This window comes from Pyrus communis, chromosome 8 (assembly GCF_041283825.1).
Source record: "Pyrus communis isolate YQ-2024b chromosome 8, ASM4128382v1, whole genome shotgun sequence".
Lineage (NCBI taxonomy): Eukaryota > Viridiplantae > Streptophyta > Magnoliopsida > Rosales > Rosaceae > Pyrus > Pyrus communis.
In genome coordinates this window covers 13,546,078-13,618,166 of record NC_142572.1, presented here as the reverse complement: position 1 = coordinate 13,618,166, position 72,089 = coordinate 13,546,078, and the positions used below count along the sequence as shown (strand labels likewise).

Here is a 72,089-nt window from a genome sequence, read left to right as displayed (position 1 = left end):
GACCAAATTAAAGTGTTATGTCAATGTCACGATAAGCGTTAATTTAAAAGATTTTAGGTGGAATTTTGGATATATTTAAAAGATTTTATAAAAAAATGACATTTTTGAAATTAAGCGTTAATTTTTGGCTTATTTGATAAATACTCTTGGCCATCATTGACGGAAAAGACTAAAACCACCCTGACACCTTTGGGACGCACTGAGATGATAGCGATGCTACAAAAGTAACATTAATGATTGAAGTGACCTTCAGTGTTGTATATGTATCAAGCAGATAAAGCAGCAGAGTGTTTGGTAAACTTTTTTTGTAAAAGTGGTTTTGAAAAAGAAAAAAAAAAAAAAATAGTATGATAGTGTTTGGTAAACTTTTATGTAAAACAATTGTGACTGTGTGAAATGACCAAAAATGGTATAATACTAGATGTGCCATTAATTTAATTTTCTTAACAAATAAAGGTGAATTACTAAGTATACTTTATTTTTAAAAGAAAAATATTTATAAACTTTATCTTAAATATTAATTAGTATGACAAACTACTTCAATTTAAATATTTTTGACTGAATAGCTAGGATTCATTAGTATAAAATTGTTAATGTATTTGAAAGTAGTCTAATTAGATGCATTCATCAAACTTGCTGCTATTTTATTTCTTAACGCTTCTATCTCATGTGATCCTTTAACTTGATAATTTTGGTATTCATCATCATCATCATCACTACTATCGCTCTCTTCACAAAAGTCTCTGGGGTCATCAAAATGACGATCACGTTCAGAATACCTTCGTATATAGTTATGAAGAGCCATTGTAGTTTTGACAATCTTCACTTGCTTATTGAACGGGCAATTAGGCATATCCCTTAAAATTGCCCATCTTTTCTTCCATACCCCAAACGTTCGTTCAATGATGCTCCTAAGAGAAGAATGCATGTGGTTGAATACCTCTTTATGACCCGTTGGTTCTGCACCCCTACGAAAATCGGGGAGATGATATCTTTCACCTTTATATTGTCCCAAATAACCTCTCATTTATGGGTACCCCGCATTTACCAAGTAATATTTTCCTGACAATTGAAAATTTTGTTTTGCATTGTAATAATTATACAAAGCAAGTATGTAACATGTTATAATAAGTATGAAGATTACCATTTGGAGGCTTAGAAAAGTTTAAATTTGGATTCTGTAGCACGGATAGAAAAACCCTTGTATCATGTGCAGTGCATTCCCATCCAACACAAGCAAATGTGAATTGCATGTCAAAATTACATGCAGCCATAACATTTTGAGTTAGCATTCCTTTCCTACCAATGTATGGAACTTGATCCAACGTTTAACAAGAAATCATAATCCAACATTCAGTAAACACAAAATACAAGCAACATTTAACACATAATCTTAATGTAAAGTACAAACCACACATCGTCCTAATTCATAGTTTTAGCTCCTTATTGTTGTTTGTTGAACATAAATTTCAACCAAGTCAGCTAGACTTCAGGACCTTTTATCGTAGCAAACATCTCTCGCTTCTCTGCACTACAAAATAAACATGTAGCAAACAAGCATAACTCGCTAGGTGGCTCACAATTAGGCAATTGTGCAACAACCACTATCACTTCCGGAATACTACTACCTATATGCAGCTGCGTAATCAATGAGTTTGCAGAACTCCTACTTTCATAAGCTTCAACAAGACAGTCAATTTGACCACAAAGTTTTGCAGCACCTCCAATTTTGTTCCCTTTCTTATCAACCTTCTTCTTTTGCAATTCTCCTTGATTAGTTGCTCTTTTTTATTTCCCTTCCCAATAGCTTGCCTTAGATCCTGAATAGTCTCAGTTTCTTCCTCATCATCCGAATCAATTTGTCTTATAGATTCCTCTCTTGTCTCTGGTGCTAGTACTCCAGATGAAGTTGCCCAGGCATGTTCACTAGTAGCAACTGTGTTCGAGAACATCGTATCTAACTTGTCCTCCATCTCAGGACTAATGCCCTTTTTTCGCAATCTTTCATATTCTTTGTTTAACTACAAGTAAGAAAGAATATGGTTAATACATATTGCGTGATATCATAAACATATTAAAAGATAAATACACAAGCCTGAATTTTATTATTCCACCACTCCTCAGAGGCACCAACGGTACCCTTGCTCGAATTCCACCCTAGGCCAATTTCTTTACCAACTAGCTCTTTCCGCAATTTCCACTCATTTTTAAGTGCATCCCACTTATTTTTCAGTTGCACTCTTTCATAATCAGGCCCTGTCCTCTGCCTTGAAGTTAGCTCTAATATTTGCATATCCTTCTTTGTTAAAGTGAGTGTCCGGACGATGTCCGGCCTCAACCTTCTTGATGCATGCATCACAAAATATAGATATATTGTGGGCATTCCATGTAGCTGAAGGATTTAACGAAGATGCCCTTCTTTGCCTCGATACCAACTAATGATCTGTATGTATAAAACAAAAATAAATGATATTGTAATATAACCAAGAGATAACTAATCAAACTTTCCAATTTCTTTATTATTACCACTGTAAAAATTTGATGGAAATGAAATTTGAAATCAAACTATTTTGCTAAGGAAAGACGTACATCACTTGGAGAAATATCAGCAAACTCCACAGTCGCTTAAATTGCAATCTTACGACTACAAAATACTTAATTTGTTGGTGTGGTCATGGCAGGGAAAAAAATAAGATCACAGCCTAAAGTTAGCCCGACAACACCAGAAGTTGTCATTTCCTTTTGAGAAAGTTAATTTTTATTATATTAGGCAACAATACGCCTAGCATCACAAACAACGTGGCATTGCTTGACTCTTAGATCCAACACTTGAGGACCTCTCAAAGGCATCTCCTTGACTCTTGGATCCAACACTTGAGGACCCTCTCGAACAAGAGACTTGTATTGGGGAATAATTTGCTAGCCAACAGTGGCATTGCTTTGGCCATCTCAATTTTGCAATAAGTATTTAAGTGAATCAGAGATAACCTTCAAATAGTTATGGGCTTACCCTTGTGGTTCCTAATACATGTATTTGTAGAATTGAAGGATGGGTAGGCTTATGGACTGTTTGCTTTTTTTTTTTTTCGTTTTCACATACCTTATGAGCATTTGGTATTTATGATTAATGTTTAAATTGCAGATGTAAACGTGAAGGTTAATGTGATTCGTGGGCTACATTCTCAGATTGCTAATAAGGAGACTTTGACTGGGCTCATATTAATTACCTAAAACCAAGTACAAACCAAGCTCTAAAAGCTCTGGAGCTTTATCCGTTCAAAACTGAAATATTCCAAGTAACATTTGATGCAATACATATGGAGCAATTCAGAAGCTGAGTTCACAACATTTACTAATATTAATTGTTAAATAAATATTTCATCAATACATACATATTACTAAACAACATTACCTTGTTGGTTAATTATTTCATTTTTAGTTTAGTTTTCACTTGACGATGAGAAAAGTATGTTGGAGAAAAGATGATTGAAAATGGGTCACGTGATGAAAGAAAATAAACAAAAAAAAACAATGAAGGAAAACAAATTTTGAAGTGAAGACAACTTAATAATTGTATATATTTTTTCTTTTTTGAACATACGATATTATCTACACTATTGGAGAGGGGGGGTGGACTTAGCTTACAATGGGCTAGCAATATTGTGGTTCAAATTTGTCTTTGGTAGGAATCGAACCTAAGACATCTCACTTACAAGTGAAGAGAAATACCATTAGACCGTAATACTAAAATACCAATAATTGTATTTTGTTTTAGGTATTTTGTGTATATTTCCAGACAGTTATTTTACATCTGTCTTACTAACTTTCCTCTACTCTTCTATATGTGTCATTCCTCTCATGTCTTTTGACTCTTTCCCCTTAATTTTCTTTATTTCTAACAGAAAAATAAAAATGAAATGGTTAATTCTACACCGTTGCTGTTTGTATAATAACATGTTAATTAATTCAACTAGGAGAGTTTTGAGTAATTCTTATACTGAGAGAATAAGTAAAGCCATGCATTCAAATACGCATTATTTTATATTACTAGATTCTTCCTTGTCTAATTGATTTTAAACACCACTAACTTCTACATGCATGGTATGAGCATTGCATATGGTAACATAATATAATTTGTTTTGTCTCGTGTTTTATCGACCGACAACATGCCCCGCATTGGTTTTCGATTGGGTGCTTTTTAAGTTCAACAAATTCAATAGAGTAAAATAAGAATTCTTACGAACAACATGTACAATTTTCATAGACCAATTTCGAATTTGTAGCATTAGCCTCGCAAAGAATCGATATATTGTCGAGTTAGAGTGAGCGGACAAAATCCAAAGTCTACAAATTTGATAGTGATATTACTATCCAGTGTTCTTGGATTTTATGTTCTTACTGTCAATCATATAGACATACGAAGACGTGTTCTTGGATTTTATGTTCTTACTGTCAATCATATAGACATACGAAGACGTGTTCTTGGATTTCATGTTCATACTGTCAATCATATATACATAAGAAGCCAACAAAAAGCAAGTTAATGGACTGCATTGGCATCTAGATATCAGAAAGGCTGTGATCCCTGCAGCGTATAACGTTTGGTTCGTCAGGACGATCATGAGCGCGTGAAGAATATTACTACTTGCGTGCGTTCCTCAAATCTTTATGGCCCCATTTCCACTGTTTGCCAAGCAATAAAATCATGAGACTGACTGCAATGAATGGAAAGAATATTCTCTCTCTCTCTCTCTCTCTCTCTCTCTCTCTAGCTTTAGGGTTTGGGAGTTGAAGGGCAACAATACCAGTTCAAGCCTTGAAAGTTGGATACATATATAAGTATGGTATGTGGTAGTCCACAAAACTGTATAGTGGGTCCATAATTCAAATATTGGATACAGCATGCCGGAATAGATCTCATTGCGCTTTCAATAATATCTATATTCATCATGGCTAATTCTTCATGCAATCATCCATTTTGCTCAACTGGGAACCTGGGATCTTGCTTTATAAGAGAGATCTACTGCATGTCTGCAACATGCATATGCATTGGAGGAGATTTGGTTGCTTTATTAAGTAAATTCTTGCCGATTCCCTTTTTGTGGAGAAACCTTTATGTGTATCTGAAACATATATAATTATGTCACATGTTATAACAAATGTGAACGATAATGTTAATATGTTCCATTTTTAAGATATATATTTTTTTCTGAATGAAAAATAATAATTCTACATGATGGTAACATCAGTAGCCGTGTTTATGATAAACTTTATTTTTATTTTTATTTTTATTTTTATGAAAACATAAAAAGATTAAAAAAAATACTTTGAAAAAGTAAATTCTCTCAAACATATCATCATGCACTCTGTGACTTAGATATGTTGAGGTTGGGTTAGGTAGGAATTCGAAGGGATGTGGGCTGAGGGGTGAGAATGGGGTGGTGGCTTGACTTAGATATGCTGCCGTTGGATGAGGCTTTGAGGTAGGAATTCGAAGGGATGTGGGCTGAGGGGTGAGAATGGAGTGGTGGCTTAGAATTAGTACATTTTCTCTAAATTAGGGTGGGCTACAACATATAGGGAGTGCTAATCAATAACATTTACGTTGAAAAAGCATCGCTCGTAGTTCCCTCCCCTGCTACAAATTTCAATGAAAGCACCGGCTTTTTATTTTTATTTTTATCATTTAGATGAAATGAGACGTTTGATAGGTTCCGACTACTGTCATCTTTTTGTTTTCGTTTTATTATATTTTAGTCTTTCTCATTTTAAAGTAGATGTTAAACTATGATTGGGTATACAGACATCCTGAATCATATATACCTAGATAGAGGAAGTCATCGTCCAAAGTGGCCCATTCAATTACAAAGACCTCGGTATATCAGCTTATTGGACGGTTAGATCTGAGATAAAGCCCCGAAAGAAACAAAGCGAAACCTTATTACGACTATACCTGGTTTTGTGTAAATTTTATACAACAAAATGATAGGGATATGCATGCAGCTAGGGCTAGCTAGCTTATGCATGTTTATATTTCAACACAATCTTGATTTGATATCGAAGTTTTCTGCGTGGACTAGTCGCAGCCTCTCCCTATCTTGCAAATTTGCAATGGAAGCCTATCGATCGTTGCCTACCCACTGTAGACAAGTTTAGGCCAGCCCAAGTTAACCCAACTGATCCCAAGACAATTTAAGGCCCAAAAGTTAGGGTTTTTTAATTAATAAAAAACATTACTTTACTTCTAACATGTAAAAGTCATTTCTTATAACAATGATGTGACGTCAACTGATCATACAAGTGTCATAAGAAAAAAGAACCGTTATACTCATTATAATCATTACAGGACCATTTGTAACAACCCATCCCGATTATTTAAACGGATTTTGGAACGGGATGGCACTTTGGTAATTTCATGATTTTGGGTGAGATATTTTTGGAATTTTTGGCTTTTGGCCTTAATAGGTGAGCCACGTGGGACCCACCCTTGCACCCTGATCCCCTGTCCTTCTATTTTCTTCTTCCTCTCCCTGTGAGTACTTTCTCCTTATCTCTCTCTCTTCTTTCCCGAGCCTCTCTCACAGCTCACTCTCGCTCTCCCTCACTCATCTCTTTTTCTCTCTCTCTCTCTCTCTCTCTCTCTCTCTCTCGCTCTCTCTCTCCCTCTTCAAGCTACCCATACCGTCTTCGAACCCAACACCCCAACGACGACACATGGCCACCACCACCATCGTGGACTCTCTCTCACTCTCCCTAGTCTCTGTGAAACTCGACGAGGTTGAGAACCCAGACTCCTGCGAGCTTAGTGAATTTCGAGCAAAGATCCGGCCACCTCCGGCCATTTCTCAGCGAAACAAAGGTAACCGACTTCTCCCTCTCACCTCTACCTTCAATTTTGTAGGTAGATTGTAGGTTAAGGTGACTAAACGACGATGATTGGAGCTCGGAAAGCTCCGGCCTTCTTCCCTGATAAGAAACGGGTCGAGTAACCCAAGTCCGTTGAACCCAAGCCTTTTGGGCCTCGTAGAACTCAAGGCCTCAAGCCCGTTAAGCCCAACCCACTATTTTATTTACTTATTTTTATTTATTTGTTTTATGTTAAAAACCCAAAAGAACCAAGGCCTTTGGGCCTAGAAACCTAGGACCCTTGGCTCGCTAAACCCTTAACCCAAGACCAAAGGGCTTCAACCCATAAGCCTTATACCCTAAACCTAGTAACCTTAAACCCTTTTCCTTTAGGCCGAGCTCAAAGCCCAAAACCCTAAACCCAGTAACCCTTTAAGGCCCAAGCCCACTCCTTCAGGCCCAATTCGGATCCAACCCACTGAACCGATTGATCTAACCTGGTTAACCCAACCCGTTGACTTTGACTTTGACCTTGACCGGTCAACAGTCAATGTTGACTTTTGTTGACTTTTTCAGGTTTCATCCGGGACCCCTCCTAGGCTAATTTCAACGTCCTAGATCTATTTTTGACGTTTGTTTTCCCAAATTCAATCGTCTGAATATAGTTTTATTAATTGTACCATTTATGTGCTTAGATGTAATTATTAGCGGCATTTCTATCATTCCTATTTCTTACAGCTATTCGACAACGGAGTATCTGTGAGTGGACCCCTTCTAAAATGCATGATTTAATAGTATAAATGCATACATGAAAAACATGATTTAATGATTACGTTTTATTAAACGTTTTATGAGATATTATGCTTACTGAGAATATTTTGGAAATACCATATTTTATCGAACATATGTTCTTTGTAGTATATGTGATGGATGACTATATACTATTTAGAACATGTTTTTACACACTTCTTTATAGTATAGATGATGGATGACTTTATACTATGAAAATGTTTTGAGATATATGTACCTATGTTTGGAAAGACTATGTTCAATGGTTTTGTGCCTATCTAGTGGTCATTGTTCCACCTACGGGCGAGGGATATGGTTATTGGCATTGGGCCGGCAGAAATAATCTTAAACGAGATATGTTTCATGAAAGGTTTTATGGCATGCTAGGGTTTTCAGAAAACCTACTACATATTATGCTATTGAGTTTTCATTAAATTTTGGGGGTTAGTATGTTGATAACTATTTCAGTATTATATATATATCAACTTGGTCCACTCATGTTTGTTTTGTGCCCCCTAAGGATTTAGATTTGAGGTGTACAATCCCAGCATCAAGGCACTTCTGCATCGACATCTTCGAGTCCTTTCGGTGTAGGACCCATCTCTTGGTTCATTCAATTTATATTATTTCTTTTTAGTGTTCTAAATGAGTGTATGCTCTGAACACGTTCCTTAAATGCATATTTATTATATTTAAATTTATATTATTTTATTCATATTTCTTGTTCTCATGCATTCTAATATGGCTTCGTCACCTTCGGGTGTCGGCCAACACATGCCTACCCTGGTGTTTGAGAGAATATCAGGGTCGGGCATGTCAATTTGGTATCAAAGCATACTTAGGATCTTCTGTTATTGTAGTAGTGTGTTGGTCATGACATCATTTGGATGTCACGACTTCCGGATTTGTTGTTTTTCGGCACGGTTGTGCAACCTTCATACTGCATGAATAGTCAGATCGTATTCAAGAAAAAAAGAAAACTGGTGTCGAGATTGTACCTCATCGGTGACGAATTGGTTTGTTGGATGACTTTTAACATCGAATCGATACTCTGCAACCTGCATTCCCTAGGAAATACGGGCGGAGTTGGATCTACATAGGAGTTTTGGGAAATGGAAAAATCTTAATAGTATGAGTTGGTTAAGACTAACTGGAGATCTGAAACAGTGTTGTTACTTTGCGACATGCGTTCCTTAGGAATGGCAGGCAGAGTTATGTCTTTACATAAATGCTCATCGATTGGGTTGGTCAAGTTGCTAATGATGCAACTTGGGAAGATTTCGTTGAGTTCAAGATCAAGTTTCTAGAGTTTTAGTTGTGAACCTTGAGGACAAGGTTGTCATAAGGAGGGAGTAATGATAGGATACTTTATTTAGTGAATTGCTCGATCACTAAGAAAAATAGTTTTTTTATCGTAATTTTTTATTTTATCATTTATGGAGTCTGCTAGTGAGTGGAATGCCTTGTTGGCACTTTCGTCTCCAGTCCCTTTAGAACAACTTCAGCGTATCAAAGGCCCCCTAGGGCAACTTATTAATGAATCCCCTAGTGAATAGTAACTGCCTTTAATGAATAATAACTGTCTTTTGCATCTCTATCCCTAAATTGAATAGCTATGGCAATAGACACTAAAATATTAGTATTTTTTATTTTATAAAATAATAAAAAAATATTTTTATTTGTAATTTCGGATAAGATTTTTATTCAGTCTCGTTGTACCACGTGTCATTAAATAAGAAATTACAACCCAAAGTATTTGAGAAAATATAAAATTGTGGTGTAAGTTTGAAGATAATGATAACATATTTATAGAAAAATTAAAAGGAAAACTAATGAAAAAGACTTGAAAACTTTGAGTTTTAATGATAAGAACAAAATAAAGGGTAAAGTGAATAGTACTAAGTTTGACTTTTTGGTGTAAAAATGTGGTTTTTCATTAAAGTGAACAATACCGTGGGCTTTTTGTTAAAACTCTCAAAATTAAATCAAATTTATTTTTTATTTTTAATAATATTTTACATTTTAAAAAAAAATATTAATTTTTTACCCTTTTATTAATTTTTTTTTACATTTTTTAATTAAATTTTTACATTTTTTATTAATATTTAATATTTAATATTAATTTTATAACATGGCTGATGTCATCATGACGTCAATCTTGTATCAGTTGGCTGTCAGGCTCTCGGGCTGTGGATTCCTACCTGGCCTGTCCACCGGGCCTTCCCCGAGCCCAATTGCCTGCATGGGCTGGAGCAAGGGAGATAAGTTTTTGGGTTTTTTGGGTTGCATGTCCACTAGGCTATAGCCTCCGATGGAGTTGCTCTTAAATGGAGCAATAACACTCTCCCTTTACTAACAGTTATATGAAAAATATATTAAAAAATACAAAACACGTTTTCTGTGCTCTTCATCTCCATCTTCATATTCCTCCATTATTGCAACAGATTGAGGTCGAAACCCAGCTTCGATTAATTGGTACCTATCACATTTTCAATCAGCTGAGGCATGCAGGGCTTCAAATCTCAATCACTCTCTGTAAGCATGGATTTCGTCCTCAATTTCCAGCCTTCATGTCTTTGTGTGCGCTTTTGCTCACTCTTTCTTTTTCTTTCTCTCTCTTTCCCCTTCTATGTCCTCTTTAGCAAGCATTCTTTCGCTCTTTTTTTTTTTCTCTCTCCCTCAGTCTCTCTCATTCTCTCTCATTCTCGCTTTTTCTGTCCTTGCAACACCACCGCAGTCCTCATCTACTCCCTTAATCCCATCAAACCCAGACAAATCCCCCAACAAAATCATGAATAACCTAAAGACCCATGCCAATCTGTCTATTAGATTTGGAATGTAAAAAGGGCACAAACGCCATTTGACCCTTCAGGGGTTGAACCTTTTCAATAGGTTATGTCAGCCCAAAGAAAAAGGCCCAACCCGGCTGAAGCACAGCCCACACAAACATAATGGCACAATTGTAATTAACTTAAAATTGAAGTCCACTTTTGTAGGCAAGATGAATATAATGCAATTTTGTCCCTACTTTAGACTTAAGTAATTCATAGATCATACAACAACAACAACAACAACCAAGTCTTATCCCACTAAATGGGGTCAGCTGTATGAATCTTATAATGCTATTTCGCTTCGTTTTGCACCAAGTCTTTCATTAGCTCAAAATACTTGATATCTTTTCTTATCGTCCCTTTCAAAGTTTTCCTAGGTCTTCCTCTACCCCATTTGTGTTGAGCCTAACCTCATAGTCACATCTTTTAACCGGAGCATCTGTAGGTCTGCGGTCCACTTGTCCAAACCATCTTAACCGATTTTCTCTCATCTTATCTTCAATTGTGGCCACTCCACTTTACCTCAGATATCCTCATTCCTAACCCTATCCATTATTCATACTTCATCTTTCCAAAACAATTAGACATATTAAAACCATTAAAACATTCATTTATAGTGAAGAAAATTGACGAATACGATTATACAATGAAACACTAAATTTAATCCCATATCCATATGGTTTTGAATTTGCGGGAGAAGGTCGCAGGTGTTGTTGTAGGTGCATCATGGCTGTGATTGAAAGCCAACGACACCTAGAGCTAAAAAATGATCGAGGTGGTCGTCGGCGAGCATGTATTCACGAGATGGGGCTCCAAAATCAAAGAGATTCAACAAAAATCTTTCAAATCTCGATATAGGTCGTTGGAGATGACGAGATTTCACTATGAGGGACGATTTCTAGCCATCGGGGGTGATGGGTTCACAAGAAAACTGTAAAAAGGATGACTGCAAGATCATCTTTAGGCAAGCCTGAGTGACGACCCAATTATGTAGAGAGGACGATGCAAAAACAACATCGTTTATAGGGAGTGGGCTAGCTTAGTGTGGCTCGTACGCATTAGGGTTTGAAAAAAAAGATTTCTTTTTTCTTTTTCTTTTTTTTCTTTTCTTATTCACACATATTCAATTCACCACAATTATAACAAGGGGCACTTTGATCCATGTCCAAAAAATTTAGCTGTTTTTGAATTGGGTCCAATTTTATTTGATTTTCTATTACACTTGTTTTGCCCTTGAAATGATTTTGTTTTTTAAATTCTTAAAAGATTTTAAAATTTGAATCTTCAAATACCTTTATCTACCCGTTTTCTAATTAAAAACACATTATTACAAATCTTATAAGTTTATCAAAAATTAAAAGAAACATTGCCAGAGGTAGATAAAAAATAAAATAAAAAATTTGTGATGTATGTAGAATCTATGTAGATTTAGACTATGAACAAAAACCTATAGTATAGATCGATAATACAAAATAATCTATGATACGGATAGACTATGAACAAAAACATATTGTATAGCTAGGTAGATAATACAACTAATTTGTGATATATAGATAGATAAGCACAATTAATCTTAGATAGATTATAACCAAAATATTTAATATATATGTAGGTAGATAAATACAATTATTCATGATACAGGCACAGTAAAATATAAAAAGATAATAAAAAAAAGGGACAAGTGATATATTAGATAAAAACCAAAAAAAATCGTGAAGAAAAATGATATTGAGGAAACACTAGAGAAAATGCTAATTCGATGGAACTTCAAAGTTAAAAAAATATATAAAAAGGAGACTGAAGCAAAAAAAAAAAAAAAAAAAAAAAAAAAAAAAAAAAAAAAAAAAAAAAAAAAAAAAAAAAACAATCAAATGTATATTGATTATCCTTATGGAAGGAGGAGGAGAAGAAGAATATTATGGAAGAAGATTACTAGGCAAAATAACGCAGGAAGTGAAAGATATTGTGAGGGAGAAACAAGAAAAGAGAAATGAATGGTTTGGGGAAGGAGAAGAAAAAAAAGGAGATTTAAATCCCTAATCATATAGTTAAGGATAAGATTAACATTAATCACAAACTTTTAAAAAAGAACAATAATTACTTAATTGGTCAAATTAAGGGTAAATTTGGCAAGAGAATACAAATAAGGTTATGTGGACAATGAATCACTGGACCTAACTCAAAAATTAAACAAAATTGGACTAACTAATAATGACTCATAAAATTGGACTCATATTAAGTTTCCCCTTATAACAATAATGATATAATTGCGAACTAAATTTAAACATAATCTATAATTCAAAATACGTAAAGTTGGGTTCGTACTTCATGGTGAATGTTTGATGCAATCAAGGCTCAAAAAAAAAAAAAAAAGCAAAATTGAAACTGTGTTTTAGATTTTTTTTTGGATTTCGTGATGGATATAGTTAATGGGTTTGTAATCGTTAAGATCCTTAGCATAGCATCGAGAGCATGCTTGATATTGTGTTGTAGGCTAATTTAAATGAATGTAAAGAGAGAGAGAGAGAGAGAGCAGCGACAAAGATAGAGAAAAGAGAGAGTTTGTGTAATTTTTGCGATGCCGATTCCTATCACTTATGCCTTTATTGAGAGTAAACATTGTGGGCTTACTTGCCTCACACGTAATACAAAGCCTATAGGAATAAGATAGGATTCCTATATACACTCTACTAGGAATTTACAAATTCAATGTCTATTTAAATAGTAACTGTAACAATATATATAAACACATGCACTTTATCCAAAGGGTTCCGGTTTGGTTCATGCCGGCTTACGGTTTCGAATACTAAACCATTTGAATACCAAATCAAAATGGTATTCAAAGTTCGCTTGGTTTTTTTTTTTTTTCTTGTTTTTTGGATGCTTGCATTCAAATACGACTTCTAAAATGGTTATACAAAGTTACAACCAAAACATATCCTTTACAAATACTAAATCAAATGCAAATGTCCTTGACACCAAGCAAACAAAAAAAGAAACACAATTCAAATGTACATATACATTCATAATACAAATATACATCCAGACATACAAATACACCCATTATGCAATAACAATGTACGAATACAATAGTTTAAGCATAAATCCCAAGAAAAAGGGAAAGAAAAAAGCAAGATGTAACTGAACACTTAAGATCATTCTATCAAAGAAAAATATGAAATCGAGACCTGAATGTCAAATTTGAAGATCTATGAGTGAAAATGACCCTTTTTTTTTTTTTTTTTTTTTTTTTTTGTCCTCCCAATTATGTGCCTTATCTCAACAGGTGAATCATGCAAGTGAAAGAGAAATGTTGTCACACTAGGTGAAACCAGTTTGGGTTTCACCACTTATTTAGTGACACCTGTATCAACTATTAAATTTAATTATTTATTTATATTCACGGTTCGGTTCAGTTAAAAGTGGTTCTACCAACATGAAAACCGAAACTAGAACCGGTATGAACGGTTTGTCTAGTTCTTGAACGTATGTTTGACTATTTTTTGTCAACATGGTTTATTTTGTCGTGGTTTGATTTGGTTTCTCTATTCCACGGTTTTTATGCCCACCCCTACTTGTTACTTTTAATTTTTGGGTTTTTCTTTTTCTGGTGGTGGTGGTGTGATGAATTTGTATGGTGTTTTTTGGTGCTTTATGTTTTTGGGATTTTGGTAATTACGAGGTATTTGGGGCCAAATTGCGTTATAAGTCAATGGCGTGATTTTTTTGTACTCGGATAGTTCGGAAGTCAACAAATTTGAGTTGGGTTTGATGCTTGGTTAATTTGATGTTGAAGTTCTGTAAATTCTTTTTATTTAGTAATTTGGATACAATCCTTGGTTAATTTGATGCTGACTTTTTCTAATGCCATGCCCTATAATCCTCCTGGTAATCCTTTTCATCATCTGGCAGAAAACCTGAATAGGATTTTTGAGATGAGATGGGTTCTGTAGATGAGAAGTTGCATCATGGAAGCTCCAAGGTTGAATCAGGGAACCCTTCGAGTGGGCAAATTACAGGGTTGTTCTGGTCATAATGAGCAAGGTAACCAATGAAGTTCTAGAGAGGTGAAACTTCAGCTTTGAGACCGGCAGGGAGGTTTTTGAGAAGAGTAGGGATGACAACAATTCAGTTTTGAAGACGGAAATAATATGTCCCCCGTGTTGCATGAATCTACAATTTGTTTTATTCATTTCTGAATCATGGTTCATTATTTTCTTCTGTTTGATTTAAGCGTGTCGCTGGAAAAGAGGGACAAGGAAATCATGAGGGAGATTCTAGCAATCATGAGGTAGATTACTCCGAGCAGAAATGTATCGCAGCATAAATTTATTTCATATGGTCAATTTATCGTGGTTTGAATGCATAAATCATTGTTTTTTGTCGTAGAAGAAATTTATTTTATATGGTCAATTGTTGTAGTCCCCACACGTGAACTCATGAAGACTTGAAAAGCTGCATCCAAACTCCTCAACGTTTGTTTGGAAGTGGAAACAGACAACTGTTATAGGACATATTTTAGGATTGTAATACGTATTTTAAATTTATTAGTTTAGGTTTTTTTCTAAGATAACTTGTAGGTGATTTCGTTAATATAAAATATTTCGTTCAATTCTTTTACAATATTTTTGTATCTTTTCACGCCTTTTCGTTCTCGTTAATGACTACTGAACATGGTAAAAAATAAAGTGGGTGGGGCCCATTTTGTTTTTTGTGAATTTTTTTAATGTTTAATTATTTTTATTTACCACGTCATCTAAATATGCGGATTTTTTATATGTCACGTCGTCCCTTATCGGTCAATTGACGGTTTAACTAATGGATGTATGAAATTGTAATGAAATAATAACCAAAATATGAAATTAAAATATTTTAAAGATGTATGAAGTTGCAGTTGCATCTCAACTTGAGTGGGTAAATTGTAATTTACCCTATTGTTTACAACAAGCTAGGCCATCAAAAATACATATTTCATTGTTAGAAATAAAATTTTTGAAACCTGAGATTTTGTTGAAAATATATCATCGCAAAAAATAGATGTTGCATGGAATGTATTTTTGACTTTCATTTATGACACGCCCGATCCCGATGTTTGAGGGACATCGAGATGGCCACGTGGCCGACACCCGAGGGTAACGCAAACTATTTAATGAATGCATATGCTGAGAACATGTAAAACATGCGTATAAATTTTGTTCGAATTACAAAAATAATATACTAATATTCAACTGCCAACAATGATAAAGATAGATAATGCATGACATGTTCAGAGCGTACAACTAATTCAGAGTACAAACGGAAGATAAAATAGAGAGGTGCTATTACAATAGAAGTCAAAGCAGAGAGGATGGCGCGGTATCACTGGTAGGGGAACGCCTCGTATCTCAGATCGTATTCCTCATTCCTATGTCCTGAGAGGGCACAAAACAAACATGAGTGGACCAAGTTGGTGTGTGTGTGTGTGTGTGTATAATACTGAAATAGTTATCAACATACTAACCCCCAAAGTTTTATGAAAACTAATAGCATAATATGTGATAGGTTTTCCGAAACCCTAGCATGCCATAAAACCTTTCATGAAACATATCTCGTATATATAGTGTGTGCTAACTAGTAGTATCCTAGTAACCCGTGGTGTTCAATAATTATATCTCCCGGCCTGTAGTCAACTACCAGGTCTCTCGGCCCGAAGCTAGAGATTATTTCTCCCGATCCAAAGCCAACTCTCATCTTCACCTGTAGGCAAACCAGTGACCACTAGATATGCGCAAAAACATTGAATATACACTTTCCAAACATAGGTACATATATCTCAAAAACATCTTCATAGCATATAGTCATCCATCATATATACTATAAAGAAGTGTGTAAAAACATGTTTGTAAGCAATATATAGTCATCCATCATATATACTGCAAAGAACATCAATTCGATAAAATGTGGTAATTCAAAATATTCTCACTAAGCATAATATCTCATAAAATGTAGTCATTAAATCATGCTTTTCATGTATGCATTTCTACTATTAAAACATGCATTTTAAAAGGGGTCCACTTGGTGATACTCCGTTGTCGAAGAGCCGTACAAAATAGGAATGATGAAATCGTCGCTAATATTCGCACCTAAGCACATAAAGGGTACAATTAATAAAACTATACTCAAATGATTGAATTTCAGAAAATGTCGCTGGCGTGTGTACCCCACGCGCCAGCCACACGCATACTCCCCCACAGCTGGGCTTAGGGTTTGGCCTAGGCCTGGGATCTTGGGCTTGAGTTCCTTAGGCCGGAGGCCTAACCTATGCACAGCTCGAACGATTGGGTCTAAAAAGGTTAAAGGATTTTGGGTCAAAGGGCTTGGGCTTAAAAGCCTGACTCAAGTGCCTTTGGGTTTTGGAAAGTAAATAAAATAAATAATTATATGGATTTGGGTTTAACGGGCCAAGGCTCGAGTTCTAAATGGCCTGAAGGCCTAAAAGACAAGGGTTTGGGTTTTCGGCTGCCCTAAGGCTTGGGCTTTTGGTTTAGGCCCAAAGGCCTTGATTTTGTTTCTCACTGGGGAAAGAGGCCGGAGCCTCCCATGCTTCGATCAACGACAAACCAACCTACTAATCTCCGATCTAACTGGCAAATTAAAGATAGAGACAGCAGGGAAAGGTTGGTACCTGAGATTCATCATGAAACAACTGGAGGTGGCCGGGTTTTCGCTCAAACACCATGGGATTTGCCAAGGTTCACCATGTTGCACATAGCCAAAGAGAGGGAGAGAGAGAGTGTGTGCTTCCGGTGGTGAGTGTGGTGTTGTCATCCCCGTTGGATCTCCTTGGGTGTGGGGGTGCCTGGGTGTGTGTGGGTGTGTCATTGGTTGGGTAAAGGCAGATAGAGAGAGAGTGTTGTGAGAGAGAGAGAGAGCTTGGGGAAAAAAGAGAGAGAGAGAGAGAAAGATATAGGGTGAGTTAGTGGGCTGTCACGTGGCAGGCAATGAGAGGAGAGAAAATTTGAGGAATATCCCAAAAGATAACCAGATTGGGTAAGGGATATAAGGTATAATTGTAATTTCAATAAACCTTTAGGGGAAAAAAATGAATTTACAATTAGTTTGGCAGTGGGGTTTAACAATTTATGTGTTTGTGATCATATTAATATGTTGGAAATGAAAGAAGTTTGTCGTTTTCAAAATTTTATTTTGACAAAAACTAACTACTAACGACAAACCTTGTGTGTGGAATAAAGTATTTTCGACAGCTGGTCAGAAAAAAAAAAAAAAAAACATTTCCAATCTGACAATTTCCAACATCCAGCAAGGGTTTATTTTTTAATTAATTTTTTTTATAGGAAAATACATATTTACGACGGCAAAATGTCTTTTTCGACGACATTTGACCATAGCTAATGACACTTCATTTTGGAACATCAAAGTCTTAAGCAGAGTCCAACTACATCTAGCAACGAAATTCCACAATGTCTGAACTTGTAATACACAATAAACACAAATTCAAATTGGTGGGGTACACTAATTAGTAATCACAAAGAATTGCATATACTTACGGAATCAGATCATTACGCAATAGAAAAATCAGTGATCAATCAATTACACAACCCACCAGCACAAATTAACCAAAATGCAACTATCAAATCTTCAATTTCACATGCCCCCAAAATTGAAAATGAACAGTTCTATTCAAAGCGATCTCGAAAATCTAAACAAATTACGCATGCAATCAACACGCCAAACTCACATTCAGTTCAGTTCGATTTTGATTCTGCGTACCTTGATAGTGATGTCAGCATGTTAGTGCTCTACACGTTTGTGAGCATTGGTGTGAACTTGTCACTTGCTGCCACATAGATTTCTTTAATTTTTAAGGATTTTCTTAAATTTTAGTCAGAAAATTCAAATTCATAATTAAAATGTTGGAAAGATATTCTAAAAATCGATACAGACACATTGTTTTGTTAGTGATAATTTAAGTGTCCGTCTTATTGAGACTTGTAAAAATCCTTATTCCTTGATTAGTGGAACTAGCAGTGTGCTATAATATGTGAATCTTTGTTCGTTGTATCTACGTATTTGTAGTTATTACAAAGTTGGGGATGCTATATTATGAGGAATTGTCAATATTTCTCTCTGGTGTGAGAGTCTTTCTCTCTCTATTGTGAGAGTTTTTCTCTTTCTATGAGAGCCTTATTCTCTGCCGTGAGCATATTTCCTTATACAGCAAAGTCAGGTACCTCTTTCCCTAGGAGATTGTGGAGTTGGGGTTTGTGTTGGGGTGGGTTCTAAGCTGGGGTCCTTTTTGTCATTTTTCCCTACTTAAGTTTCACACAAACCCTAGATTTGTTGGTGGGTGCATTTCTTGGTAATTAACCTTTGCTATCTCTACCCCCATCTACCCACAAGGCTCCTCATTATTTCATAGTCCTGATTTACCTATATTCTTAACTTTGTTCCCCAATTTGTGAGTTCGCAAGCCTTAATTTTGTTAGTGGGTGATGGTCTTTGAAATTTTCCTTTTGTTTCCTTTGGTCCTAACCACCTTCAAGTTCCCTATTAAATCGAAGCTCTTTGCCCACTTACGTCATCTGCCCTGGTTCCCTCATCCTCTTAATTGCCTTTAACTCCCCTATCTCATGGTTTCCCTATCTTAGTCTTGGTGGTTAGAGGCTGATTAATGCGAAGAAAGACAACAACATCCGTGTTGGCACCTTTAGTCTGCAATATGATGGCTAACTATTCGGAACAACAAAGTAATTACAAGATCTGGGCCCAGATCTCGCTTTCAATCTGAACATTGTCTAGAGGGATTAACATTTTTTGCCTGCCTGATTATCTTTCTTGGATATATTCTTCATTGGTGCTTTACTAAGGGATTTAAGACCCACAACCACCTGGGAAGTTTTAAAAGCTCAAAAGTACGAGATTTTGGAAGGGATATCTCTGCTATAGGAGGAATAGTAAGAAAGCAAAACAGAGTACGAAGGGGAAACATAAGGATTATGGCCCAAGAAAACGTTGAGGAGCTTGCGGTTCAATTAGAGAGGGCTTTAGAGCTCTGGAGCATGAAACAAGGAGTCAAGTTGGTTAGCTCGGTATTGGTGGACTAACAACTGAAAAAGTGGGGGGTATGTAACATTCTGAAAAGTACTTGGAAAGAGTTTGGAGATACACAAGTCAATTAGGTCAATGACAATATGTAATATGTATATCATCTTTGTTAAGGATGAAGATGTGGCAGACCGTATCTTGAAGCAGGTTCCTTGGGCGGTAATGAAACAAAACCTATCTGTGAAGAGGTGGTCTGTAAGACTATCTTTGGAGGAGATATATATGCACTTAGTTCCTTTATTAATCTAAATGAAAAAGGTTTTTTTTAACCTTGGAACAGAGAAAAATGTGAGTAAGCTATGTGGGGAAGCGGGAGAGTTCCTTGAGCTTGAAGACACATCTTTTGCCAGGGGTTTTCTTAAGGTGAGTGTCCTGGTTAATACCACGATTCCCCTTGCCAAGGGATGTTGGTTAGCAAAGACGGGTGATTGTGACTCATAGATAAAGTTCAGATACAAGAGACTCTAGGACTTTTGTTATAGATGTGCAAGAATTGGGCATGTTGTCAATGAATGTACGTTCCAACCTAGTAACAATGACGGGGCTGATTATGGCGATTGGCCCATGACTAAGACAGTGTGAGACTTCCTGGAGCCGACCAGTGCTCTACCTATGTTGCAGAGAGATCGTAGGCTTGCTGGGGCTAGCAGGGAGAAACAAAAGAACTAATAGGCGAGAAAGGGAACACTCTCGAGAATGAGTGCATGAGGAAGAAGATCCGGGGACGGATAACCCACAACCCCTGGAGGTTTAGGATAGAACATTTCATGATTGAAGCACGATGAATATTTTGCATGATAGCCCAGATGGAACCAGATATATGGCTGAGAAGATTTCAACAATTCATGGTCCAATGGCTGGGGGTCTACTAGGTGAACCGCATTAGGTGGTTATGAGGAATGGATTTGTTGTCAAGAAAACGTGGCGCTTTATGAGGGTGAGGAATAATCCTCCTAATAGGAGACTCCAAATTAAAGAAATCGTGGACGAGGGCCCCCTAGAGTGACACAAGAGCTATTTCGATCTGGAGGTAGTCCAACAAACCGGTCCAGCTCTGACGTGCCCATGAGTAGTACAAGTCGTGTCAATTCGATTCAGTGATGAGCTAGGAACAACCTAAATGCTCATACTTTTGGCTCTGCTAAGCAACTGAATCATGTGTCTCAATCGTAGGCAACAAAATTGATAGGGTGAAAATGTGGATGGGCTACAACAATGGCTTCAATGTTCCTTCGATTAGGGCATCGAGTGGCTTGAGTCTCTGGTAGGACAATACTTGTGAAGTAATATTCTCCACAAAAAAATTGATCCACTCTGAACTTCGCTTAGAGGGACATAATGAATGGATTCATGCATCTTGAATGTATGGTAACCTTTATAGATCTAAAAAGGATAAGTTTTGGAAATGGGAAGTGGAGGTGTTCCAGCCTGTAATCATCTTTGGTTCTGTGGTGGTGATTTGAATGAACTTCTTTGGGACTATGAGAATAAGGGCGAAAATCAGGGGTCGCAATTTCAGCCCAAGTACCTGCATGATTTTATGGCAAAGATGGAATTCATAGATTTTATGGCGAAGATGGAATTCATAGATTTTGGCTTTTGTGGACCCAAATTTACATGGAGAGAGACTCGGAACAACAGGCTGGTGGAAGAGCAATTGGACTGCGGGCTGGTAAATAGGTATTGGCAGGAGCATTGGCTACAAACTATGGTCACTCATGCCATTATGAAAACATCTTATCATAATCCTCTAATCGTCAACTCAGACCCTAACTTGATTAAAAGATCACGCATTTTCAGGTTTAGGCTTTTTGGACTTCGGATGTGGGCTACAAAAGGTTGCGGCTGATAGCTGGAGCCACCACTTCAAGGGTACTTAGCTGTACAAGTGGTGAAGGAAAATTGGGGTGACCAAAGAGAACCTTAAGAAATGAAGTAGAGAAAACTTGTAAGAAAGAAAGCTAATGATCGTTAACTTATCAGATGATCTGGATCTTTACAAATAAATTGGGAGGAAAATCTGGATGTGATAAAGGAAACCACTAGCCCTTTGAACATGCTCAAGAAAAATGAGCAATTTTGGCACCAGAGGCTCGCATTAAGTGGCTCTAAGCTGGCGATTCCAATACGACAATTTTTCATCAATCCACCATTCAGCACATAAGGCATAATTGCGTGATCAAGGTGTGGGACTAGCTGGGCAATAAGGTGGAGAGTCTTTTTAGGGTTCGGCACACGGTAGAGAGTAATTTTCAGAACCTGTTCACTTCAATGGGTCATCGTGATTTGGGTGATCTGCTAGACTGTGTGGACACTTTTATCATGTCCTAGATGAATGAGGCACTGGTCTGACCAATTGAGGATTTCGAGATTAAGGAGGCTGTTTTTCAAATGGGGGGCTCCAAAGTTTCGGGGCCTAATAGGTTTCAAGGCATCTTTTTCCACTTATATTGGGACCTCATTTGTGGGGAAGTTAAGGGGTTGGCAGTTGAATGCTTGAACGTTGGGGCTTGCCCACGTAGCTTTAATTCCACACACATTGTGCTAATCCCGAAAAACCCCCAATCCGGAATTTGTGAACTAATATCGGCCAATTAGCCTTTGTTACTTTTCATACAAGGTTCTCTCCAATATATTGGCTAATAGGTTGAAACTATTTTCACCGAAGATCATCTCACCTAGTCAAAATGCTTTTGTGCAAGGCCAATAGATCCAAGATAACATTGTAATCACACATGAGGTCTTCCATTTCCTTAAGCTCTGGAAAAAGAAGCGCAATTTCGAGTTAGGAATTAAATTAGACATAAATAAGGCCTATGATCGTGTTGAGTGAGATTTCCTTGAGGCGATAATGGTGAAAATGGGGTTTGTTAGACATTGGGTGGACCTCGTTATACGGTCGGTCCTTCTTAATAGGTGCCCTGAAAAAAATTTTAAACTATCACGGGAACTTCGTCAAGGTGACCTGCTCTTCCCTTATTTTTTATTTTTTATTTTTTATTTTTTTTTATTATTAGTGAGGTCCTTTCGCACCTTCTACTTGGTGTGGCGAACTCGGGCTTTTTGAATGGGATTTAGATTAGTGTTTAAAGGCCCCGCTTATCTCATCTCTTATTTGCAGACGACGCTTTCATATTTCTAAAGGCTACGGAGGATAACTGTAAGAATATCTCTTGTTTATTGAAGGCTTTTTGCCAAGCCTCCGGACAAAAGGTAAGCCTGTAAAAGTCGGTTATATGTTTAAGTGCCAACACTTCATCGGTACTTCGAAATGCTTCGTTTACTATTCTGAATATGACTAAAGTCGAGGATCCTGATACATATCTTGGCATTCCGCCAGTCTGGGGGAAATATAAACGTGAGGCCTTGGGATATGTTAAGGAGAGGGTTATTGCAAAGACTCAAGGATGGAAGCACCAGTTTTTATCCCAGGCGGGCCACGAGATCCTGATTAAGGCAGTTGCCTTGGTAGTGTCGTCTTATCCGATGAACGTGTTTCTAGAGAACCTTGGCAAAGATATTGATGTTGTGATTATGAAATTCTGGTGGGCTAAGTCTAATTTTTCCTACAACACGCACTATATTAATTGGCATAAGTTAGGTTGTCCAAAAATTGAAGATGGTTTGGGTTTCAGAATTTGCAAGACAACCTAGCCCTCTTGGCCAAGCAGTGTTGATGCCTAATTCATTAACCCATGACACTCTGGGCCTAAGTTTTAAAAGACCGATACTTTCCCAATTCTTCTTTCCTATATGCTAAGAAGGGTGGCCGAGCTTCGTGGGTTTGGTCCAGATTGCTAGATGGAAGAGATTTGATTCTCAAGGGGGCCCATTGACAAATTCTTAATGGGGCACATGTTAATATGTAGAGGGATCAGTGGATCCTTAGTCTTACTTATAGGTAATCCAATCTTATGGATGGGGCAATGGTGGCCTTGGACCATTCAGTGAGTTCTATCATCAATCAAGAATATAAGGTGTTGCAGTTGGACTCTATTTCTGAGGTCATCCCAATTAGGGAGGTGCATGCGATCTGGTTGTTCGATTAAAAAGGGAAATACTTTAGTTAAATCCAGGTATTGGTGGCGACATGGAAAAAAATAGAAGTCGGAGTTCCTGTCGCACCTCACCCCTCTTAAATCGCGAATCCTTTTGTATGAAGACTTATCTAGAGCTTGGATACTACTCCAAAAGTTCAGATTTTTTTATTTTATTTTATTTTATTTCATTTTTTTTGTGGCATGGGGTTAAGGGGGCTTTGGCCATGAAATCAAACTTATTTAATCGAAGATGTTCTCCCTCTCCTTTGTTTCCATTGTGTAATGATCAGGAGGAATTCGTTGAACGCATTCTCCTTCTCTGCCATGGGTGGAGGCCATTTGGTTCGGTGGTCATCTTAGCTTCCGAATCGGCTATGCCTCGATCTTTACCATTAATGCCTGGCTACTGGGTTATGGTGGGGGTGGCGGTCGGGGACACCAAGGACAGGTCAAATTCCTCTCCTTGGCTGCTCTCACTTGTTGGTACTTTTGGAAGTCAAGATGCAAAGCCATCTTTGAGCAATGCCCCCTATCTCATTCCGCCACTATTCATGCGATTTCTACCAAGTTGGGGTTGTTTTTTTTATTGCATCGAAGACTTCTCATTCTAGGCAGGTCGTCCGGGCCAATCAAATTGGCAGGTCGCTTCCTTAGTCTCCGCCTCCCCTCCATTCCGTTAAGGTGAATGTGGATGCCACCTGGATTGGGACGAAGGCTAGGTGTCATGCAGGGATTGTTATGCTAGACGGTGGTTGATGGTGTTTGGAGGTGGGCTGGGTTGAGATGGCCATATTGAGTGTCATTATGGCAGAAGCTCGGGCAATAAAGGAGGAACTTCATGGATGTTGTGGTGGAATCTTTTTCCCAGCTTGTTTCATTTCTGAAACACGGTTTGGAGAGCTGTGATCGAGAGATCTATCCTATCTTGAGCCATGTGCTGTAGATTGCGAGGACCATTTAGTCTTGCTCCTTGTCTTAGGTGCGAAAATCATCAAATGGAATGGCGGATTTTGTGGCGTAGCAACAATTGTCGGGAATGCGCTAAGTGGTTTGGGTCGATAAGCCCTCATCCTTTCTGGTGAGAATCCTGAACAAGGATGGGTATACTTGCCCCTTGTTGGTTATAGGATTTGCAAGTTTTGGGTTGACGTTTGTTTCTCGCTTGTGCCTTAGCGGCGATAGCTTCTTTGTTTTAATCCTTCTTTGCTGTTATGTAACTCGTTTGGTAGCTGTTTTTCGGATTCCCTTGTTCTCTTTGGCTTTTTCCCTGGTAATGAATTTTCAGTTTCTCAAAAAAGAAGAAAAGTTGAGGGATGTGATTGCATTATTTATCTAGGATTTGATTTTGAGTTATTCATGGTATTGCCATCAAGTTTCTACATTTGGGCCCTTCTCTACCAAAAAAAGGGCTTGGGCTATTGCGTTTGGGCCTGAAGTCTGATGTCTCATGAGTAGGGGAAATGACTATGTGTCATTCTGAGAGGCTTCATGAGGTGGGTGCACAATTTGGGGGAGAGAAAGAGAAGGTAGGGTTGAGGGCTTTATGGATTGGGTGCCCGATTTGGGGAACTCACAATACCCACTTCGATTTGGGGATCTCACAATCATAGCCTCTGTTTCACGGAATGGGTGCCCGATTCAGATTGTTCTGATTGTGTTTGGTTTCTGTTCGCTGGATTTCAAACTTATCAATATATATTAAATTCAAGATTTTTAATTGTTATATTTTTTTTTATGGAATTTAATGATTGGAATTATAGAAATGGAGTTAAATTGATTGTGGCTAAAGATGACAATGGTTTGGTTTGAGGACGGAAATGTTATATCCATCTTCATAACCACGAAAAATTAACCATATCTATAACCGGCAATTAACCATCGGGTATTATCCATAATCATACCCACCAGGTAGCAAATTCCTCATTGGTTAACGGTTATACCCATTTTCGTCAATACAAAAAGTATATTTGTTCAATTGGCGCATGATATTTAGTAAATATCAATTTCGTCATTAAATATTTGATGTATAAAATGATTTAACGAATGGATCTTGTGGAGCATAAAAATTAAAGCTAGACATTGATAATATTGGCTAATCTTTGATATCTCCAATCAGTACTATTGGTTTGGATTATCATAGATTTTGATTCATATCAAAACTTTTTAACTTGCCCACAAAATACAACTCACACAGTGAAACTTTTGTATCCTCAAGGTCATGGATTCGGTGAATAATATATATATATATATATATATATATATATTATAAATACTATTATATTATACATAATTCGGTTCAGATTCGGGAACAGATACGGATTGGGGACCCTATAACTATATCCAAAACCGTCGAATATTATTCACGGTTTTTCCCCATATCTAAAATATACCCAAATTTCCATACACAAATCCAATTCATTTTGGTGGTTATTCAAAATTATTGATTTTAACGATTAGAATTGACATCCCTAATTGTGGCTTCTTTGTTTGGTTTCACTTTTCAAGAAGCGATTTTGTTAGAGAGCGCTTGTAGTGCACCCATGTCATCAGTTCAGTGTTTGATCTTTACTTTTGTTAATTTGGTATTCGGAGCTGCTATTGTATTGGATTATGTGTGATAAATGGATGTGGACAAAAGAAAAGGATTGTGAGAAAAGACAAAATTGCAAGCAATTTTAAAAATGGAAGATGGGTTCAGATCTGTGCAAAAAATATTATTTTGCGGAGAATTATAGTAAGTAACATGTTAAGTTTATTCATTAGCCAATTGTTCAACAGTTTTTCTTCTTTTTCATTTTTGGATTTGTTTTTGTAATTTCAATAATCTCTAACATACATTTTGGATATGTTTTCTTTAGCTAATCTTTTGATTGTGCAGTACGTAGTTACCTTTCTAACATATATTTCATTTCTTATTGTTGGTGAGGATAATGTGGTTAACTCCAAATAATATTTGGCAAGATTCTAAAAAACGCTAGGCCCTAGTCGAGCGGCATGTTGGAGCCTAGTGTCTAGGCGGCTAGGGTGGACTAAGCGAATTTAAGTAAATTTATTATATATTTTTAGTAATTTGGTGAATTTAAGGTATAAGATAAACAAGTTCGTAGTAACTTAATATTTGTCGAGATCATATATTGAATTTTAAGACAAATAAAAGTGTCAAATATGTGGGTGTAGAAAGCAAAATGAGACACTGGACGCATAAAGAGGGAAGCCACACCAATTAGCAAAAACACACCTAGGGACTAACAACCTATGTTTTTTTATGAAAAGAATCAATAGTAACTTGGTGCTAGGTATTGACAACCCATTTTCTTTTTTGGAAAGATCAAATTGATGCTAGCTGTCCAAACGTGATTGGACAAAATTAAAAAATAAATTAAATGGGAAAGTTTGAGGGTGGTCACGTGGGAGTGAAAGTGTAACAACTCGTCCTCAATTACTATGAATTTTATAATTGTTAAATGTGAAATTATGAAAATGCCATTCGAGGCAGATGTGTTGACTTTTGTTGATCACCTTGTCGTGTCATGTAAGATCCGTTCTCTTGGTGTATCCTCGTAGTACTCATCGCTACGAATGCGTGGGCGCAAACGGAACGTAATTTGGAGTTATAATGAAGGAGTTATTAACAAACGAAGTAGAGGGAAAAATGGTCATTTGACCATAAATCTAGAAGGCTCCAGACTTTGCTAGAGCAATGAGATGGTGCCATGTGTATGGCTAGGATGGAATGATGAGAGGATAAAAAAAGGAACTGAGAGAGATGGATGGAGAAGAGGAAGGGGAAATAAGAGAAAGAAGGGGAAGCTACCCAATGGGCAGAAAGGGGGAAAACAATGGACCAATAGGAGATGAGAGAAAGGAGAAAAGAGAGAAGAGAGAAGCACTGGATCCTTTGACCCGGTTCCTACATGACCCGACCCGATTACTCCACATACCCCGACATCGATTCTGGTGTTTTCCCGGCGAATTGATCATCGCCACCACTTGCAACCTACTCAGCGACCTCCTCTCTTCCATTTTCATCGATTAATCGATGGATTTTAGGCCTAGGTTTGTGGGTTTCGCATTGATGGCTTCGAGGACACCACGGTGGCAATCGACTGTTTTTGCAAGCATCACCATCGACCACTACTGTTATTTGAATCCCCTTGACGTCTGGATCAAACCCCAAACAAGTTTGGGGGCGGCGAAGCATCGGAGGAGACAAATCGACAAACACCCATTTTTTAGGTTTCCGACGGTTTAAAGGATTTTTTGGTTAATTCCCGACCAAATTGGATTTCGGCCTTGGTATGAAAGTTGTTCCTATCAATGACATCTTCATTCCTGTAAAATTTGGGAATTTTTAGACTTATCGAATTTTTCGACAAGTCAAGGCTGCCGGCCGCCGCTTAGTGGCGATTGGTGCGGTGGTGCGTAAAGGGAAACCCGAGGTCCCTCCTTAGGTTTTTCGACTGTCGAATCTAAATCCGCCGTCTGTTTTCCCAAATTCTAACGCTTTTGTAGAGTTTTACTTAATGGTCCTTAATTGTGTTTGCAATAAAATACCTATGAGTGGACCCCATCTAAACTTATATGCTTTTATAAAATATTAGCCTAGCATGCATTTCATAATTCATGATTTGGGTATGTTTTATATTATGCTTTACGAACTTCTATATTTGTGGTTTACGAAATAATTACGATTCATTAAAATTACGTATTACTAAAGGTTATGAAATATTGGATTTACGATTGTGATTCAAGTGGATTTACGGATATGATTTATCATGGATTTATGAGATAAGGCTTTGAGCTTTGGAGCTCCGGATTTGATATGAGTTTTTGAGATATGTTTTCGATGTATATATTTCTTCTCCGAGGTAACCCGAAGTCGTACAACTTCACTTGCGAGTGATAGGGCCTACCATGTTTCTTCATTGGCGTAACCTAGTGTCGTACAACTTCACCTTCGTGTGATGGACAGGTATTGCCTTTGGGCGGATGAGGAGTTGATGATATTTATGCCATACCCCCAGCTTCTCTGTCGAAAGCAGTGTTGAACTGCTTCACTAGCCACGGCGACTATGATACCCTTAGAGAGTACAGGATTAATGAGATTTATGGATTTGCCTTCGGGCAATGATTGTACCATTATTGAGCATGGTTTTACTCATACTTGTTTTACGAATGATTTCCTGGCATGGTAGGATTTTCAGAAAAACCTATTATGTAGTATAATATATGTTTTCAAAGCAGGGGGTTAGTATGTTTATAAATAAAATGGTTTTCTTATTATTAGTATTATTATTATAAACTTTGGTCCGCTCATCTTTTCGGGTTTGCGCCCCCTCAAGAGTTAGAATCGAGGCAGACAGTCTCGGCATCAGGGAAATTTCGCATCGAGATCTTCGAGGTTTCTCTGTGTGGTACCCATTCCTTGGTTCGTATTTTTTTTATAATCATCCTTTCACATTATTCATAATTAGTTGTATGCTATGAACACGTTTCTGCATTAATATATTTCTTTCTAATTACATATTTTAATTTACATACATATTTAAAATGGTTTCGTCACCTTCATGTGTCGACTAGCACGTGCCTATCCTAGTGTCTTACCATGTTTCTTCATTAGTGTAACCTAGTGTCGTACAGCTTCACCTTCAGGTGATGGACATGTATTGCCTATGGGTAGATTAGGAGTTGATGATATTTATGCCATACCCCCAGCTTCACTGCCGAAAGCAGTGTCGGACAGCTTCACTAGCCACGGCGACTATGATATCCCTAGAGAGTACAGGATTAATGAGATTTATGGATTTGCCTTCGGGCAATGATTGTACCACTATTAAGCATGGTTTTACTCATACTTGTTTTACAAATGATTTCCTAACATGCTAGGGTTTTCAGAAAAACCTATTATGTAGTATAATATATGTTTTCAAAATAGGGGGTTACTATGTTTCTAAATAAAATGGTTTTCTTATTATTAGTATTATTATTATAAACTTTGGTTCACTCACCTTTTCAGTTTTGCGCCCCCTTAGGAGTTAGAATCGAGGGAGACAATCCTGGCGCCAGGGAAATTTCGCATCAAGAGCTTCGAGGTTTCTCTGTGTGGTACCCATTCCTTGGTTTGTATATTTTTTTATAATCATCCTTTCACATTATTCTTAATTAGTTATATGCTCTGAACATGTTCCTGCATTAATATATTTCTTTCTAATTACATATTTTAATTGACATACATGTTTAAAATGGTTTCGTCACTTTCATGTGTCGGCCAGCATGTGCCTATCCTAGTATTTGGGGATATCGGGGCGTGTCAGAAAGGATGAGAGAGAAACTCATTTTCTCACATTCTTCCTCCTTTTGTCTTTGCAACATCAGAACTAGCAAACTCAGAAATTCCACAACACACTGCACTCATCCTTTCTCAAGTTTGAACACAAAAAAAAATTTTTAAATTCTAGACCGCCTAATCCAACCAATCGGCTGCCTAGGCCGCCCAAGGTTCACCCAAGCTGCCTCGGCGCCCTCCTAATCCCTTCCCTGATTTTTCTCCCGATTAAGAGTTAATCCCGGTGGCTAGCCATCGTCCGGCACCTAGACCGATTTTTAGAACATTGATATTTGGTAAGGATTAGACGAAAACCAATACAAGAAGAGTGGTGGGAACATAGTGAGTACAAATGCCTTGTATATGTAACAAGGTTTCTATATTTTCCTGCTGACCATATATGCTAATTTCTTCTCGGTTGCATTTGGGTCCTGAAGACTCAAATATAGCTAACCTAGAAAAGTGCACCAACATAAATATTTAAAAAATTAGTTGAAATAATGAATTTATAAATCTTAACTTTTGAAATGATCACCATTTTTTTTTCATATTTGATCAATACGTAGCTAATTTTTAATTTTAATCAGTTTAAGAATTGGATGTTGTAAAACTTTATCTATACTGTATAAATCTACTAAACTTTATTCTTAAATATGTATACTTCAAAGTAAACTCTTGCTGGATTTGTGCTTGATAATAAATGGTGAATATATGATGTTTTCACATAAAATCACGTAGTCCGCTTTGTACCTTTGGTTGATGAATTGTAACATGTTTTGGGTTTTCAATTTTCTGTCCTTTTTTTCTGGCAAGGCTTTTTACAATGTGGACTTGAATCGATGAGTATCACTTTTATGTTAATACAATTTCTTTTGTTGCAGATGATATGAAGAAGTGGAATGATAACCTGATGGAATGGGAATTTTGCTGCTTAAGACAAGAATGGTAAATTAGTTTTATATACACATAATGCACGTAAATAGAAAAAAAGCTACGTTTTTTTATATGTGGACTTTTATTGATTAAATATTTTGCATTTAAAATTTTTCTAACGTAAATAGTAATAATCTTATATCACACAATCTTTCATATCTTTCATATAATTTTTAATCCCTCACCATCGCAGGAACATTATTTTCTAGTTCTTCACTATTACGGAAATGGGCTGCAGCTGCATTTTAATACTAATTACTACACCTACAATTTCAATGCTCTAAGAACTTGGATTGGATTGTTTCAAGGGATCGGATTTTCTTCCATTCTATTTCCATTTCCTTCCCTTCCCTTCTCTCAAACTTTGTTTTTTGTCCTTTTGTATCTATAAAAAAAAATCAATATAAGATGATAACGTGACTTAATCTTAATCTTTCAAATTGAAGGCAAAGGAATGAGAGAGAGATTAAGGGGACAGAATCCTCCTCCAATGACGGCCAATGTTGTCCTAGTCAGAAGCCACACCAGAGTTAAACCTTAAAATGACTGCCAACATTGTCTTAGTTAGAAGTCACACTAGAGTGAAACCTTGAAACGATCGCCCTGTCTTAATCAGAAGTCACACCACACCCATTCCAATCAATATTTCAATCAATTAAAATACTCAAGAACTCGTGAGAATATCCTTCCCATTGGCTTTTAATTAGCATTTATGCAGTTGAAGATCACATTATTCTTTTTACTTTTGCCATGGTTTCCTCAAGATTAATCAGATTATCGTCCATTTGTACGCAAATTTTGTTACTCATCATCAACGTTAATTTCACTCAAGCCCATCTTGGACCTCATAGAATTCCAGCAGCCTACTGTTTTAACGACAAAGGCAACTACACCACTGGCAGCACCTATCAAACAAACCTCAATAGCCTCCTCTCCACCTTATTCGATGCCAACAACGGCTACGGCTTTTACAATTCCTCCCTTGGCAAAAACAACGACAGAGTTTATGCAATCGGGCTCTGTCGAGGAGATATTACAAAGGGAACTTGCGGTACCTGCCTTTCTGACGCTGCGAACGGTCTCACGAATAATTGTTCTAATCAGAAGGAGGCAATTGGATGGTTACCCAATTGTATGTTACGCTACTCAAACCGCTCCATATATGGCATAATGGAAATTAGTCCGGCTTACAATGCTTGGAATGTAGACAATGTATCCACGGGCTTTGATGCATTCAATCAAGAGCTTTCTCGCTTATTTAATGGACTAGGAGGCAAAGCAGCAACGAGTGGTGATCTTCGGAAGTTTGCATCAGGAAACGCAACCATTCCAAGTTCTAATATAATAATATATGGTCTTGTTCAGTGCACCCCAGATTTGTCCGAGCAAAGTTGTATTGATTGCTTAGAGTATGCTTCGGGAGGTCTTGGATCATGTTGTAATGGATCACTTGGTGTGAGAGCTGTGACCCCAAGTTGTAGCTTAAGGTATGAAAATTTCCCCTTTGTTGGACAAACAAATGGGACACCACCACCATCCCCACCATTGGCAACACCACCGGCCAATACTGCGATTCCAGCAGGTATTATATACGTCAAATCCCATTACTCTTTGAAAAAAAAATGTGGTTTAATATGTCTGATTCTTTCCTTCGGATTGTAGCACCAACTAGAAACAAATTAATTTGTAACTTGGTCTCGAAGTTTAATAAATTATCATTCGTTATATCTAGTGATAGAAAAGATTTAGATAATTGAAAATTCAGGCCCATATATAATCCGATATGATCAGATAAGCTATATTTCTGATTTGTGCAGGAAAGAAGAGTAAAACTTCTCGGACTGTGATCATTACGGTTGTCGCAGTTGTTGTTTCCCTGGTACTAATTATATCAATCTGCATTTATCTGAGAGTGAAGAAGATGAAGGAAAAACTTGGAGGTAAGTTTTAGTTCAGTTAGCTTTTACTTTCCATGAAACAGAATGGCCTCATGGAACACCTACTATTGATATAAGAATTTAAACTCAAATATTAACATATATGTATCTTTTTAATTAAATAAGCGTGCAATGGCCTTATTTAGTTTTTGGTTTCATATTGCTTCTCTCTCATGCAAAGAAGGAGATGAAATTCTTAATACAGAAGCCTTGCAGTTCGACTTTGGCTCCATAAGAACGGCTACAAATAACTTTTCCGAAGAAAATAAGCTTGGACGAGGTGGATTTGGTACTGTTTACAGGGTAATGAATCGTATCACTAAAGATGTCAGTTAAATGATTATTGTGAGAAATAAGTTAACATTCAGATGGTGGTTGAATGCAGGGTAGGCTTTTGAACCAAGAAGATATAGCGGTTAAAAGGCTTTCTAGGGATTCTGCACAAGGAGATATAGAATTTAAAAATGAGGTCACGTTAGTAGCCAAACTTCAACACCGCAATTTAGTTAGGCTCCTTGGTTTCTGCTTGGAAGGAAACGAAAGGCTTCTTATCTATGAGTTTGTCCCAAATGCAAGCCTCGATCACTTCATATTTGGTAGGGTTAGGAACTTGGATTTCTGGTTTTATTTTGGAATGTATGGTAAATTCTTCTATGTACATGCTTTCCAAAATGAGTACACTGCTATGAACGTCATTAACAGTCATTACAAAAGTCTTCTTGCTTGAATGTGCAGATCCGGTCAAGAGCACACATTTGGACTGGGACAGTCGCTACAAGATCATATTAGGAATTGGACGAGGACTCCTTTACCTTCATGAAGATTCTCGTCTTAGAATAATTCATCGTGATATGAAAGCAAGTAACATTTTGTTAGATGGAGAAATGCAACCCAAAATTGCAGATTTTGGAATGGCAAGATTGTTTGATCTTGATCAAACACAAGGTGCTACCAATCGAGTTGTAGGGACGTAGTAAGTACTAGCAGATCTTGTATGGCTTATAATCTCAAAGCTCATGTCATTTAACATATCAAGTAAATTAAGAACACACAACAATATAATTTGGGCATGACCATGACAAATGTTAAACCTGCTTTTGTTGATATGCAGTGGTTATATGGCACCTGAATATGTAATGCGCGGACACTTTTCTGTTAAGTCTGACGTGTATAGCTTTGGTGTGTTAGTTTTGGAGATAATTACTGGACAGAAAAATAGTTCTTTCCGTCGTGGTGGGAACGTGGAGGACCTTCTAAGCTATGTAAGTAACACAAAGAGTTATACATATCCCTGCAATTTATTCAGATTAAACTAACGAATGAAAGGTCCTATCTGACTTTGTTAATTTCTAACAATTCACAAACTTATGCAGGCCTGGAAAAGTTGGAAGGAGGACACAGCTTCAAATCTAATAGATCCCATATCGAAGAGTGGTTCAATACCAGAAATAATGAGATGCATCCACATAGGATTGTTATGTGTGCAACCAAATACAGCTGATAGGCCAACCATGGCTACAGTTATTCTCATGCTTACTAGCTACTCTCTGGATCTTCCAGTACCCTCACAACCAGCATTTTATATGGATGGTGGCATTGAATCCTCATCTGATACGTCTTTGCGATGGAAGGATAATTCAGGTGTGATAAGGTTAGATCTGTCTAAAAGCAACTCTGTAGAATATGTGCTAGATGGATAGCTTCGATTCCAAGTTACAACTTCACTAGTTGATCGATGATGCAATGAAATGTTTATGTTGTTATGTAAATGTGATTCCTTGTTTTGGTATACAGTTTCCGATTAATCTTAAGTGATTGGGGTCAATTGGCCTTTCTTTTTTGTACTCGAGCGATAATCTACATAAATTAAAGCTTATTTTTAAGTACACTCCTTGAAACTCGATTTTGATCTTACCTTATCTCCATAACCCAAAAGTTACCACTTTACTCACTGAAACTCAAAATTTGTTTCACTTTGACTTGTGTATTCTCTCTTCTCCTTGAAACTCAAAAGTCATCAAGTGGATCATATGTGAGATCCACCGCCTAATAAGACTATGTTAAACGTGCCAATGAATTTGATTATAAAGTGGATTTTTTACCAGAAAAAATTATGAAGTGGATTTTTGTTTTTTTTTTTTTTTTGGGGTTGTTGTGCTTGAGTTGCAGAGATGAAAAAAAAAAAAAATTGATTAGCTTGATACACCAAATTAAACCCACCTAGCGGAATTAATAGACCTAAGACAAATGTGAAGCGAATTTTGAGTTTATTGACTAAAATGATGACTTTTAAGTTTTAGGGGGCAAATGAGATCAAAATCGAGTTCTGGATAGTAAAGGAGAACGAATTTTGAGTTTCAAAGAGTAAAATGAAGATTTTTAAGTTACATAAAACAAAGTAAAATTAAAATCTAATTTTACAAGGGTAGCTAAAATTAAGCGTTAAATTAAATTAAGCAATGCGAATGAAGATTTGAGATGCGGAGACCTTCCTAAATTACGTTTTATCGGACGGTCGAATCATTCTTCAACATTGTGATGGATACCGATTGAACACTTCAACGACATGAGAAGAATATACTCCATAGCTAATGAGAGATATAATTCATGACAATATTATTTTTTGAAGATCCAAGTACAAGGACATTATAAATATCATTTTCTTATACATTTTATAAGCTTCCATTTTATTGTCTTTTAGACTTGTTCTCCGTTTATTTGTCTCTTCCCTTTCCTTTAACTTCCACATTGTTGAAGCTGCGTGGATATGTTATTTGGTCTATTGCAGAGGCCAAACCTTGGAAGTTCGTGCCCTGTCCTCACTCTCCTCAACCACTCCCCTTTGAATCTTAGACCAATTTTTAAGTTTAATTTGTATAACATAATATAATAATAATAGAAGATAATAATCATAATATATTTTTTTAAGTAATCAAAGAATTAGACAAAGCATGAACGCATATGATATTGTAACACACTAAGATTGAAATGTGGGGTCCGTCACTCTTTTCTCTTTAATCATAATCGCCAATATCATCATTGTAGAGCAAAAGGATATTTGATGATTTCATCTATCCTTTTACGTGTTCATTATATGCTTCATAAAATGTAATTTATTACGTGATCCGTAATGACATTTTTGCTTTAATGCCTTTGTGTGCATTTTACCTCCCATCATGAATGTGGGACCCTGATTTTTCAAGATTGTAGTAAGGCGGATCCGAATACGAATACCTTAGAAGTTTGGTCATAGACTCAATAGCTTCCGCATTGAAGCTACATAGATGAATCAGCGTTGCCACCATCATCTTGCTCTGAAGTAGTGGGCAAAGTCTGACGATTTTGTTGAGATTGATCATGCTTGTTTCGCAAAACACAAAAACCTAATCTAGTTTGGGATCAACCAGGTTTTCTATATTCTTGAAATCCCTACAATCTAAGGATTGGCGTGCATCGTAAGTAATCCAACTCCTAAGAGAATGGAATATCTACTCCAAGATATCCTTAAGGGTTCTCCCAGTTTAATACGAAATTCATATCCTAAAAGAACTCTATCTTGATTGGTATAAATACATCATTCTAGGTTCATCTCTGGTGACGCAATTATCGCACACTTATTCTCTTGCCTATAATTGAGTAGCATAATATTGTTTACTAACTTGACTGTCGGAGAGCCTTTGGCATGCACCTGTCATTCCTTTGCTTATGGTTGTTTACTGTCTTGCAGGCTACACGAGTTTTTTCATCTCCTCTACAATAGGGTTACACGAATTTGGCTCCAACAATTCGTGCTTTCATTGAGAGTTGAACTTAAGAACCTTTTAACCAAATCACTCTACCAACAATGTTATTTCAAAGAAAAATCCTTGCATCTCCGTTGACCCAGAACACAATGATACTTCTGGTGAAGAAGATGTCCCCACCATGATCAAATCTAGAAAACATTGATCAAGATCGTGCTTCAATCAACACTTCTAGTGGCTTGCAAGAAGCCTAGGGTGTTGAGAAGTCAATGATATCATCCCTGATATCTTGGCTTAGTTTTAGGAAACTATTTTGTAAATTATTTATAATTGATTTGTGAATATCTGTAAAACCTAGAATGTAGGATAGGTTACCTATTTGGTTAGATCTCTCTTTGTATAAAGACTCTCAGAAGCAATAGAAGAAATCAATCTTCTGCAAAATATTTGTAGTACGATTTTACATGGTATCGAGAGCTAGGCTGAAACCCTAGTTCCTTCCGCTGCCCTTTGTTCTTTGCTATTTTCACATAGCCTTTTCTGTCGACCTCCATGGCTACCGACGCAAGTTCTGGAAGCAAATTCAATGCTAAGGCTGATGCTTCCAATCCTCTTTTTATTCATCATTCTGACCATCCAGCCATGGTGCTGGTTTCGAAACCCTTGAATGGGGATAACTATTCAACCTGGTCTCGTGCTATGAAGATCTCGCTGAGTGCCAAAAATAAACTTGGCTTTGTTGATGGCACTGTCCTGCAACCTTCTGTCAAGACCAAGCCGGACGATCATGCTTCGTGGCAGAGATGCAACGACATGATCGTTGCGTGGATTATTAATTCTATTGACTCGGATATTGCTGATAGTATCCTATATATGGCTGATGCTCATGCGATCTGGGAGGAATTGCGTGAGCGATATTGTCAAAGTAATGCTCCCCGAATTTTCCAAATACAACGGGACATTGCTTCACTTACACAAGATCAACTTTCCATTGCCGCGTATTACACGAAGATGAAAAGTTTGTGGGATGAATTGTCGTCCTACAGTGAATCTGTTTCTTGCACTTGTGGAGCACAGAATGAGAGGAACAAGTTGATGCAATTTCTTATGGGACTCAATGACTCCTATAGTGCTGTTCGAGGACAGCTCCTGTTGATGAATCCTTTACCTACGGTTCGTCAAGCCTATGCATCTATTTCCCAGGAGGAGAAGCAACGAAGCCTTGCTTCTTCTCGAGTTACTACAGACGTAGCAGCTATGGCAGTACGTCAACCTAGTTCGAAGTCTTCTAATCGCAAACCTTTGCACTGCACTCATTGCGATCAAGACTTCCATACCATTGATACCTGTTATCAGCTTCATGGATATCCACCAAGACACCGTTTGCATAAAGTTAAACCACAGAAAGGAAACCAGCGACAAAAAAAGGATCGGGGATCTTCCTCGGCGAATCATGTCTCGGAAAATGCAGCCACCAAAGAGGAGTTGCAGTCCGTCATGTCTGGACTTTCTGATGCCCAGTTTCAACAGATTCTACAAATCATGAATGGTCAGAGCCGTGAGGAACAGCCACAGGCTAATGTCGCTAAGACAGGTTTGTCGAACTCTCCCTTGCATCTCCATCGATGGATAATCGATAGTGGTGCAACGGATCATATCACTTCTTCACCAGAATTGCTTACTGATGGTGTTAAAAATAAGAATATGTCTCCTGTTTTGTTACCCAGTGGAGAGCAAGCCCGCATACTTTCCATTGGCCATGTCCCTCTGAGTTCTACTTTTAAATTGCAAGATGTGTTGTGTGTGCCTACTTTTAAAGTAGATTTGATGTCAGTAAGTCGTATTACGAGTGGCTTACATTGTTCAGTAACATTTTTTCCTTCCTGGTGTATTGTGCAGGACCTAACGACGAGGACGGTGATTGGTTTGGGTAAGCAAAGAGGCGGGCTATACTACTTGGTGGCCTTGGCTCCTAATCAGTCTAAGTTTCCTCGACGGTTCTGCAACCTTGTGCTTTCACCAACGGAGCTCTGGCATCGGCGTTTGGGTCACTTGTCATCCTCTCGTCTAGATTTCATGTCCAAACAGTTGTTACATTTCCCTTTTGCATCTAATAATGCTTGTGATGTTTGCCCTTTAGCCAAGCAACATCGATTACCTTTTACTGTTAGTTCAATTTCATCTAATCAACCCTTTGTTTTGATTCATTGTGACATCTGGGGACCTTTTAAAGTTGCGTCTACTTCTCGAGCCAAATATTTTTTAACCATTGTCGACGATTATTCTCGCTTTACATGGATTTTTCTTATGCAACACAAACATGACACACAATCTCTTCTCAAGGATTTTTTTTCTTTTGTTAAAACCCAATTTAATACTTCTATCCGTAATATCCGTGTTGACAATGGTGGGGAATTTTTTTCCCTTCGTGATTTCTTTAAAGATCATGGAGTGATTTACCAACACTCTTGCGTTTATACGCCTCAACAAAATGGGGTCGTCGAACGCAAGCATCGTCATATACTTGAAACTGCTCGTGCCTTGCGTTTTCAAGCTAATCTTCCCCTCCATTTTTGGGGTGAATGTGTGCTCACAGCTGTTCATCTCATTAACCGTCTTCCTACACCCATTCTTTCCAAGCAAACACCGTTTGAACGTTTGTATTCTAAACCTCATACCTTTTCCCACCTTAGGGTCTTTGGTTGCCTCGCTTATGCCACTGATGTCAATGTCACTCACAAATTTTCTCCTCGTGCCCACAAATGTATTTTTTTGGGATATCCCATTGGTCAGAAAGCCTACAAGTTATATAACCTCACCACTCGCAAAATTTTTACCAGTCGTGATGTTGTCTTCCATGAAAATATTTTTCCTTTTCACACATTCCCTTCTTCATCTTCCCCTCAACCTGCGTCTTTCTCCAACCCACTTCTTGAACCTCCTTCACCTGATCCCGTGTTACCCTCGGTCATCCACCCCTCTGACCCTATGCTCTCTGTTGAGCCGACCTCTTTCGCTGATGCCGAGTCTCCCGCGCCTCCTTCTCCTGCACCGCTACCTGCATCTGCTGTTCCTGACCTCACGCTGTCCGTGTCTGAGCCTGCACCTGCTCCGGCCCCGGTGCTCCGTCGTTCCAGCCGCCATTCTTCTCCGCCACCCAAGTTACGAGATTATGATTGTCCTACTCTCAAGCTTACCCAACCCCTTCCTCCATCGTCTTCGTCGTCTGGTCGCACTCCAGGTACACGGTATCCACTCGCTAATTACCTTACTTACCATCGTTTCTCACCCACACAACAATCTTTCCTTGCACATATTACTCAACAGGTTGAACCTCGGAGTTATGAGGATGCCGCTCGTTTTCCTCATTGGCAAGCTGCCATGGCTTCCGAATTAGCGGCATTGGAAGCCAACTGCACTTGGTCTCTTACTCCCCTTCCCCGTGGCAAAACTCCCATTGGTTGTCGTTGGGTTTACAAGATTAAGCATCGTTCTGATGGCTCCATTGAGCGTTATAAGGCACGTTTAGTTGCCAAGGGCTATACCCAGCTTGAGGGTGTTGATTTCCATGACACGTTTTCTCCCACTGCCAAAATGGTCACTGTTCGCTGTTTGTTGGCTCTTGCTGCTTCTCGGCAGTGGTCTCTTCATCAGTTAGACGTTCACAACGCTTTTCTTCATGGTGACCTTCATGAAGAAATTTATATGACTCTTCCTCCCGGTCTTCGGCGACAGGGGGAGAACTTGGTTTGTCGCCTTAGTAAGTCTTTATATGGGTTGAAACAAGCCTCTCGTCAATGGTTTGCGAAGTTTTCTGAGGCCATTCAATCCGCTGGTTATGTACAATCCAAGTCCGACTACTCTTTATTTACTCGGAAACAAGGCAAGTCCTTTACAGCTCTCTTGATTTATGTTGATGACATTTTGATTACGGGAAATGATTCGAGTACTATTGATGCCCTTAAACAATTCCTTAATGGTCGTTTTAAAATCAAGGATCTTGGTAATTTGAAGTACTTTCTTGGGATTGAAGTATCACGTTCTAAGAAAGGGATCTTTATTTCCCAACGGAAATATGCTTTAGAAATATTGAAAGATGGAGGTCTTTTGGGAGCTCGCCCCGTCGACTTTCCCATGGAACAGAATCTTAAATTATTAGACAATGGTGCAATCCTCAAAGACCCGGCAAAATATAGAAGATTAGTGGGGCGTCTGATATACCTAACAATCACTAGGCCGGATATAACCTATTCCGTGCATGTGTTGAGTAGGTTTATGCATGAGCCTCGCACACCACACATGGAAGCAGCTCTTCGGATTTTGAAATATATCAAAAATACACCTGGAAAAGGTTTGTTCTTCTCTGCGGAAAATGATTTAGTCTTAAATGCATATTGTGACTCGGACTGGGCAGGTTGCCCAACAACACGAAGATCAACTACGGGGTATTGTATTTTTTTGGGCGCTTCATTGGTTTCTTGGAAGTCAAAGAGACAAAAGACTGTGTCTTTGTCATCAGCAGAGGCCGAGTATCGAGCCATGGCTGGAGCTTGTTGTGAATTATCATGGCTACGATGTTTACTGAAGGACCTAGGTATACTACATCAAAGACCGGCTCTGCTCCATTGCGACAATAAAGCAGCTCTTCACATTGCTGCTAACCCAGTTTTTCATGAGCGAACCAGGCATATAGAAATGGACTGTCACTTCATCCGGGACAAGATACAAGATGGTTCAGTTGTCACGAGATTTGTTCCTTCCTCCAATCAACTTGCAGATGTACTCACGAAGCCATTAGGAAAGGATACGTTCTCAAAGATCATTCACAAGTTGGGAGTTCTCAATATCCACTCTCCAACTTGAGGGGGAGTGTTGAGAAGTCAATGATATCATCCCTGATATCTTGGCTTAGTTTTAGGAAACTATTTTGTAAATTGTTTATAATTGATTTGTGAATATCTGTAAAACCTAGAATGTAGGATAGGTTACCTATTTGGTTAGATCTCTCTTTGTATAAAGACTCTCAGAAACAATAGAAGAAATCAATCTTCTGCAAAATATTTGTAGTACGATTTTACATAGGGTCGTAGCTTCCATCAACAAAACCCTTCCAATTGTCTTTAACCCCCTGATGTTCTTTGATCCTGGTTTAGAATACTGTTACTCCCAATTTTACTCACGATGGAAAAGCGCACATGCAAAAATAAAGACAGAAGAGATCGTGAAACTAAGCAGCGGGGATAATGGTTCATGGTTAGGTACTTCGACGATCAAGTTAGAGAATGGTGAAAGTAGGTATAATGGATATTAAGTATTTTGAGATAGTTCAAATTGTCTAACCATTTGAGAGGAGTCAAGATGGCTATTTATAGGTGTTGTGGAGTTGGTTTGAGTGCTCTGCCAATTCTCTAAGTCATCAGAGTAATTGGAGTCAATAGAATGTCCATGTTCACTCAGACTCCTCTGTAGCATGGCTCGTAACAGTCTAACCTATGCACAACATAGGATAGAAAAGTTTATCTTCTGAGCAGCGTGGGTTATTCACGTTGGTCTGGCCAATCAGGCTGACCAATCAACCATGAAATTGGGATTTTACAACTGGGATTTGATAGAACAAATTGGCATCTAAGTAGGGGTTGTTGAGTACGATGGAGAGTATCCTCGATACCCACTCTGGTCAGAGAACCTTTAGGACGATAGACCATGTATCCTTGTTAGGACTTCAACTTTAGAGTGACTGTGAGATACTTGCTAGCCACCAAATATATCATCATTGTGACATAATGAGTACCTTACTCTCGGTCGGACTGATGGAGTGGGATGATGTTGTTGGGCGTATTCCCTTAATGCCACTCATTTGATGTAATAGCTTATGGAATCCTTATCATGTTAAACTCTTATTTGTTTAATGAAAGAGGAAAACGTATGTGAATCTCTATATATTGTATGATGTGTTTAATCAATAACACAATCCAAGAAATGTATTTAATTTTAGATAGAAGTGATCTAAGCAAGTTAGATCAATGAGACCTTTCTCTTATGTTCATTCCTAAATAACCATAAGATTATCGATGGAGCATTGACAATCCACTAAGGTTAGTATGTGTTATGTTAACTCAAGTGGGAGTATGACTAGTCTCAAGTCATTAAATGTTAGAAACTAAGGCAAAAATATAGGTGCTTAAAAGAGTATTGAGTACACGGAACAACGATCGACAAAGATTTCTAACATACATTTCATGTTAGAACACAAAAGTTGCAATAATACAAGATAGTTCTTTGACCTGAGACATAATAGTTGTCTGGTAGTTAGGTCATTTATCTTTGACTATGTTAAAGGCATTCGACTGAGGATGTCCACAAATTTGTTGGGGTTAAGCTACCTAACCATGTAGGCATGAAAATGTACAACAAGAGATCTCTAACCTTCCATGGTGGAAGGAGAATACTATAAGATATGAATCAGAAGTTTTGGCCAAAGCTTATGAATGAGATTAAGGAAGCATTTTCCAAATCACATTCAGTAGAATCACATAGAGAAGTATCACATTGGATAATAGACATGCAACTTAAACAATGTAGTCAAGAGTATTGAATTAGAGAAGGACTGTATTGCATTATAGTTGTCACTCGATAAGTTCTCCAACCACTTATACTTCGCTTGGGTAGCTTGACATATTGCTAGGTGTCACTCATAGTTCGTGGAACCCTTGAAGATTAGCGACCACTAGTCTTCAACAAATGGGATAATTGAAAGTTAATCTTAATTGAAAATCGATTGTTAAGGTTACACCCACTACCTCAGTAACTAGAACCTAATGGATCGTATACTGAGTACGGATGAATGTGAAGAAATATCAATGTGATGGATAAGCAATTATAGTTTAATTGAGTATAGTTAAGATTAATTAATTATGTAATTAATCATACGAAAGATTCGTATTAGGCTTTATGTTAGTTTTAGGTTTCGGGTATCAAATGAGTTTTGGTCCATAAGGCCCATTGAGTTTTAGTTGTATGACAATTAAAACAAAATGGAAATCAACCCAAAAATAAAGCCAAAACTGGCCATGCTAAGAAAGAGTGTGATGGTGGCCTTAACCTCATTAGGGTTTCTTTAAGGCAAAAAAGTGAACCTCTATCTCTTTCTATTTTCTTTCTAAAGAGGCTGGCCTTCCTAGAGAAGTTTACTAGCATCAAACTTCTTCTAAGAAATCCATCTCCTCTTCACCTATCATCCTTGGTTTAGAGATGTAGAGGCTTGGAACCTTGCAAGCTTTAGGAGATCATTTCCTCAAATCCTCAAGGAGCAAAGGAGAAGATAATAAGCAAATATACAAAGAGAGAACATCAAAGACAAGGAAGCATACAAGGAGCTTGGAGAGAACTTGAAGGCCCTCTACTTAGGTGATAACCCTGTGAACACAAGGATGAGTTTCAAGAGTGTGAAAGCTCTAAACTCTCCTCTTTTTAATTTGTAAAGAAACTTGGTTCATTGACACTACATTTTGAATTTCATGGGTTATAGAAATGCTTTTTTAGTGCATGCTTACTTTAAGAGTTATTATGTATGTTTGTATGCTCAAACGTTCTTAGTTAGACAAAATTTTTCCTTCAAGTGGTATCAAGAACCTAAGTCAAGCATTTGGTGAATCCTTTTGGTATTTAATGGTTTGTGATTTAAATGTTGTAACTGTTACAAGCTTTATTTAATGTAATTTTTACTTGAACATTTGTCATCTCAAAAGTTGTAGATGTGGTTCATTGAGCATGAATATTGGAGCTAAAATGTGTACCCATTATTTTGGGTTGGGGGGGAGGGTGGGTCGGCCTTGTCTATTTTAGGAGAGGGGGTTTGTGTTCTTATTTGTCTTGTTAAATGAGATTTAAAGTGACCATAGAAATTTCTAAGAAACTTTAAATTTTATCCCCTTTTGTTTGAGAGAGTTTTGGGTTTCTTTTAATTGACGTTCTTCATTGTTCTTGTTTTGTTCATCTTCATAACAAGAAATAAAGTTTTGGAGTTTTGAAACAAAATTACTTATTGTTTCGTTTAGTCTTTGTTTGTCTTGGTTTGTGTGATTAGATTGGTACTTTTCCAGTCATCACACTTTCCTCTCACTTTTCTTTCACTTTTTGAATTTTGAGCTTTTGCCAAATATTTTCACTCACACTTTTTGTATCCCAAAATCGGCCACCCTAGTAAAGTAGGGCACATTTGTGGCTTCCTTGCAATTACATTAGCTTTTGATACTTTTGTGTAATTACACTTTGACCTAAAAGCTTATGTTTTTTTACAAAAAGGTCCAAAATCCCTAAGACCATCTCCCTTGGGATAAAGCTTAAAAGTTTAAGTCATAAAATTTTAAGCCATAACCAAAAAACTGCTTTCCCCCTCCAATGGTTATCATTTAAAATTTTAGCCCGAAATTATTAAATAATGATTATAGCTTTTTTTTTTTTCTTTTTCCTGGTAACTTTTTTGAAAATAAGAATTTAAATTCCGAAAATAATTAAAAGTCATACAAATACATAAGTAGTTGTAAATTTCAAGTGAAATTTGATTTAAATAATTATGGGCTGTCTCCCTTGGGATAAAGCTTAAAAGTTTAAGTCATAAAATTTTAAGCCATAACCAAAAAACTGCTTGCCCCCTCCAATGGTTATCGTTTAAAATTTTAGCCCGAAATTATTAAATAATGATTATAGCTTTTTTTTTTTTTTTTCCTGGTAACTTTTTTGAAAATAAGAATTTAAATTCCGAAAATAATTAAAAGTCATGCAAATACATAAGTAGTTGTAAATTTCAAGTGAAATTTGATTTAAATAATTATGGGCCGTTAATTTTTTTTTACCATTAGATTTGATCTCATTTGATCACAGACTTTGGATTATAAGTAAAAACAAAAAAAGGATTTGAAATATGAAAGTTTGATGGGTCTAGAATAATTTAAGCCAGACTTAATTTTAGTAGGGAATTTAAAGCTTATATTTAAGCTTTATCTCATGGGTTGGAGATGGTCTAAATGAAAAATTGTTTTGCTCATTTAATGAAGTTTTTGTAATTGTTGAAATTTTTGGATTCTAGTTGTAATAACATGAAGTTGTGACTTGACCCAATAATCAAGGTTATTTAATTTCGGCCCAAATTAGCTAGAGCAAAAAAAAAAAATTTCTTTTTAGCGAGAATTGGATTTCATTCATTTCATTTAGTTTCATTTAGTTGCATATGTGATAACAAAAGGAAATAGTGGCATGTATTTGAAACGATGGACATGCAATTTTCTAGTTACTTGGAGAACACTCTCTATAGCTGGAAGTGGCATGCATTCGGTGTTAACTATCTCTTGTATTAGATATGAGGTGCTTGTAAGCACTCTTTGAAGTAGAGGTGTCATAAGTTTTACCTACAGTAGACAAGTGTGTGTGACTAGTGTTTTAACTAGTAGGTGCTGTCAAAATAAGGGGAAAACCTATCCCAATTTGGAACCAAGCATAGTTGGTCACCATTTTCTTAAGCTGGACTTGGAGATAGCATGAGTGGTGGCACAACCCATGCAAGCCAGCCTTTCAGTCTAGCAATTCATAGATCTATATGTGGCTAATCCTCCTCCTAATATTTCTGTATTTTACATTAAATTAATATTCTTTTCCTGGCTCTTTAAGTGTTGGAACCGCCCATTTCGACTATAAAAGGACTTCCTTTCATTCATTTGCTCAACTCATATTAGAAACGTAGGTTGGCCGCAATGCATGCATAGTCAGATTATATAGGATTGTGTGTGTGTGTGTGTGTGTGTGTGTGTGTGTGTGTGTGTGTGTGTGTGTATTTTAATATACAGAAAGGAGAGTGAGGGGAAAGAAAGAAAGAAAAAGAGTTTAAGGTTAGAGGGTTTGATGTTTGGAGAGTGATAGAGGACTTGTCTTGCTGAGGTTTTAGCTATCGATCGAGGTGAGTGATTTATGTAATATGTTTAAAAATTCTTATTTTTGATAAATGAGAACCACAAACATTGTGGGATTTATTCTATTTATAAATATCTCTTTATTTTCAAGTCAAGCATGTTTGATTTGTGTAAATGTTTATAATGGGATTTATCCAATCTATGTGGAATTACTTGAAATGTTCATGGAGCATGAGAACTTTGGTGTTGTTTTAATCCAAGGGATAAATGTAAACTGCACAAGGGAACATTATGGCAGAATGGCCATTAGGGATCACGTGGTGAGTTACAATTTATGAAGGATATATGAAGACATGAAGGGATGATGCGATATGGCACTTTGTGGCTAAGGCTTTGATATTATTACTATATTTTCTAGAGTGTGTAAAACGGCATTGCTTGACTGGTATATTATATATTCCACTCACTAGGCGACGATGATTGTTGCTCACCCCTCACCCTTTTATTTTACAAATGAGTTATTTGACAAGACAGGTTGTAGACGAGCTGTGATTAACTTAGAGGAGAGATTTAAGAATTTTAATTTTTTTGTACACCTATAAGGATAATGGAGTTATTTGTATAAGAGAATTTCGTTTATGTTCTTATTTTCTTATTTTTATTTTTATTCACGCACTAGGCATGGGGTTATTTAATTTTTTTTATCAAATAATTAATTGATTTGACTGAATCTGAAATTTTAATTTCCTTATAAATGTAACCAATTCAATTAATTTATTTCTAGGTTGTCTTGTGGGGAAGTTAGTTGTCTAACATATAGTGCAACCTTGCACACCATCTTGCGTGAACATCATTATTTTACTAACTCCATACCAAAAAATTCATTGACAACCCTTTCAGGCCCATCCAACTTGATTGAGGGGTATAATACTGGTCGTATAATGTTGTCTAATGGTACTTAGTTAACCATCAAAGACATATAGTCACCTCATTCCCGAAGAATGTTGTTGAGCTTTAAAGATATTGGGATAATAATTATCATGATGAAACCATTGAAGATGAATTCCTTTACATCAGTTTATATGATTATAGCTTTTCGAATGTGTTGTAAGTCACAACCATTCGTGCCTCAGACCATCACATGGTTGGGCCTATAAGTGGTTGTAGTGAAAAATATGCTTTGGCATGATCGCTTGGGACATCCAGGAACCATGATGATGCGTTGTATCCTCAAAACTATACATGGGCATTCACTTATCCTGAACTAATCATATCATTCCCGCAAGCGCTTATTGCAAAGCTTGTTTTAGGGGTTAAGTTTATTACTTGCCCATCTTTGAATAAAGTTCAAAAACCTTCCTTCAGTGGATTCAAAGGGACATATATGGACCTATCCAACCACTATGTAGACCATTTCGTTACTTTAGGATGTTGGTTAATACATTGACACGTTGGTCGCATGTTTGATTCCTATCCACAAGCAATGCCGCATTTGCAAAACTCCTAGCACAAATTACTAAACTTAGGGCTACCCACCTTGATTATCCGATTAAGTCAACTCAACTTGATAATGCTAGAGAGTTTATGTCGTAGACTTCTGATGATTATTGCATGTTAGTCGGGGTTGAAGTTACCATCATGTACCCCATGTTCATACTCAAAATGGCAAAGCAGAAGCATCCATAAAACGCCATCACTTGATCGCTCAGTCCTTGGTCATCCGCATCAAGCTTCTAGAATTTGCTTGGGGCTGTGCAATTCTGCACATACCTATGTTGGTTCGATTGAGACCCATTGTTGCCCAACTTTATTCACCATTACAATTGGTTACTGAGTACGAGCCTAACTTCTCGCACTTACGTGTGTTTTGGTGTGAAGTTTATGTGCCAATAGCGCCACAGCTATGTACCAAAATGTGTCCTTAGAGAATAATGAAAATCTATGTTGGTCATGATTGCCACCAATCATTGGCTATTTAGAGCCCTTAACAAGCTATCCATTTACCACACGTTTTGCAGATTTTCACGTCAATGAGACAATATTCCTATCGTTATGAGGAGATAAGAACATTAAAGTTCCTAAAAAATGCTAAGAATTGTCATGGATTAACCCACTATGTCATATAGATCGTTGTATTGCCTAATTTGAGACTAAAGTGAAACACATTTTAGATCTATAAAGCGTTGATCAAAAGTATACCTAATGCTTTTAATAATCTAGCGAAAATAACGACATCACATATACCCTTTACAAATGCACATGCAAGGATATATGTACCTCACATACGTCAAAACATCACCTTAAAAATATAAGCTGCCTTTTAAGGATAATTGGCTGCACGACTCAGTATATTTGTGACTAGCCAATCATCAGCTCCTACCCTGAAGCGTGGTAGACTTGTTCGTTCACCAGATTGACAACCCTAGAAGAGGAAGCCCACAACACAAACTAGTGAAACTAGTGTGAATCCAACCATCACCTACTCAAGCATTACAACACATGAGGTTATTCTAGATTATGGAAGCGTCCTGAAAGAGTTTGTTCCCATCTCTCCAAAATTGTGAGATTTCAGTCCATTAAGTTTTAGATTTAAATTTCGTATTTCCTGGAATTAAATTTTATTTTTTGTTAATTTTAGAATTATAGTTAATTGCAAAGTTTGATTTTCATAATTAGTCATTATAAATCTATAGACTTTTGTGGTCAATCATATTACCTTTGAATAGAGCTCGAATCCACAAATGCGGAAGCGACAACCGCCTGTGAAACAGAGTTGTAACGAAGGAGAAATAAGCATGTAAAGTCAAGGGTAAAATGTTCATATGGACCTCTATTAATATCAAGGCCCCAGATTTTTTGAGGATCTTCCCATTTCTGGTAGATGGATCTACGGCCAATTCGAGTGACCCGGATCTCTGTAACCTCAACCCAGTTCCTGATCATGTCTTTCTGACGCCTTTTCTGCGAGCTCTGATGACAAAAGTTGTCGCCACCACCACCGCTCTGTTCTTCTTTCCATGACGAACAAAAGCTAGCCAAACTTTGCCCTATTTGGCCACGTTTTAGGTGGGTTGAGTTTGATAATCTTCGGCCTCCCTGACGACGACCACACCATCTTCCTCCACCTTTAAGCCAACTACCATCCTCAGATGGCATCTCTCAACCCCGACAAGAAGAACCTGGGTCCTGATTAATTGTTCGAGCAGCCATGGCGGAGTAATGAAGCTATACCATTCCAATGATCCACGACTTTCATGGTGATTTCCACCTATCTTTGGCCAATTCTAGACTTCGGGGAAGGTATGAAAAATACTTCCTTCATTGTAATCCGCTCCTTCTCCTTCCTCATGATCTTCTCCATAGCTATTCATACCTGCAAGTTGTGTAAGGAATATGAGTTAGGTGTTAACACGCATATAGATAAAATACCGACAATCATAACTTGTTCTGAAACCAACATTCACACTCAACCCGCCAAAATCCAAGCCGTAAGGCCAATTTTCAAACCCACGACCAGTATGGGTTTGTTTCTTTCTGATACAATCCCTAAATCGCTTTATGGGGTTTGGTTATGACCGGAGCCGTCATGGAAAGTTTCTTGAATTTGGTGTTCTGGGGTTTCCCAATGTGCCGATGTAGTTGGCTAAAAAGGTAAAGCCGCCATCTTTGTTGCTCTTGAGGTCGGAAGGATTGTAGGTGAACTAGGCAACGACTAAAGGTGGGTATTGTCGAATTTCATAGAGACGGTGGATTAAGTCATGTATTGCCCTCGTAAAAAGCGTTGGATTGGAGGACTTTGTATTTTGGGGTCTTCATGCTTGTTTTTCCAAAAACCATAACCCATTTTTGAGGAATTAGAGTTTGGTGGTATCTGGGTTTTTTTATTTGGATTTAATGCTTGAGAAGGGCCTGTGAAAATGGTAAGAAGATGCTTGGGTGTTTGTAGGTGGTTAACAACCTGGGGTAGTGCTCATACGGAAAGAGTTAATGCTTGTGTGCTTATACCATTTATTTTAGACAATCTCCAAATAAGATGTTAAATTTTGAACATCATCAAATAACCTAATTACAATCTGATTATAAGGACTCGAAAAAGGTAACTAAACTAATTACAAAAAGTCAACTCTCCAACACTCCCCCTTAAGTTGGTGCACAAATGTTGTTTATGCCCAACTTGACAAGAGAGTTGTAGAACGCTTGACTTGTAATAGCTTTAGTTAAGATATCCGCTAATTGATTCTCTGACTTTACGAACGGGAATTGAATAATATTCCCATCCAACTTCTCCTTAATGAAATGTCTGTCAACTTCCATGTGTTTTGTGCGATCATGTTGAATTGGGTTGTGTGAGATATCAATAGCTACTTTATTATCACAAAATAAATCTGAGGCTGAATTCGAAGGAAACCCAAGTTCACCAAGTAACCTCTGAAGCCATAATAGTTCACATACTTCTTTTGCCATACCCATGTATTCCGCCTTTGCACTTGATAAAGCAACGACTTTCTGTTTCTTACTCTGCCAAGTCACTAAGTTTCTTCCCACAAATGTAAAGTAACCAGATGTGGACCGACGATCAGTAACGTTGCCTGCCCAATCTGCATTGGTGTAACCATCTATTCGGCAATGATCATTCTTGGAAAACATGATATCTCTACCTGGTAAGGACTTCAGGTATCGTAGGATACGTTCAACTGCACCTATATGTGCCTCACTCGAAGAATGCATAAATTTACTAACAACACTTACTGCGTATGCAATATCAGGCCTGGTGTGAAATAAATAAATTAACCTCCCAACTAACATTTGATAATGATCTCTATTAGTGGGAACTTGATCAGGGTGCACGGCAAGATGGTGATTTTGGACTATAGGGGTGTCAACTGGTTTACAATCAAGCATTCTGGTTTCAGCTAACAAGTCAAGAACATATTTTCTTTGAGATAGAAATATACCATGTTTAGATCGAGCTACTTTTATACCCAAGAAATATTTCAATCCACCAAGATCTTTCATCTCGAACTCAGTTGCTAAGCAATCTTTCAGCCTTGAGATTTCCTCTTTATCATCACCTGTAACAATCATGTCATCCACATAAATAATAAGTGCCGTCAATTTACCCATTCGACATTTCAAGAAAAGTGTATGATCAGAATTGCTCTGCCTGAACCCATACTTCCTCATAGCCGTCTGGAACCTACCAAACCATGCCCGAGGTGATTGTTTCAATCCATACAATGCCTTATTCAACTCACACACCAGTCCGGGTTATGAAACCTATGCATAACCAGGTGGAATATCCATATACACTTCTTCTTTAAGATTACCATGTAAGAAAGTATTTTTCACATCAAATTGCTGTAATGGCCAATCCAAGTTAGCCATCAACGAAAGTAACACTTTTACCGTATTAATCTTTGCTACCGGAGCAAATGTTTTTATATAATCAACACCATACATCTGAGTGTATCCTTTGGCCACTAATCGTACTTTGTATCGTTCAATCGACCCATCAGCTTTGTACTTGATAGTGTACACCCATCGACATCCCACTCTCTTCTTTCTTCGAGGTAGCCGAACTAAATCCCATGTTTGATTTTTCTAAAGTGCATCCATTTCTTCCTCCATTGCCTTGGTCCATCGATCATCAGATAGTGCCTTATTCAATGAACTTGGTGTGCTATCATTGGATATTTGTTGTACAAAAACTTTGTCGGGTTATGATAATTTAAGTAATGACACATAGTTGGCAATGGGATATTTAGAACCTTTCATTGTTTCTGGTAAATATCAATTAGGTGGCTTTCCCCGGTTGTGCCTGAAAGGTAATTGATAATTCGGAACATCGGATACATCAATAGGGATGATAGATCTTACCTCAGGAATATTCTCTGGAGTATGGTCATCTGGTGGTACTATATTTTGAGATGAGGGGGAGTAGTATCAGTAGAAGTCTCAAGATCGGCAAGTGGCAGCACCGTTGTCGTGGGTGAGCACGGCACTACAGTGCTTGCCGCTAGTTCTGTGGGTAGCAATGCTGCTTCTATTGGCTGGGCTGGTAGTGCAGCCACTGCAGGCACGGCTAATAGTGGCAATGGAAGATCAATGGTAGCAACAGCCATCGTCCGAACCTGCTCGTCATGCAGTGTCTCCCCCTGAAAAGGAAGGTTGGAAAAAGCCGAAGAGTAATACATCTCAGACTCGGAAAAGTAACATCCATGGTAGTATACATATTACATGAAGGAGGGTGGTAGCAACGATACCCTTTCTGATGTAATTCATACCCCATGAAAGCACACCAAAGAGCACATGGGTCAAGTTTTGTCTGTTGATTTTTATGTAGATGAACAAAGACAACACATCTAAAAACTCATGGTGGGAGCACCAAAACGGACGGTAGAGGCACAAATGTAGCAAGAACTTGCAAAGGTGCAAGAAAATTCAATACTTTGGATGGGATACGGTTGATAAGGTAAGTGGCAATCTGAAGAGCAACATCCCAAGAGGAGCGGCGAACATCTGCCCCAATCAATAGCGATCGAGCTGTTTCTAATAGATGGCGATTTTTGCGCTCAGCCACCCAATTTTGTTGAGGAGTTTGAGGAGGATTCTGTGATTAGTTAAATAATGTGTAAAATCATTATTAACATATTCACCACCATTATCAGAACGCAAAATCCAAATTTTAGTAGAAAACTGTGTCTGAACCATGGTGTGGAATGTCTTAAATGCCAACAACACATCACTTTTATGCTTAAGAAGGTATAACCATATCATCCGTGTGCAATCATCTATGAACGTTACAAACCACCTAATACCAGATGAAGTAGTAATCGGAGATGGTTCCCAAACATCCGAATGAATCAGACCAAAAGGAATATCACCTTTATTAGAATTCAACGGATAAAAGACATGGTGACTCTTGGCAAGTACGCAAGTGTCACATTTAAAGTCTGAAACCGAACAACCAACAAATAAATCCGGAAACATATGCTGTAAATAACTGAAAGATGGATGACCCAAACGGTGATGCCATAACCATATCTGACGCCGTTTGTGATCAACGGCTCTTTGGGCGAGATTGACCCGTCCTATACTGACATCGTCCACAAAATAGAGATCCCCCCTCTTAGTACCACGACCAATTATCTCCTTCGTGAGAATATCTTGAATAAGACAAAACTTCGGAGACAATAGTACACAACAATTCAGTTGCTCAGTAGCTTGGCCAAGAGACATTAATTTATGCTTTAGTGAAGGTACAAGTAGTGTATACGGCAAAGAAAGGGTAGGCATGAGGCGTACAGTGCCAGCACTAGTTACCGGTGAGGTGACACCATTAGCATTAGTAATATTTCGTCGAAGTGGAACAGTATCACAAAATAAATCAGTGGGGCCATAGTCATATGATCTATGGCACCAGAGTCAATAATCCAATCGGACTGCGTATCACAATTATTCATATTAAAAGCATAACCATAGTTACTTGAGGACTCCGGAGGCATGTCAGAAGAACTCGTAACAGGAGGATTCATGGTAGGGTCAGTTAGGGTTGTAGTGTTTAGTATAGGGGTAGGATTGGTTAGGATGAAATTGTTTCCACCATGGAGAGTGGTAGTTTCTTCATGGGAGGGCCGAGTTTGCTTGATGGAACGGGCAGAGCAGAAATCCTAGGATCTCTGCTTTGATACCATGCTAATTAGAGCTTATCTTTGGGAAGCGTTGAAGATAAGGAATCAACTACAAAGAAGGAACATTATCCAAACAACCTTATCTTATCCAAACCTTATCCAATCTTATCTTTTCTTATCCTATCCTAATCTTTTGCTACCTTAATTCCTGCTGCAAGGGGGACATCCAAATGACATTAGAACACCTTAATATCAGGTTCTAGAAGTTCTATCCTTCTCCTACATTGGTGTCATACCTAGCCTTTTCTAGAAGCCTAAATCTATGCCGCATGGTCCCTTTAGTTTTTCCTCTAGAAGCCGTGTATTCCCTATCCTTATTCTCTTTGGTTTCTGATTTCTAAATGGTTTTTTCCATGTGGATTTGGAGTGTTTAATTCTTCTCCAAAACAATGACTCTATGCCGTGTGTTTTAGCCCTATAAATACTACATTATGTCGCATAAATCAACCACCACCCTCATCCATCCATTCACTTATTCAAGCATTTATTCATTCAGCCATCTCATACCACAATTCACACCACATACACCTAAATCTCTCTAGTGTCGCAACAAGGAAGGAAGGAGAAGAAAAGTGTTGTGCCTGCCATCATCCAAGGAGTGCCGCAAGCCTACTTTGGAGTGTTGGAGCGTTTCTGGGTTCTTTCTATCCTTAGTTTTAGTTTGATGCTTATTTTAATTTGGTTTTCAATTATGATGAACATGAGGAACTAATTTCTTTATAGTTGGAGGTGAATTCGAAGCCATGATTATATGTTTTATATGAATTGATTACGTCCAGTTATTGTTTCTTGAGTCTTGAATGTGATTTGCTTATCTGAGTTATCAAAACTTGTTTATGTATGTTGATTGAGGGTCGACACTTAATTTGCATGCATGAATTTGATGCTAGAGTATAAGGGAGTTTAACCTAATCGTTATGAACTTATATTCACAAGTAACGGAAGCCACTAGTCATGATTGTGTTAAGTAAATCCTTGGTATGAGTATCATGCTTTTCGTAACTAAATCCTTGGTATGAGTATCATGCTTTTCATAGTTACGAATGCCTCGTCAATGCTTATGGTTTTCAAAGAACTTAATGACCTTCGATATGTCTTTCTATCATGCTTTTCATAGTTAGGGAACTCGATAAGGATATTTTGGTTGCGATGCGTATTCCATCCAATTCAATGAGTTAAGGAAAATCTAATGGTTAATTTGTGCTATCACGGTTAACTTGGGGTGTTGTCATTCATAGTCTAAAGGAATAATAACTGGAAATTGGTTTGTATGCATATGTCATGTGTGGAGAAGGACCCTCTAACTAGTCTTTCACCCTTTTCAATTCACCAAATTCGTTTTTATAAAGTGTTTTATACAAAGTTTCTGTTTTAAGTTTAAACTTGTCAAAAACAATCCCCCTTCCATTATATCTTGTTATTTGAGTCAAAATCTGTTTTCTTTTAGTCTCTTGAGTTAAGTTAAGTCTTATTTTCGTAGAAATCACTTGTTAGGTCTAGAATTGAGTCTTTTTTATTGTTTGTTGCTGTTTTTGAGTGTTTTGAGTCAGTTTTGAGTCTATAGAGTCTAATTTAGTGTTTTTAAGTCTTATTTGTGTTGATTAGCATCCCTAGTTAATCACAGGTCTAGAACGATCCCTACTTACATAAATACTACAATTGTTAACATTAGGGTTTAATTTGTGTGTCAAGTTGATTTTCACATCAACTTTTCTAATACCCTTTAGATTAAACATTGATTCTATTTTGAAATTTGATTAAGACGCCTAAATAATAGCCATGTTAGTATTTTTATATTTATTTAGATTACATGTAATTATTGTTTTTTTTTTAAATTTAAAATGTTAATTATTATCCTTTAAGGTTGATATAGTTTTGTACGTGGAAGCCAGTTTATTCTCCCACGTTTGAGTCGTATGGTTTCTTCTCCCACGTTAGAATTCTGTGATCCTCATTTTTGAATTTTGAATGAACTTATCCGTTTCAATTAGTGGTTGTTTTCACTATTTTATATTGATATCATGCGAGATAATTAGACATATTCTCTATTTTTGGAGGCTTGAGGCTGGTACGTTCATATAATATATTTAAACATACCGAATACGTACCAAGAAGATATATAAAGTAACGTACCAAATATGTTTTTTTTAAATAAATATAAATGTAGAAAAATAATATATAAACGTACCAAATACATACAAAAAAAGAAATATGAACGTACCAAATACGTACCAAGAAGATATATAAAGTAACGTACCAAATATGTACCAATGAGAAATATATGTTTAATCAAGAGGAAATATATGTACCAAATATGTTTTTTTTTTAAATAAATATAAACGTACCAAATACATACAAAAAAGAAAACAAACATACCAAATATGTACTAAGAAGATATATTAAGTAACGTATCAAATATGTACCAAGAAGATATCTACGTTTCATGTGTAATTTGAAAGACTTTTTATTAAAATTGAATACTACAATATTTATCTACAAGATTTTGGGAGTTTTGAGATATTATCTAAGAAAATTAAAAGGTATATTAAATATAATGACAGGTCGCATTCATTCGTAGGTATTTTGAAAGACTTTTTATTGGAATTAAATTATACAATATTTATCTACAAGATTTTAGGAGCTTTGATGTATTATCTAGGAATTAAAAAGTATATTTATATAATGGCAAGTTGGGTAATTTAAATTATAAAAAAGGCTACTTCTAATCCATGTGGCACCTAAATTGTAGGAAAATGTTTAATCAAAACTCTAAAAGGCATAAATGTTTAATCTCAAAATTTTAAAACCTAGGCATCTGTATCAAAACCCCCCTATTATTTTATGGGAATTGTTATTGGCACTCCAAACTTTCTATATTTAGAAAGAAAAATATACTTGTGAGGAGTGTAGAAAGAGAATTTTGGAGTGCCAATAATACTTCCCTATTTTATTACATTATAAAATAAATGATTAAACTAATAAAAATTAATAAAGAATATTTAATTCATTATTAAATTGACACCCGTTCATCTTCCTTGATTGAAAATAAGAAAGAGGTAGGATAATTACACCGGTCAACTCAACACTAATTATAATAAATGATTAAAAACAACCCCTCTATTGCCAATCCATGTCACCGTTACATAGGAATTGACATTTCAAATTGACAACGTTACTGTAGTCTTTTATTTTATTTTATTTTATTTTATTTTTACTGTTATAGCTGATGTGTACATTTTGACGTCTCATTTCGAGATGCTCTTATTTTTAGTTTGTATTTTAATAGGGATAATGATAAGGAGATCAAATTTTCAAATCGAATGATGTGTCCCCAATAAGTAACAAACACGTTAATCAACACTTAATTAATAATTCAATCATTTAGCTACTTAATACTACGGCCAGTGGTATTCCTCTTCACTTGTAAGTGAGAAATCTTAGATTCGATTGTCGTCAAAGAGGAATTTTAACCACATTATTGCTAGTCCATTGTGAGGCTAAGCTCACCCTCTCCTCCTTAGTATAGATAATATTGTTTGTTAAAAAAATAATCTAATTATCTACAATCATAATATTTGGATTAAAAAATTTGATCTCCTTAATATTACCCTTTTAATACATTGAAATCTAATAGTATTAATTTTTGCATTAAGTAAATGGACAAAGGTCATTCAAACAAGTAGGAGACGTAAACGAGACACCAAAACCAGGACAGCAGACCCGCTGCTGGGAATGAGTTTGGTTTGGATTCTTCAATTTTTTTTGTTTTGCCTTTTCATATTTCTTTTTTGTTTTCTCATATATACCCTTCATTTTCTAATTTACAAAGTTGTTATAAGCAAATAGGGCTACATTTGTCATTTAGAATTTAAACAAATTTTTTGGATGTAAGTTCAATTAATTTACTTTTTATTTTCTTTTGTCAAACGATAAATTTTGTTATATTAGATATTAAATTAATCATCGACGGAATTCGAACTCATACCATTATAAAAGAGCTCAACTTCTTTCTACTATTGTAACTAGCATTTGCCTATACATTTTTTATGTATAAACATATTTTTTTAGAAAATGAGAAGGAGAGAGGGGGAGAGAGAGAACCCGGGGGGGGGGGGGAGTGAGAGGTTTTTGTTTTTGGTTTTTATTTTTTTATTTTAAATATTAGAGATATTTTAATATTACCTGTAAATGAGGTTTGAATAAAAAAAAAAGTAAAATTTGGACCTGTGAAATTACATTATTACCTATCATTTTTTATGTGTTAGAAGACTAAGTTATCTTCTCATCCTCTTTTGATTGATAAAAAAAATTTCATTAATTAGTAGAATCTAGCAATGTGCCGTGAATTACGTAAAAAAAATCATTGTGTTCCTTGTTCTTCGCTACCACGCAGTAGGGCTGAACTGTGACTAGATCCATCTAAATCGCAATTTCAACATGCAAAGGACTTGGACTGGATAGTTTCAACCGTGACGGCAAAATCGGTTAGAAGTTACGCATAGTAAACTCATTTCAATCAATATTTCAATAAATTAACATACTCAGAAATTCGTGAGAATTAATTTTCCTCATGAGAATTTTTCTCACTCGGCTTTTAATTAGCATGCAGTTAACGATCAAACTAGTCTTTTTCACTTTTGCCATGGTTTACTCAAGATTATTCAAATTATTGTTCCTATGTACACAAGTTTTGTTACTCATCATCAACGTTAATTTCACTCAAGCCCACAGTTTGGACCTCCTGGAATTCCAGAAGCCAACCGTTTTAGCGACAAAGGTAAGTACACAGCTAGCAGCAGCTATCGAATAAACCGCAATGTCCTCTTCCACACCGTACGACAACGGCTACGGCTTTTACAATTCCTCCCTTGGCGAAAACATCAACAGAATATGTAAAATCCGGCTCTGTCGGGGAGATATTAAATCGCACCGCTACGGTACGCAGTAGCGTAGTCATAATTTTTCAAATAATGGGGTCATAATATCAACCAAAAAACTTCATTTGACCATTTAATCGAGCACTTCGCAAACTCCATGCCAATATATGTCAAAGGCTTACGTCAACATATGTCGACAAGTATTATTATATGTAGAGGTTTGTTAAGTGTGGATGCAGGATACTGTAGAGTAATGTTGAAGACTATCAAAACTTGTCAACTAAGGTATTTCATCAAGCACGTGATGGCACAATAGAGTCACACACAAAATGAAAGAAAAGTAAGAAAAATATAGCAGAAAAAAATAAAAGTAGGAGGAAGAGGTTGTAATTTAATTTGTCTTAGTCATTTATAGAGTTCAAACACAATATACATAAGATTTTTTAAGTTGTTGAATGATCAAGGGCAACAAATGATTCTATGTTGGCTCACAATTGGCACTACGTGCCTTAATGACGCTGCATCCGGTCTCAGGATCAATTGTCCTAATCAGGTGGAGGCAATTGGATGGTACCCCAAGTGCATGTTAATCTACCTAAACCGCTCCATAAATGGCATGATGGAGATTAATCCGGCTTTCCACATGCCCCAAAAGGAAATTGTATCCATGGGCCTGGATGCGCTCAATCGAAAGCGCTATAGCTTGCTTACTGGACTAGGACAATAAGCAGGCAATGGGCGGTGATCTTCTTAAGTTTGCAACAGGAAACGCAAGCGTTACAAGTTTTTGTTTTTTATTTTTGTTTTTGTTTTTGTTTTTTAGTTTAGCTATATTGTTGTTAAGTTAAAAATTAGATTTGTCACTGACAGAGTTTAAACCTATGCCGTCCATGTAAGGACTTCACTCCTCTCCACCATTGTGGTATAAATCATCTGCCATTCGAAGTTTTAGGGTAAAGTACAAAAAACTACCTCAACTATTGGTGTCACGACACTTTCATACCTCATCTTTTTAAAATGACAATGTCATACCTCAACTTACGAATTTGTGTCAATGTCAGACCTCTGTCAGTTTTTCTGTTAATTTTTTTGTTAAATGCTGACGTGGCTTAAGATGGGCTACACTCCTTAGTCCAACTAGATTAAAAAATAATTAAATATTATAAAATTAAAAATAAAATTATTTTTTTTATATAAAATTGTGGGATCCACCCTCTAACCCAGCCACAGATGTGATGGCAGTGATTTAAATAAAGCAAAATCGAGGGTCAATTATTTGACTGTATCTCGTCAAATTTAGAATAGATAATTCTTCACTAATACGCAAAAGGGCCGAGACTGCGTTTTACTCCGACAGCACCTACAATTCCAACACGCAAGAAGTTGGATTGGACGGTTTTTCAACCGCGGCGGCGACACCTCACATGTCCACAATATTTCATGTTGTCTTAGTCAGAAGTCTACCAGACCCAATCCAGTCAAAATTTCAAATAATTAAAATAGTCAGGAACTCGTGAGAATGCTCCTCCCATTGGCTTTTAATTAGCATTTATGCAGTTGACGATCACAGTATTCTTTTAACTTTTGCCATGGTTTCCTCAAGATTAATCAGATTATTGGTCCTTTGTACACAAAGCTTGGTACTCATCATCAACGTTAATTTCACTCAAGCCCAGCTTGGAAATGAAATTCCAGCAGCCCACTGTTTTGACAACAAAGGCAACTACACCACTGGCAGCACCTATCAAACAAACCTCAATGGCACCCTCTCCAACTTATTCGATGCCAACAACGGCTACGGCTTTTACAATTCCTCCCTTGGCGAAAACAACGACAAAGTTTATGCAATCGGGCTCTGTCGACTAGATATTAAAAAGGAAACTTGCGGTAGCTGCCTTTCTGGCGCTGCAAACGGTCTCACGAATAATTGTCCTAACCAGAAGGAGGCAATTGGATGGTTACCCGATTGTATGTTACGCTACTCAAACCGCTCCATATATGGCATAATGGCAACTAGTCCGGGATTCTACGCTTTCAATACAAAGAATGTATCCACGGGCTTGGATGCTTTCAATCAAGGGGTGGTCATCTTATTTAATGGACTAGGAGCCAAAGCAGCAAGGGGTGGTCATCTTTGGAAGTTTGCATCAGGAAACGCAACCATTCCAAGTGCTAATATAACAATATATGGTCTTGCTCAGTGCACCCCAGATTTGTCCGAGCAAGGTTGTATTGATTGCTTAGAGTCTGCTTCGGGAGGTCTTGGATCATGTTGTAATGGATCAATTGGTGTGCGAGCTGTGACCCCAAGCTGTAGCTTAAGGTATGAAGATATCCCCTTTGTTGGAGATACAAATGAGACACCACCACCATCCGCACCATTAGCACCACCACCTGCCAATACCACGATTCCAGGAGGTATTACATATGTCAAGTTCCATTACTCTTTGAAAAAAATGTGGTTTAATTATTTGAGATGCAAATCGGACATCTTGGCATCATTTTTCTATCCCACCTTATTCGGAGTAATATGTCTGATTCTTTCCCTCGGATTGTAGCACCAACTAGAAACAAATTAATTTGTAAATTGGTTCTCAAAGTTTAATAAATTATCATTCGTTATACCTAGTGATAGAAAAGATTTAGATAACTGAAAATCCAGGCCCATATATAATCCGATATGATCAGAGAAGCTATATTTCTGATTTGTGCAGGAAAGAAGAGTAATGCTTCTCGGACTGTGATCATTACGGTTGTCACAACAGTTGTGTCCTTGGTACTAATTATATCGATCTGCATTTATCTGAGAGTGAAGAAGATAAAGGCAAAACTTGGAGGTAAGTTTAGATCAGTTAGTTTTTACTTCCCATGAAACAGAATGGCCTCATGGAACACCTACTATTGATATAAGAACTTAAACTCAAACATTAACATACATGTATCCGTTTAATTAATTATGCATGAAATGGCCTTATTTAGTTTTTGGTTTCATTTTGCATCTCTCTCATGCAAAGAAGCAGATGAAATTCTTGATACAGAAGCCTTGCAGTTCGACCTTGCCTCCATAAGAACGGCTACAAATAACTTTTCTGAAGCCAATAAGCTTGGACGAGGTGGATTTGGTACTGTTTACAGGGTAATGAATCGTATCATTAAAGACGTCAGTTAAATTATTATTGTGAGAAATAAGTCAACATTCAGATGGTGGTTGAATGCAGGGTAGGCTTTTGAACCAAGAAGAAATAGCGGTTAAAAGGCTTTCTAGAGATTCTGCACAAGGAGATATAGAATTTAAAAATGAGGTCACGTTAGTAGCCAAACTTCAACATCGCAATTTAGTTAGGCTCCTTGGTTTCTGCTTGGAAGGAAACGAAAGGCTTCTTATCTATGAGTTTGTCCCTAATGCAAGCCTCGATCATTTCATATTTGGTAGGGTTGAGAACTTGGATTGCTGGTTTTAGTTTGGAATGTATTGTAAATTCTTCTATGTAAATGCTTCCCAAAAAGAGTACACTGCAACAAACGTCAATAACTGTCATTATTATATAGTCTTCTTGCTTGAATGTGCAGATCCGATCAGGCGTGCACATTTGGAGTGGGACAGTCGCTACAAGATCATATTAGGAATTGGGCGAGGACTCCTTTACCTTCATGAAGATTCTCGTCTTAGAATAATTCATCGTGATATGAAAGCAAGTAACGTTTTGTTAGATGCAGAAATGCAACCCAAAATTGCAGATTTTGGCATGGCAAGACTGTTTGATCTTGATCAAACACAAGGTGATACCAGTCGAGTTGTAGGGACTTAGTAAGTACTAGCAGATCTTGTACGGCTTATAATCTCAAAGTTCATGTCATTTAACAATACAAGTAAATTAAGAGCACACAACAAGATAATTTAGGCATAACTATTACAAGTTTCAAATATATTAACAACTAATCTTGCTTTCATTGATATGCAGTGGTTACATGGCACCTGAGTATGTGATGCGCGGACACTTTTCTGTTAAGTCCGATGTATATAGCTTCGGTGTGTTAGTTTTGGAGATAATTACTGGACAGAAAAATAGTTCTTTCCGTCACGGTGGGAACGTGGAGGACCTTCTAAGCTATGTAAGCAACACAAAAAGCTGGGCTATACCTTATCCCTGCAATTTATTAAGATTAAACTAACGAAAGAAAGGTCCTATCCGACTTGGTAATTTCTAACCATTCTCAAACTTATGCAGGCATGGAAAAGTTGGAATGAGGACACAGCTTCAAATTTAATAGATCCCATGTTGAAGAGTGGTTCAATACCAGAAATAATGAGATGCATCAACCTAGGATTATTATGTGTGCAACAAAATATAGCTGATAGGCCAACCATGGCTGCAGTTATTCTCATGCTTACTAGCAACTCTCTTGATCTTCCAGTACCCTCACAACCAGCATTTTTTATGGATGGTGGCATTGAATCCTCATCTGACATGTCTTTGGCATGGGATGATAATTCTGGTGTGACAAGGTTAGATCTGTCTAAAAGCAACTCTGTCAAATATATGCTGCATGGATAGCTTCGATTCCAAGTCACAACCTCACTAGTTGACGGATGACGGAATGAAATGTTTGTTGTTGTTTGGTAACACTTTTGTCCATTCATTTTTATGCGATTCATTGTTTATGTATACAGGTTCTGATTAATCTCAAGTTATTGGGATCAATTGGCCTTTTTTTTCCTGTTATTCTAGCGGTAGTCCACGTTAAAATAAGGCTTATTTTTAGCTAAGCCTCCTGAAATATTCCTTTCAGACATATTCCTTTCTTTAATCTCCAACCTTCTTTTAGGCATAAAAGATAAGTAGCTACTAATTAGGCAGTGTTAAATCCTAGCTCATGCATAATTGGACAATAAAAGCTATAGTATTATGAAATTGAATCCTCCTAAATTCGAACTCAAACAAACAATCCAAGGGTGTTCAATTGAAAATCAAATCAAAGTGCTTTTCATTCAATTAGCCAGGTGTATCTCATTACTTGATCTTTTTCTTGCTTTTTGATACATAGACATACTTAGATAAAGAATGACATGCCTGAATGAAATATAATCATGTATTGTGAGAAAAATTTATGAATTGCCCTAGAGTCGGTGCAAGTTTTGGTCATGACTCACCTCTAAAAGAATATCCTCCTTCTACTTTGGTCTTTTCTCCTTCATAGCTTGCTCTGAATTTACTGAACGGTTTTCAAAACCAATTCCAATGATCAAATTCACGAAATATTCAGTCTCACGAAAATTCTGAAGCTAATTAGAAAATGGCAAATTGTAAGATTTTGATGGTATTTGGAAAGTGTGGGAGAAAAGACCAAATTAGAAGGTCATGTCTTTTCTCTCGGAAAGTAAAGAACCTCCTTTGGAGGTATATGCATCCACTCTTTGTCATAGAACTATCTAAATACAGCAGACCTATTCTAAAAGATTGTAAACCACAAACAATCTTGTTCGAAAGAGAGGTATCATCTATAACAATATTGCAGCATCAATGAACTTAGAAACAAAAAAATTAACTGAAAATTAAAAATGTGAAATAAATGAGTCTTATTTCAATAAAGAAGCCCTACGCTTCTGTAAGGATACCTGTGCTTTTCCATCGCTCACCAATAAGCTTTGTCAACTGCTCCGATGGAAGTGCTCTGAAGTGTTGACCATTCATCGACCAAAGGTTCGAATAAAACATGACGCCTGGGGGTAGTTTTTATCTGAACATGAAAATATATACCTGGAGCAGCAAAATCATTTTCTCAACTGGGAATTGGTTGTGGACAATCATCAGAAAGGTTGACTGGACTCCATAAAGAATGCATTCAGAATGATTATTGACAGGAGGAAATCTCCCAACAGTTTGACAAAACATCCATAATCATAACAGCAAATCACCAACAGTTTTTAATATTCAAACCTACACAGTTGTTTGTTTGATCTTCCTACTTCCTAGTTTGCTTGTAATTTAAACTACCCAAAATAATTCAAACAAACTTTCGTGGGGCGTCTCACGAAGCCGAACGGCAGTTCCCGTTCTCTTTGTTCCGAAAAATGGCGGCAATATTCTATGCCCTGCTACTAAGACATGCAACTGCCATTCTCATTTCTGGTTTCTTGACGGAATAAATGTGCCTAAGAAGAACGAAAAAATGGTGGCTTGATTTGTAGGTCTCTACCAATCAGTGCACTGATATATATACATCTCCATGTCCAATAGCCACAACCGCAATTGCAATCTCCAAATGTAAGAAAAAACTAAATCCTGAAAGCTAGCATTTAGTACACAGAATTTGAAATTAGATAATGTTATTGCAGCAGCAACAGCATTTAGTACCCAGTGGAAATCAAACTCATTGAACATAGTCTAGCTATGTAACATACAAATACAACCTCTGCAATCAATAAACAAAAACCAGATTTTAAAAATTAAAATCTGCGAAAATTCAACAAAGAAAAGAGAATCCAGAAATCAAACCCATCAATCAATTCATAAAATCAATTGCTAATCACAAAATTACCCGCCCAATTCTGCCGTAAAACTCAGGGTTTAAATTTTTCTTCGAATTTTGGGTTTCTCTTCGTCAATAAACTGCGCTCTTGATCAAGATCCGTCAAACTCAGGGTATAAACCGAAATTGCAGATACATAAACAAAATTAAAAACCAAAATTCCTTCGAATCAACACAAAATTGAAAAAAAAAAAGAAAAAAGAAAAAAGCGATAAATAAATAGTCCAATTACCGCTCTAAAAACAGTGGTAAATTAGGATTAGAGTTTCACAGTTCTCACCCAAATTCGAGCCTACCCGCAACAACTCCAGTTCTTTCAGCCTCAAATGACCATTACGAAGACGAATCTTAAACATGCAACACAGAAACGAATTAATAGTGCATATACTAATCCGTGATAAAATTGAGATGAATTGAATTGAGAATGAATTAGATGGAATTAAAATGAGGTGGAATTAGAATCAGATGCTTGTTGAAGTTATTTACTAAAATTGTCCGGAATCGAAATAGAATTTTATAAAGCTGTTTATTAATTCAACAAAATCGGAATATAAACTGGTATGATTACTACAATGTTCAAATCAAATATTTTATATACTTTTTTTAATAAAATTTGATATGGTATATAATAGTAAGAAAAAATTAAATTGTTTTTTTATTTCATAGACATACTAAAATGATTTTGTTTATTTTTTTTAATAAATTTAAGTATTGACTTTAATATCTAAATTTTTTTGCTTAAGTTGTAGTTTTTTCTCTTCGGCATATGTATAGAGTTGTGCATAATGTGAATGAGCATAGAATTATGCTTAATGAGCTAAAAGCCTAGAAAGACATGGAAAGAATTTGTTAGAAGCATTTTCAGAAAAATAAGTCTAGGGTTAAAAGGATAATCTTAGAAATAATGAAAGTAAGTGAGGGCATAAAGGGGAAAAAATTATCATTCTGATTGCTTGGGCAATCCGGAATCCAAATACTTTATATATGTTGGGAATCCAAATCCTCCAATTTCAGGAATTGGATTCCATTTTTTGTGTGGGCCCCATGCACTTTTGATTCCTCCCAATTTTAGTAAAATCATGTATAATCCGTAATCAGAATCAGATTCCTTATCCTTATTTCAATTACGGGTTAGTAAATGCTCTATAAATTCCTAAAATTTCAAAGAAGATGACCATGCGGAGAAAACGAACTGAGTTGCACACGAAGAAGATGACGACGCGGTGACTACATGGAAAGAGGCAAGGGCAAACATGAAATAACATTAATTAATCAGGGATAAATCCGCCATTTTACTGTTAATAAGTGGTGCACACGATGAACAGTAATTTTCTGCTGGCTTTTTTTACATAGATAATTTGCTTTTTAGTACGTACATACTATCTATTTTTTCCACAAAGTACCTTATTCCATATAAAAAAAAAAAAAAAATCTTCTCGAAATAACCATCCTTGAAATTATATTTCCGTATAATTTTTGTTAATTGATACTATAAGAAGTGGTATATAAGAACTTTGTTTTATTGATAATTATAAAAAAATTTCTTTAACTGATACTATAAGAAAGGGTGAAATTTTGTTTAATTGGATTTTATTTTTTCGAACATTTCGGCAACGATTGCTTTTATTGATAGTGAAGTTATTATGCAATGTTTTCATTACATGAAACTTAGCTGGCAAATTATATCGATAAACTATGAACGACATTAATATTATCTATTATTTAAAAAGATTGGTAGTCTAAAATTTTTTGGAACATTTTACCCTTTTAAATTTCGCCCCTCATCCACCAATTCATGGCTTCGTCACTATATGCGTTAACATTCAATAATCATAAAATATACAAGAAGAAACTATGAAGTAGATTTTTTTGGGTTGCTGTGCTTGAGTTGTAGAGATGGAAAAAAATAAATAAAAAAGAAATGATTAATTTGGTAGACCAAATCAAGGCCACTTAATGGAATTAATAGAATTAAGATAAATGTGAAGCGAATTTTGAGTTGTATAAAGTAAAATGATGATTTTTAAGTTTCAGGGGGTAAATGAGATTAAAATCGAGTTTCAAGTGGCAAAGTAGAATGAATTTTGTGTTTCAAAGAGCAAACTAATTTATGGCTTTTAAATTACATTGGGCAAAGTAAAATTAAAATTGATATCTAGAAAGCGTGGTCAAAGATAAGTCATAAATTAATCTAAGCATTGAGGAGTGTTTGAAATGCAATGACCTTTCCTTCTCCCAACATTGTGAAGGAAATTGATTTAACACTTCAACAACATGAGAAGAACATATTCTATGGCTAATGGGATGTTTAATTCATGAAAAATATTGTTTTTTGAAGATCTAAGTACAAGGACATTATAAATTTCGGAAAGCGATCCTCTCCAAATCTTTCCCTTCAAAACCCAGGGATCAAGTGATTCGGGCATTTAAAATTTGATTCAACGGCTAAAAATTATTGTATCTTTTAAAAGTTTTTACTAACTTCTCTGTTTTTAACCGTTGGATCAAATTTTAAAAGCCCGAATCACTTGATCCTTAGGCTTTGGAAGGGAATCCGAAGAGGATCTCTTTCCATAAATTTCATTTAATTTCCATATTGTCGCAGCCGCGTGGATATGATCTTTGGTCAATGGCTCTTAGTCTTGTTCTTCCATTTATTTGTCTCTTCCCTTCCCTTTAACTTCCATATTGTCTCACCACTCAGTACTACGGTTTGGTAGTATTCATCCTCACTTGTAAGTAAGAGATCTTACGTTCGAATTTCGTGGATGGTGAATTTGTTGGGGAACAACATAGAGTGCACAACTCTAACACAAGTGTTAGAGAGACAACACAAGTAAAAAAATTACTTGTATTACACACACAAAATATTACAGCACACAAACTCTAAAAGAGACTTTAGAAGCAGTGACACTCACTTACTTTCTAGAGACACACTCTAGATCACTCACACTACTACAAGACTATTCTTGCTTCTCACTCTTACTTGATTGCCTACTTGCTTCTTGGCTACTTGATTGTTTGGTTACACACATACATACATATTTATAGTGAGGTTTGCCGACTTACTAAGTCGGTTAACATGGCTCAAATTCATCCTAGCCATATTCTAGGTATTTCTACAATCAGCCCACCGACATAGGCTTTGCATGACAACCTCACAATTGTACAAATAGCTAGATCTTTCTAGCTAGTGATCCACTGTTATGCTTGCTAGAGCTTTCTAGCAAAATCCCATGTATAATTCATCTAGAACATCAAGACTTCATAATGGGCTGGACTTTAAGTTATGGGCTGGTGTTGTACTTTCAACACTCCCTCTCAACACCAGCTCATTCTTCCTCCATGCCGAGTTAACGACGGAGCTTTTTCTTACACACCCATTTGCATGATATGGGTTTCACATCTCTTTGCTTTGGCAAGATTCCAAGCTTGATTTAGCTCCGCTGCAATGACCTCTTTTCCTAACTTTGAACCGCTCAGGTTCAGCTGCTTCTTCTTCTATGGCTGCATTGATGTATCTTGGATTTTGCTTCCGGATTCTTGTTGACCTCTTTAGTTGTGATTGTGGAGTTGATACTTCCACTTCACTAGGTCTATCTTCTTCTAGTTGTTGATATATGTCAGCTTGCCAAGGGTTTTTGGGCATTGCTTACTCAACACCATCACCATCAAGTGAATCTTCAGACTTATCTGGTCTCGACTGGATTCGAACAATTTGCTCCCCCATCTTTTGCTGCAACTTATCTTCTATCTCTCTCGAATCAGGCAACACATCATTTTCTAAGGACCAACAAGAAGATGCTTCATCAAACACCACATCTCGTGATGTGTAACACCTTCCATTCGTAGGATCACAACATTTCCACATTTTCTTTGGTTGTCGTATCCCACAAAGATACATCGGATTGCCTTCTTGTCAAACTTGCTACGCCTTCTTGTCAAACTTGCTACGTAAATGACTTAGAACAAATACGTAGCACACACAGCCAAAGACTTAAAAGTAACTAACTGTAGGTTTCATATCCCACAGTTTCTCAAAGGGTGAGACAAATTCTAACCTGGGTTGAGGAAGACTGTTGATCACATAAGCTACAATTCTCATTGCTTCGCCCAAAAACCTTCCTTGTACAATCTTGGCATGGAGCATACCTTGACATATCTCTGCAAGATGTTGATTCTTTCTTTCCACTACGCCATTTTGCTATGGCATGTTAGCACATGTGAACTGGTGACGTATTCTACATTCTCGTAGATACCAGGAAAACTCATTCGAGGTATATTTTCCTCCATTATCCGTACGTATGCAACAGATCGTCTTTCCCATTTCTCCTTCGAATGTCTCCTTAAACTCTTTAAATTTTGAAAATGTTTTAGGTTTTTCTTTCATAAAGAAAATCCATACATACCTGGAGAAGTCATTAATAAACATCACCATGTACCGCATCCCACTTATCGATGGTTGCTTGATGGACCCAAACTCATCGGAATGAACCAACTCCAATGGCTTTTTCGCTTTAAACTTTGACTCTTCGTATGAAAGTAGGGATCGTTTTAGGCCGGGGATTAGAAGGGATGCTAATCTACTCTAAACTGACTTAAAAACACAAAACAAAGCTTAAAAACACTTAACTAGACTTATATGACTCAAAACAAACTAAAAAGACTCAAAACAGCACAAAACAATCAAAAAGACTCAAACTAGACTCTAAAGGTGATTTGGACGAAAATTACTTTTAACTTGACTTTAAACACTTAAAAACACAACCTGTATAGATTCTAACTAATTTGACACAACAAAGTAAAGGGGGATTGGATTTTGGACGAAATTAAGGTAAAAACAAACAGATTATAAAGACTCTAAACAACTTGGACGAAATTAGGGAAAACTATGGGTGATAAGCTAGCTAGAGGGTCCTTCTCCACACATGATATATGCATATAAACCAATTTCTAGTTATTATTCCTTTAGACTATGAATGACAACGCCCCAAGTTAGTTGCATCGCACAACTAACCATCAGATTTTCCTTATTTCATTGAATTAGATGGAATACGCATCTAAACCAAATTATCTTTCTCAAGTTCCCTATATGAAACGCATGATAGAGATACATATCAAAAGTCATTAAGTTTTGTGAAAATCATAAGCATTGTCAAGGCATTCATCACTATGAAACGCATGAGACTCATACCAAGGATTTACTTAACGCGATTGTGACTAGCAACCTCCACTACTTATGAATATAAGTGAATAACTATTATGTGAAACCCCCTTATATTCTAGCATCAAATTCATGCATGCAAATTAAGTGTCGACCCCCAACCCACATACATAAACAAGTTTTAATAACTTAGATAAGCAAATCACATTCAAGCCTTAAGAAACAATAACTGGATGGAATCAATTCATATAAAACATATAATCATGGCTTCGAATTCACCTCTAACTAAAAAGAAATTAGTTCCACATGTTCGCAAAACAAAGATAATTAAACTTAAACATTAAAAACAAAGATAGAATAAACCTAGAAACACTCCAGTGGCTTCTCCTTCCTTCCTTGCTGCCAACAATGGGGATTTGTGTGAATTTAGGCTCTTGAGGTGTGGTGGATGGTGTGGTGTGAATTTGTGGTAGAGGGTGGTGGTTTTTGAGTGTTGTGGCATCATGTATTTATAGGGTGAAGGGGAGGCGCGAATTTGGGCTGAAAAGGAGAGTAATTAGGACTCCAAATCACCAAAGAACAAGGATACTTTCAATTAGATTCCAAGGAGGAAAAGGAATGGTCCTTGTGGCAGATTCTAGAACTTCTAAAAGGGTTACATGTGGCATAAACTTAATGCACGAAAATAGGGCTTCTAGAACTTGATATTTAGGTGATTTAATGTGAAAAGGAGTCATCTTTGAAGTTGGAATTAAGTTAGGAAAAGATTAGGATAGAATAAGATAAGATAAGGTTGGATAAGGTTTGGATAAGATAAGGAAATTTGGATAAGGTTCCTTATTTCTTGCTCTTTCCTTATCTTCTTTGCATTTGGACTTCTTTCTCCAGATTTTTAGCCTTTCCTAGCCCTTCTTGACTTCAATTTCGTCCATCCTCTTTGCTCCATGGTTAAGCTATCCAATCCATGCCCAAAACTGCTCCATTTAGCTTCAAAATGCCCTTTCTTGCTCCTTTTGCCATTAGGACCTAAAAACATACGAAAATAGTTTAAAAGACTAAAATAAATAGTAATTAACTCACTAAATGAAAGGAAACAACATAACTAAGTAGCATAAATATGCTCCTATCAAATTCCCCCACACTTAGCTTTTGCTAGTCCTCGAGCAAAACAAAATAAACAAAACAAACAAAACACAATCTAGACCTTCCAACATGTACCTCAGGGATTTCCAATGAACATGACACATTAAAGAACACCACATACATAGATTTTAGTTATCCCTACCCTCGAGCATATACTTAATCATAGTTACCACTCACTAGCTCGCATTTAATCAATTAAAACATGATTTTGAATGTAGTAACATGCCTT

The 72,089-nt window shown here is 36.8% G+C and overlaps 2 protein-coding genes and 2 pseudogenes across 4 annotated transcripts; 2 read left to right on the top strand and 2 right to left on the bottom strand.

The window, feature by feature from the left end:
* Positions 1–610: 610 nt before the first annotated feature.
* On the bottom strand, positions 611–1,274 carry LOC148695135 (uncharacterized; annotated as a pseudogene).
* A 169-nt stretch (positions 1,275–1,443) lies between these two features.
* LOC137717368 (L10-interacting MYB domain-containing protein-like) lies at positions 1,444–2,850 on the bottom strand (annotated as a pseudogene).
* Positions 2,851–31,604: 28,754 nt separating this feature from the next.
* Positions 31,605–34,506, top strand: LOC137717296 (cysteine-rich receptor-like protein kinase 29). Its single transcript, XM_088698311.1, has 7 exons — positions 31,605–32,451; positions 32,687–32,809; positions 32,991–33,109; positions 33,192–33,402; positions 33,542–33,779; positions 33,918–34,068; positions 34,180–34,506. The coding sequence occupies exons 1-7, from the start codon at positions 31,620–31,622 to the stop codon at positions 34,504–34,506; spliced, it is 2,001 nt and encodes a 666-aa protein (XP_088554437.1). The 5' UTR covers positions 31,605–31,619.
* A 25,989-nt stretch (positions 34,507–60,495) lies between these two features.
* Positions 60,496–65,909, top strand: LOC137717295 (cysteine-rich receptor-like protein kinase 29). 3 transcript variants are annotated; one of them, XM_068456604.2, is made up of 7 exons: positions 60,496–61,440; positions 61,737–61,859; positions 62,040–62,158; positions 62,241–62,451; positions 62,593–62,830; positions 62,985–63,135; positions 63,252–65,909. In XM_068456604.2, the coding sequence occupies exons 1-7, from the start codon at positions 60,612–60,614 to the stop codon at positions 63,576–63,578; spliced, it is 1,998 nt and encodes a 665-aa protein (XP_068312705.2). In that variant the 5' UTR covers positions 60,496–60,611; the 3' UTR covers positions 63,579–65,909. The 3 variants fall into 3 exon arrangements, with proteins under 3 accessions (XP_068312705.2, XP_068312704.2, XP_068312706.2); XM_068456603.2 differs by having other exon boundaries at positions 62,037–62,158; XM_068456605.2 differs by having other exon boundaries at positions 60,497–61,440; positions 62,043–62,158.
* The last annotated feature ends 6,180 nt before the right edge of the window (positions 65,910–72,089 follow it).

What these genes read in the sequence shown, in the direction of transcription:
- LOC137717295 (XM_068456603.2), top strand. Translation starts at nt 60,612, where the DNA reads ATGGTTTCCTCAAGATTAATCAGATTATTGGTCCTTTGTACACAAAGC. An exon ending in CAATACCACGATTCCAGGAG is followed by an intron (nt 61,441 to 61,736) that starts GTATTACATATG and finishes TGATTTGTGCAG; the next exon opens with GAAAGAAGAGTAATGCTTCT. An exon ending in CCTCGATCATTTCATATTTG is followed by an intron (nt 62,452 to 62,592) that starts GTAGGGTTGAGA and finishes TTGAATGTGCAG; the next exon opens with ATCCGATCAGGCGTGCACAT.
- LOC137717296 (XM_088698311.1), top strand. Translation starts at nt 31,620, where the DNA reads ATGGTTTCCTCAAGATTAATCAGATTATCGTCCATTTGTACGCAAATT. An exon ending in GATGAAGGAAAAACTTGGAG is followed by an intron (nt 32,810 to 32,990) that starts GTAAGTTTTAGT and finishes CATGCAAAGAAG; the next exon opens with GAGATGAAATTCTTAATACA. An exon ending in GATTTGGTACTGTTTACAGG is followed by an intron (nt 33,110 to 33,191) that starts GTAATGAATCGT and finishes GGTTGAATGCAG; the next exon opens with GGTAGGCTTTTGAACCAAGA.